We start from the raw sequence: 59043 nt of genomic DNA, 5'->3' as shown, positions 1-59043 counted from the left end.
AATTCTAAAACACCATTTCATTGAAACTATACGTTTAAAGATATGCTGATAAACTGACCGAGCAGTTAGGCGATCAATCTTATGTCAACGTATCTCAACTGTAAGGTTAACGAAATTAAATTTCGAGTCATATTTCTTTAAGTCAGCAAAAAATTGCACAAAGCTAAATTTGTGCAACGTACTTTTGTTGGAAATCACGTCATACTGTTGTAATAGTTCCTCTTTTTCTTGAGAGATCCTCGGACATGGTCACAAAGTTGCTTCGCTTTTGTCAAGCCTCATACATAATTCCAATTAATTTTAATTTTTTATAAACGAATTCATATACAGGGTATAAAATTAATGCACTTGCTAGAAGTACTCAAGTGCTTTGACTGCAATGTGTATTTAAAATGTATACATTAATAATACAATAGAAGTTCATAGTGCAATTACACTTGATAAACAAAGCTACTAATACTGTTAATCCAAGTGCTCGTGAGCACATACATATATATATATATATAATATATATATATAATCATTTACACAAATATACTTATGCTGATAAGAAGGCAACTAAGTGTCAACTTTCACATACTAGAATGAGCTATGTCAGTTCGCGCTCGACTGTTGGCTAATAATGAACAATTTTTCTCAATAAGAATTTATTTTAATCTACCAAAATATATAGCATTTTTATTTAGTTGTAACTCGTGTGATTTTATTTATATTTATAAACCGCGTGAGAATGGTCGATATCAACGTGCCTCTTATCAATTTGTTGCAAACGAGCGTGAAGTATGTGATAAGATAATAATTTCTTAAACGAAATTGCATTAGTTATGATTTAATAAAGTGCTAAAAGATGATTAGAAAAAGATGCTATACGTTTCTTTTGTTATACCAGAATCAGTCAATTAAAAGCTTTCTCAATCCACCGTTATAGATCGTTTAACAGAGATCTTCCTACAGCAATTTTTGATATTTACACATTTTGCATTTTTCTAAAATGTTTAACAAAAAAACAAATTTTGAAAAAAAGAATTAATTTATTTCAAAATGTTATTATTAAATTTAGTACGAAAGATATCAAATATTTTAATGAAAAAGCAACTTTTTAGTGAAATATACGAAGGAAATATAAAGTTTTTAAAAAAATAAAAAAACTGCTTTAATTGTCGTATGCAATTAACAAATTTATAAACTTGTTCGCAAAGCAGTTAGGTGCATAAGTCATTTATATTAATCTCGTGTAAAGCAGCGAGCTGCTCATGACAATTTATAATGAATCTGGCGCGTGCAATCAAAGTATAAATATTAACGTAATTTACTTCGTACATTGGATTTCACTTTCAATAGAAACAACATGTTGCTTTTACTTTCTCACTCAGTTATAATGGTTTTTGTTGTTTTTAGAAAAATATTCATGATACCGTAATCTAAGTTGCTAGTTCATAGTAAACTATGCAAATTATATTGCAAAGCAATTTCAGAAAATATTCAACAATTTAAGTATTAAATGAGTAAACTTAAGTTAAGTAAGTAAATGCATTTTGAGAAATTGTTGAAGTCACCGAAACAATTCGCTAATATAATATACTATAACTTAAGGTTCCAATTCCAATATCATTTGAGAGAATTATATATAGAGCGGGTGTAAGCAGCAAACCTGCTATTGAGCTAATTGAGCTAAGTAATTCCTAAAGCAAAATCTTAGTTACCTACCTGATTCTGCTTAATTTTCTATTGTTTAAAAACTAAACACAAAAAAAAAAACAAAAACAAGAAAACATGTTAACTTCAGTTGCAGCGAAGCTCACACATATAAAAGATTCCTTACAAGAATTTGATTTCGATCGTTCAGTTTGTATGCCAGTTATAAGCTATAGTGATTCGATCTTAACAATTTCTTCGAAGATTTCACCATTGCTCTAGATAATAAGTAATGCCGAATTTCGTGAAGATACTTTGTCAAATAAAAAAGTTTACCATATAAGAACTTAATTCAGCTATGAGTATGTCATAGTGGTCTGACAATGCGCAGCTTGTAGGGGAAAAAAGACGTGTGCAAATTTTCAGATTGATAACTAAAAACTGTGGACTAGTTCGCGTATATAGAGACTGACAGACGAGCATAACAAAATCGACTAAGCTCATCATGCTGATATAAACGAGTATATTTTATTCGGTCTCCGACGTTTCCCTCTGAGTGTTACAAACTTCGTGGCTTAATCTGCTTTTTGAGGGCATAAAAACATTTTTAGTTTTATTCATAAAAACCGAAAACTCTTTTGAAGTACTTTCGAACTTTGGACTTCCTTATTATAAAACTAATGTAACCTTAAAATTCAGAAATTATTTAAACCAAAAATATGTCATCTAAGGAGTAAACTTTTACCTTTTAATAACAATAAAAATGGTTGAATCTTAAAGGAGTGACGGCCTCAGCGCAGATTTAATGGACATTTTTTTCTTGGATACAAAAAGGAAAACAACAAGTTAGGTAGGGCTAAGTTGGGATGTCACCGAACATTTCATACTCTTGCAACTTGCAAGGAACAGAGATGGGGAAATACCTTAAGACGCTAGCAAAATTTTATATATTGCATATTATAGATATATGGGAAGAATTTTTTACAAACAGACAAACTATTGTCACAAAAATATTTTCTCCTAATTTCAATATCAAATATCTCACAGATTTACCTATATTTTCGGCAAAAAGTCAGGCATACGGAACGGGTTTTTGAAAAGCTATGCTCCGATTTCGACAATTTTTGAGCGTAAAATAATATGCCTTGAGAGCTTTATTATTGCAAAGTTTTAACCGGATATATTGATTGTACTGGAAAGTGAAAGAAGCAGAAGAAATTAAAACTCATTCGTATTTCAAATCGTTTTGTCATCCTGATCATTTATATACTCGTATATACATAACCCTATATCTATCTCGATTAGTGTTCAGTGATACAAACAACCGTTAGATGGGTAAAACTATTATAGTCTGTAGCAACATGTTACATGAGTATAAAAATAAACCTTACTACTACGTTTACTTAGCTTTAAGTACTTTCATAGTAAACAATACTAATAAAATTTACAGCTTTGTAGTCCATCGCATACAACAGTATCAGGCAACAACAAGTGAAACGACTGTTATACCTACAAAGTACGGTCAGGTTAAAGGTGTTAAACGAAAAACCATCTACAATCACCATTTTTATGCCTTCGAAGGCATACCGTATGCCAAACCCCCTCTCGGCGAATTGCGTTTTCGGGCGCCACAAACACCAGATCCTTGGACGGGAGTGCGTAATTGCACTAACTTGGGAAATGTGCCACTGCAAAAACACTTCGTACTCGGCATAACACAAGGCTCAGAGGACTGTTTATATTTAAATGTATACACTAAACAGGTAAGAAAGCTATCGGGTACTACAAAAAATATATCAACACACCCAGTGTGTTTAAAAAAAAGGTGAATTTTGAATGTTTTTTGAAAAGTACAGATTTATTTATCAATATCTATTTCTATCCTTCAAAGTAATTGCCCTCGAATATAATACACTTGTGCTAACGCTTTTTCTAATCCTCGAAGCACATCTGAAATGCGCTTTTCGGTATGCTCATTAGCTCTTCCTTCGGTTCTGCCTTGATCTCATCAGTTGAGGCTAAACACATTCCTCTCATTGGTTTCTTCAGTTTTGGGAATAGGCAAAATTCGCAGAGAGCGAAATCTGGTGAATACGATGGTTGAAAATCGTTGATGACGTCACTCAACAACTTCCGACCGTTACTAATGCGACATTTAGCAATTTCGGAACAAACTTCGCTACCACACGTTTCATGCCCAAAAAATTTAATGGCATGAGCCGATTGATATGCCAACATCCTCTGCAACTTCTCTAATAGCGATCAGACGATATTCCAGAACAATTTTTTTACTGCTTCGGTATTTTCTTCGCTCGTTGTCGCACCTCTAGAATGCTCATCGTCATTAACATCTTCTCGGCCTTCTGTGAGTTCTTGTACCACTTATAAACTCTTTTTTGAGACAAAGTGGATCCACCGAATGCCACAGTCAACATTTCAAGTGCCTTGGAGCCATTTCCTTCAAAAGTCAAATATCGATACCCAACTACTAATCGAAATTGGCTCCTAATGCAAGCACATGATAAACATATGTTTCCGATAGTAAAAAAAAACCAAAATATCGATAATCGAATGTACACAGCTCGCGAAAAATCAAAATTCACCATTCCCTTTGAACACACCTCGTATATGGTATCTACTTATGTTGGTTTGGTTAGTTGTAGAAAATTAGTATAATAACTTTAGTAATTTTTTACAGTTAAACTCTGCTAAGCCATTACCGGTAATGGTTTGGATTTATGGTGGTGGCTTTCGTTTTGGTGAAGCTTCACGTGATGTTTATGCTCCCGATTATTTCATGGAGAGAGATATCGTATTAGTAACGGTTAACTACAGGCTCGGTGCTTTAGGTTTGTATTTGTCTCTCCTTTTTCCTCTTATTAATTAACAACATATCTGTCAATCAAATTATTTTAGGCTTCCTCTCACTACCAGATCCCAATCTACAAGTTCCAGGTAATGCCGGGTTAAAGGATCAATTATTTGCATTACGCTGGATTCAAGAGAACATCGCCAACTTCAACGGTGATCCCAATAATGTGACAATATTTGGAGAAAGTGCTGGTGCCGCTTGTACACATCTACTTATGCTTGCGCCGAAAACGCAGGGCCTTTTCCATAAGGCGATATTACAATCAGGTACAGCGCTTTGCTCATGGGCCGAACAGGAACCCACAAATCGCGCTTATTGGCTGGCCATCCAATTAGGCTACAAGGGCGAAAATGTAGACAAAGCCGTATTATCCTTCCTGTCGAATATTAGTGGTTCAAAAATAATAAAACTTGAGGATGGGCTGAGACAGCCACATGAGAAGGATGAACGTATATTTTTTCCTTTCACACCAGTGGTGGAACCATACCAAAGTCAGAATGGTTTATTGACAAAGCCGTTTAAAGATCTACTCATAACGGCATGGAGCAATGAAATCCCAATACTGTTAGGTTTCACAGCCGATGAAGGCATGTTGCACTATAACGAAACTGTGAAAAATCCGCATTTAGTTAATGAGCTCGGAGATTGTGTGGCTGTTTTACCAAAAATTGTTAAGAAAGAGTGTGATGTGCAGAAATGCAAAGAGTTGGGTCTACATTTAAGAGAAGCACATTTTGGTAATGCGAAACCACATTATAGTAAAAATCTTTACCAATACTTGGAGGTAGTATACGAGGCAGCAAATATTATATATTTAACATCTCAAACTGATAGATTTCTTCAATTACAGCTCTTGGCTTATAGACACTTTTTCATTGATGTGCAACGTACTCTTTTAGCTCGTGCTGCTTACGCCTCTAATGTATCCACCTATCTTTATCGTTTTGCTTTCGATTCACCATATTTCAATCACTCTCGCATTTTGCATTGTGGACGGTCCGCTCGCGGCGTATGTCATGCCGATGAGCTCTCTTATCTATTTTACAATTTAAACTCCGACAAATTACCACCCACAAGCGGTGAATTCAAGACAATTCAACGCATGATTGGTATGTGGACGGCATTTGCAGCAACTGGTAATCCCAATTGTACTGAAATCGAACCGATTCAATGGCAACCAGTGGAAGCGAAAGATGTGGAAAATGCGCAGCCAAAATGCCTTAATATTGACGAAGAACTCGAAATCAAATCTTTACCGCATAAGCATCTAAAAACCTGGACAAATCTTTTTACGAACGATAATTTATTTTAATTGTAGACTTATTATATCATTAGGGATACTAAATATATTTACATAAATTATCTAAGTTTACGCTGGAAATAATATCGAAATAGAATCTTTAAATTTCAAAACTAAAAAAATGAAAACTGGCTCTCGAAATAAAAAACCGAAATTTACGGTACGTGGCAACATTGCTTAATACAGCTGAGGTCACTGACCAGTTATATATGGTATATATATACTATGAATTTACTATATCGTCACTTCAAGAACAAGTATGTAAGTAAACAATGAACATACCCTACAAACCGCTATTGAGTTTGCTGTTTTTAGTGAGTGCAACGAAAGAGTAAAATAGAAAGAAATGTTGAAAAAGGCAACAGGTTAATTGAACTCTTCAGAATACCTGCTTGCATGCACTCGCCTTACTAGCTAATCCTTTTATATTCTCTCTAAAACTCTTTCGCTCTTCCGGTCATCTTTCAGAAGTGCAGCGAAAGAAAAAAGAAATAAGAGAAAATATAGATAAGTGCAACAAGTTAAACGAAAACTTCAGAAAACATTCTAACACGTTTTCGCTCTCACCTACTGATCGTGCATTTGTTAATTAATATTAGTAAAGTGGTTTTTGACTTGATAATTATTTCTTTATATATTTAAGCATGTAGTATCAAATTTTGGAGTGAAATTAAAAAAAAAAGTAAAATAAAATATTGAAAAATCAAAATACTAAAAATATACTTATACATATACATAGGTATGTCTCATACGTGCAAGAGCGCGTCACCCACCTTGCATCAGCGCAACAGTTTCTGTAGCAGAAAGAGAGAGCAAAACAAACATAAAATTCTAATAAACATGCTCGTATAAAAAACGAATGCATAGAAGAGAAATAGCGTGTATATAAGTATGTATAAGCATATGTGGTTGCTTAACCGACTGCACTCAAGCGCTAGTAAAAATGGATATGCAATGGGTGTTTGAATGCTACAGACTGACAGTTGCACATTGTGTCCCATAGCGTGCGGTTTCACATTACTCAAGTCAATTGGTCGCCTGTCACAGCGCTGTCATTAGATAATAATAATTAAAGTGCTACATAAAACAAAAAGTTGTGAGGCGTATGACTAATATACTTATGTATATATACCATATTTGAGAATAGAAAAATAATAAAAATTTATCTCGATAAAGGGTATTCTTTGGTTTGTTTTTTACGTGCTGCTATGACGGGCAAGTACGTTGAGTAGCTAAGTAATTTATTTTGATTAGGAAAGTGTAATTATTATAATATTTTCTTATATACCTATATATATATATAATATATATCAAAATTAGCTCAGCAAATGCAGAAGTGCTGGCGCAAACAACGCTTGGCACCGTCAGAGGTAAATGCAATACGTCCATTTACGATGACAATTATTACAGTTTCGAGCGCATACCCTTTGCGCAGCCACCACTGGGTGCATTGCGCTTTAAGGCGCCTATAGCTGCGACAGCGTGGCAAGGTGTGCTGGATTGTACGCAAAAGGCCGAAAAACCGTTACAAAAAAATGCTCGTTCAAATGAAATCGAAGGCGCTGAGGATTGTTTATATCTGAATATCTATGCGAAGAAGGTAAGTAATTGCTAAATACGTTTGTTATACAGTTATTGAAAGAAAAAGTACGTGTGGCACTCGGAAGGGATTATAAAACAAATTTTTTTCTTACAATACATGTAGGTTATTCAGGAATTTTTAACATTGAAACAATAGATTTATGGTAACTGAAATAACAAACATACGTTTGAGACTTGATATTCTCTAAATATCTGGAAAATACCGCGTCAATGGTGGTCCCATATTCTGTTGTGGATTCTTGTGAATCATTATTCATTTTCAAATTCAATTTTTCCGAAATAAAAGTTGTCAACCGCTATGATATTTTATCAGGGAAGTTGATGTTGAAGTTGCCAGCCAAAATAAATGCCAATTTATTGCCATTAATAATCTGATTGGAATACCCAATTTCAATTGCATTATTCAATTCAAACGAAATACTGTTCCAAAGGTGGGGTAGCTATTTACCAAAATAATAATAATGTTACTTATATAATTATATTATGACTCCGAATATTGAATCATTTATTTTTTATTAATTAAATTGTTATTGAATTCTATATTTTTATAGGCCATTAAAAAAATGGATCTGAAATATTGTTATTTTTGAATCACCCTGCTCTTTAATTGATTTGTTCCGCCTTAGATATGCGAAGATACGCCTACAAGTATGCGCATACTGCATACTTTGTGGTCGTGTTAGGTTTATTTACGGAATTTCTTGATTCAGTCCCTACGCTCAAAGCCCGCGATAGAAGCTATGCAATAGCTTAACGACTTATATACTCAGTTTAAAAGTATTGGACTTGGGATTCCAAGCAATTACAAACATAAATATAATTTCTCAATATATAGCGGTACTAAAATTATTAATATTCGATGAAATTAAAAAAAAAAAAATATTCAGGGTTCAGGTTATTGACTGTGAAACGTTGCCCCTCGCCAAAATAAGTCAAGCAGCGTCAAATTGCATCACCAGGTGGTCGAGACACTTCAACAATACAGCAGTTAACACGAATACAGAACTTGTCTTGATAAAAATCGGTTGTAATGCTTTATATTTATATGTCTTATCTAATACAATAAAACCCTAACATTTTGCTTTCGTATGGGAACTCTTTTTAAACATTACAGCAATATTCCAACTTTACCATTCTGTTTTTATAGTACGTTTGCTTAGTGCTATAATAATTAACCTTTAATACTTTATTTACAGTCATTCATAACCTTAGAAAAGGTTAGCAATTACAATATATTGTCGCACTGCGTTCTGTATATTTTTTATGCTACCAAGTAGCCCCTAAACGATTTAACTTAACTTTTTGGGGAGCTTTTCGATAAATGATAAGTAATTGCAACTTTATACTTAAACAGCTCAAATCCGATAAACCGCTGCCTGTTATGATATTCCTTTATGGTGGTGGCTTTGAAAAAGGTGATCCGACACGTGACCTACACGGCCCCGATTATTTGATGATGAAAGATGTCATTCTAGTCACAATTGCCTACAGATTGGGTCCATTAGGTAAGTTTTAATTTAAAAAGCACATACATACATAAAAATATATAGAGACTGCAATTATTGAGCTTTTGATGGGAATATCAAGTTGCAGCGGAAAAAAGCAATTGTAAATTAAATAAAGAGCACGCAATTAATTATATTCTTGATTTTTTTTTTGATTGTTCGTATAGAGCTTACACATATACGTTTAGAAACTTAGGTTTTGTGCATAGAAAAAACTATTGATAGCTCACATACAAATCTTTTAACTGTCGACGGAACACAATTGTTGTGATGTACATTTCACAGGCTTTCTCAGCTTGCACGATCCCAACGTTGGCACTCCGGGCAATGCGGGTCTGAAAGACCAACTGCTTGGCTTACTATGGGTTAAGGAAAATGTCAAAAATTTTAATGGTGATTCAAATAATATAACACTTTTCGGTGAAAGCGCCGGTTCTGCGTCCACGCACTTTATGATGCTGTCCCCGCTGGCGAAAGGACTCTTTCACAAAGCTATACTAATGTCTGGCACCGTACTCTGCCCATGGGCATTATCGCCGCTAAAAGCTTTACCAAAACGGTTAGCACAAGCTAATGGCTACACCGGCGATGACAATGATCAAAATGTACTCGAGTATCTGCAACAATTACCCGCCGCCGATCTGTTACGCGACAACTTACTAACCAAGGAGGAAAATATGGATGATTGCTTATTCGCATTTGGCCCAGTAATTGAACCGTATATATCGGAAACATGTATTATACCGAAGCAACCGACGGCTATGTTTGCCGATGCTTGGGGTAACGATATACCCGTTATAATTAGTGGCACCTCTTTTGAAGGTCTTCTAATGTTTGCGCGCGTACATATGGCACCGTTTCTTTTGCACGAGTTGAACGAAAATCAACAACACATGTTGCCGTTGGAATTGAAACAAAAGCACAATATACAAAAACAAAAGGAATTGGCAGCGAAATTGCGCGAAACACATTTTGCCGAGAGGGAATTACAGATGGAGCATGTACTCAACTATTGCGAGGTGAGTCTACAAAATAACGGTGTATATGGTATATAGTATTTTATTTGTAAACATTTTTAATTTATTTATAGTACGCTTCGTATAAAGTATTCTGGCATCCCATATTGCGCACTGTAAAGGCGCGGTTGCGCCATGCACGCGCGCCCACCTATCTTTACCGCTTCGATTTTGACTCTCCCGACTTTAATCATCAGCGTATCGGTTATTGCGGCAAAGAAATACGTGGCGTTTCCCATGTGGATGATCACTCATACTTGTTCTTTGGAAATTTTGCCTGGAAGCTGGACAAAGACACGCCTGAGTTTCGTACAATTCAGCGAAAAATAGATATTTGGACATCGTTTGCGGCAAACTCCGATCCGAATTGTGATCATCTCGACGGTAACAAATGGACGCCGTTGAAAGCTGATGGCAAGTTGCATTGCCTAAATGTCAGTGATGATTTAGAAGTAATCGAGTTGCCGGAAATACATAAGCTACAGGTATGGGATAGTCTGTATGAGGTCGCAGAAGAGTAGTGAAGCTGTTGACACAGTAGTTTTTATTTACTTTGTACATATGGTATATCAAAAGTATTTAAGATTAAATAAAAATGATATATAAATACAAAATAAGCAAATTGTGGAGTGTCAATTTTTATTTTACTCACATACTGAGTGTACATTATTATACCTTACTGCTGTCTATATACAAAAAAGTTCTATTTCTACCAAACAGTGGATACAAAGTAATTCCGGACCAAAACGTGAAATTATCTGCTCACCGGCGCCGTCTTGTTGAAACCAAATGTCGCCGAGATCACGAGCTTGAATTTCAGGTATCAAATAGTCGGTTATCAATACGCTTTAACGGTTGCCATTGACGGTTACGTTCTCACCGACATCATAACAACCGATAATTCCACCGGTCCACAAGCCACACCAAACCGTTTTTTTTTTCTGGATGAAATGGCGACAATTTTGCTTGTTTACATACCCATTGAGCCAGAAATGGGCCTCATCACTGAACAAAATTTGGCTCGAAAGCTTCGTAAACACATTCATTACAGAACGTGAATTTTCGTAATAAAGTTGAACGATTTGTAAACGTTATTCAACTTGACTTGACTAACACGTGGTCTGTGAAAAAACGACTATTGAAAAAAGTACTTCTACTTGAATCACCCGTTATTTAATGTAAAAGTATATACTAATAAATAACTTCTTTTATATTGTGAAAGTAAGTACCACACCGCTTAATCAACACAACAGGTTGAGAATTGCGACATGGCTTATATAGTAAATAAATGTAGCCCAAAATCTTTACAATCAACATGGAGATTCAATTGTGCGCAAACAATACCACATTATCTAAATAATGTAAATATTTAAATTTAAATACCATTGTAAAGTTATAAAACCTAGTAATAAGATATAGAATGGCACCTCAGTTTCAGTTATTTCACCGTAGAAGGCAGTTGATAAAATTATGGGTTCGCAGTAAGTGGGATTACGGCAGAGAGTAAATTTTAAGAATAAGTATCAACAAACTATGTACAAAAATATGAATGTGCATTTAACTTTTATTTTATTTTTTTAGAATTCTGGAGCCAATAATAACAACCGCAAATGGTAAGGTGAGGGGTCGACTTCGCGAAGGTATCTACGGTGATACCTATTATAGTTTCGATGGCATACCTTTTGCAAAGCCACCACTTGGCAAATTACGCTTTAAATCACCGCAGCCGGTCGACACTTGGCTTGGCGTACGCGACTGTACCATATGCCCGCCTAAATGTATGCAAAGTAATCGTTATAATGGCGCAATTGAAGGTGTTGAGGATTGCTTGTATTTAAATGTATTTGCGAAGAAGGTGACTTTAACAACATTTTAAACATAAAAAAAAAAAATTGCAGAACAATATATTTTTTTAATGTTACATAAATCTAGTTATATTCTACAAAGTCCTTGCCGGCCTTGGTATATTTGATTGGTGGACGTTTTACAACTGGCGGCGCCTCGCGCAATATTTGGGGTCCAGATTACTTAATGATGAAAGATGTAATACTTATAAGTATTGGATTTCGATTGGGTGCTTTTGGTGAGTAACAAAGTATTTGGAAATTGCATACCAGGCTGGTATCAGCAAAATTTTCGAAGGACTATATATATTACTATATACATAATTTAAAAGAACAGCACTGCTCTATTGTTTAAGAGAACTTGTGGAAAAACTTTATTATCTTCAAATCACTTAGGATTCCTCAGTTTTCCGGAACCTGAACTTCAAGTTCCCGGTAATGCGGGTCTCAAAGACATACTCTTGGCATTGCAGTGGATTAAGAGAAATTGTCAGTACTTTAGTGGCGACCCCGATAATATAACGCTATTCGGACACAGCTCGGGCAGCGCAGAAGCACAGCTACTTATGTATTTGCCGCAATGTGAAAATCTCTTTCATAAAGTCATACTGATGTCTGGCATGCAAATGCATTTACACCGTATTCCCCGACTAGAGTATCGTTTCGCAAAGCACTTGGGCTATACGGGTAAAGAGGATAATCAGGCTATACTTGCCTATCTCAGCGCATTGCCAGCAGAGCGTCTCTGTAATCTACAAATTTGGACGCCAGAAGAGCTGGAACAAAGCAATTTCTTGGTATTCTCTCTTACAATTGAAAATAAGTATGCACCAGATGCTATACTGACCAAGGACCCACTTGATATGTATGCCAATAAGCAAGCTTGGTGTAACAGTATACCGTTGGTGTTAGGTGGCAACTCGTTTGAGTCCCTTATGCATTACAATTATTTCACTAAGCAACCTAAACTATATGAAACTCTCAGAAAACATCCTGAGTATTTGCTGTCACACGAAGTGAGAGCGAAATGTGATGTGCACGCACAGCAACAGCTAGCAAACAAGCTCATCCACTTGCATTTAGGTGCAAAGGAATTGAATATTGAACAATCCCTTGATGTCATGCGTGTAAGTGAATGTATTCTTAAATGTGTAACTTTTTATATCGGCGGTCTATATCAATTAAAAATGGTTTACAAAGCAAAGTAAAAGATATACCTGCTGCTAGTTGAGAATATCTTGAGTTCATTTGTAAATAACTTTTAAAGCCGATGTCAGGCGTAAAAATGCAGTTATTATTTAAATAATATATATGTATATATATAGTATACTACCGTTACAGTTGTCGTCATATGATTTTATGTACCATCCGATATATCGCTATCTTCAAGCACGCCTACCTAATGCCCAGGCACCTACCTATCTATATTGCTTCGATTTTGACTCACCTTACTTCAACTTGTATCGTATAAAGCATTGTGGACCTGAAGTACGTGGCGTATCCCATGTAGATGAGCTTTCCTATATCTTCTTAATGCCAGACTCATTTAAGCTACAGCGCAACTCAAAGGAGTTTAAGATTATTGAGTGCATGACAGCTTGGATTACAGCGTTTGCTCACAATTCGGATCCTAATTGTAAGGATTTAAGCAGTGTAGTTTGGAAACCACTGACTTTAAAAGGTGCCCACTATAGTCTTAATATTAGCAATCAAGTGAGCTTTGTGAATTGGCCAGAGGAGGAGAAGTGCGAATTATGGAATCAATATTATGAGGAGGCAGGCATAAGAACCTTTTAGTTGACATTTAGTTTTATAGTGTGCGTAGTAGTAGCTCCTGTTAGTAGTTTGTTTTATAATAAAATATAAGCAACTATTTTAAAAAACTCTATGTGATTATGGTTTATTGCGTTTTAAATAAGAATAAGATTATATTAAAAACTGTTATAAGCAATATATACATTAATTTAAAAGACAAAAAAATTTAACTTATACTGCACCGAAGCTATAATACTCTTCACAGCTGCAATTTTTATAGCATAAAAAATTAAAAGATCTTTATCTTGATTTTGATCGGTCAGTTTGAATGGCAAATATATGCTATAGTAGTACGATCTAAACAATTTGTTTAAAGATAAAACCGTCGTTTTAGGTTACAAATCATTTCAAATTTCATGAATATATTTCGTCAATTTCCATACAAGAACTGGATTTTGATACTTAGTTTGTATTTCAGCTATATACTATAGCAGTCGGATTTAAAAAATTCCTTTAGACATCATTTCGTTGTCTTAAGCTATAATCCGTGCCAAAATTGTGAAGATATTTTCTCAAATTAAAAAGTTTTCAATACATGGACATGTTTTTGTTTGTTCAGTTTGTATAGCAGCTATATCCTATAATAATGCGATATCGGCATTCCCCACAAATAAGCAGCTTCTTGGAAAAAAAGAAAGTACGCAAATTTTCAAACCGATATCTCAAAAACTGATGGTTTAATTCGCATATATATAGGCAGACAGATAAACGGACAGACAGACGGACATTGATAAACTGACTCAGCTCATTATGCCGATTATTTATATATACAAGTATCGTATTTGGGTATCCGGGTTTTCCTTCTGGCTGTTACAAACTTAGTTGCAAACTGAACCCTGTTCAGGGTATAAAAATAAGTAAAACATATTCATTTAGTAAAACATACCTATAAACAATAAGTGGAAAATTATATTATTCAATATCTGGTGAATGCGGTGGTTGAGAATCGTTGTTGACGTCATTCAATGACTCCTTAGCAATACTAATGTGACGTTGCTTTTGCTCAAACTTTCATGCCCAAAACATTCGAGAAAGTTGAATGGCAATGGCCGATTGATAAACCAACAACCTTTGCAACTTCCCTAATAGTGATTCGGTGATATTCCAGAATGTTTCGATTTTTTCTGCGCTTGTTGACGTGGTCGCACCTCAAGGATGCTCATCGTCATCAACATCTTCTCGGCCTTCTGTAAAGCGCTTGTACCACTTATAAACACTTTTTTGAGACAAAGTGGACTTACCGAACACCATAGTCAATATTTCAGGTTCCTTGGAGCAATTTATTGCATTTTTAACGCAAAATTTAATATATATTCTTTGATCCATTTCTTTCAAAAGTCAAATATCGATACCCAACTACTAATCGAAATTGGCTCCTAATGCAAGCACATGATAAACATATGTTTCCGATAGTAAAGAAAACCAAAATATCGATAATCGAATGTACACAGCTCGCGAAAAATCAACATTCACCTTTTCCTTTGAACACACCTCGTATATCAAATTTACGTCAGAAATGTTTTAACTGGACTTAAGCATACAACAAATAAAGATTTGTTTTGTACTTAGTTACTTAAAAATAATCGCTATAATATGGTAAACTGACTATAATATGGTAAACTGAGTATAGTGTTAAAGCAAAAGCAGCAAGCGCATTGGCTTTAGTTGAGGTTTAGGCTATACGCTAATTTCACTACAACTAAGTATATGAGAGAATCTTAAATGGTTTTTAAATACTTAATTTTTAAAAATACTTTTCCTTTGACTATATAATTTAATTTTTGGCAATCAAAATTTGTTCTAGACTCAATAATTTTAGCAACCCGACGCGGAATGCCCGAATAAAGACTTTGCGCTGATAACGGATTTTGTTGTGAAATAATCGACTGTACTACCCCAATCTTAAACGCAACGCCTAGCTAATATATGTATGTAGTTTATTTTAGATCAAAGTAACAAAGCTCTGATAAGTACCTTATCATGGCCTCATTAGCCTTGAGAGCTGATAGCCAACGTAAGACATTTCAATTATCTTAAAAATATTTGCCAACTTGCATAAATTAGTCGTAATTTGCCATCTGTAGTGATCAGTTTAAAATTCACGGTATGGATCTACAGTAAGTGTTTGCCACCTTGACCGCTTCAAAGCTAATGTAGTATTATTTAATCAATCGATAGGATTGAGGAAAATACCAAACAACCGATCATTTCCACCACACATGGTCAGGTACGCGGACAACTGCGTAATACCATTTATGGCGATCAGTATTATTGCTTCGATGGTATACCCTACGCCAAGCCTCCGTTGGGAGAACTACGTTTCAAGTCACCACAGCCGGCTGAACATTGGGAGGGTGTACGTGATTGTACTGAAGTTGCACCGAAATGTATACAATATAATCGTTATACCGAGCGTATCGAGGGTTCCGAAGATTGTCTATATCTGAATATTTATGCAAAAAAGGTATGCAAAAGTATATGTTTATAATTTGCAATCGTATTTACACAGGTTTTGCAAAATTTTAGCTTAAATCGGAAAAACCACTGGCCGTTATGGTTTATATACATGGTGGTGGTTTCACCACTGGCAGTGCGTCTCGTCATAACTGGGGACCAGATTATTTCATGATGAGAGATGTGATTTTCGTAACAATTGGATTTCGTGTGGGAGCGCTAGGTATGTTGAGTAATGTTTTGGAATACAAACGAATTAGTTTTCAAATGTCTACCTGCAAAAAATGCGCAATCAACCTATTGACAATGCGTGCCACCAATTCATACACCAGTTTATGTATAAACACTATCTCGTTTTTTTTTTTTTTTACTCTCTACAGGTTTCCTCAGTTTGCCCGAACCAGAGTTGCAAGTTGCCGGAAATGCCGGACTCAAAGATATTGTAGCAGCATTAAAATGGCTTAAAATAAATTACCACAATTTTAATGGTGATCCAGATAATATAACGCTTTTCGGAAATAGCTCGGGTAGTGGCGCCACGCATATTCTTATGATGGCACCGCAATGTGAGGGGCTATTTCACAAAGCCATACTCATGTCCGGTCTAATGATACACATTCGTAAAATACCAAATATACAACTCCGTTTCGCTAAACACATTGGTTATGAAGGTTCTGAAGATAACGAAAGTATATTAAAGTATTTGCGTGCACTTGAAGCTGAGAAATTAGCCAACCTAGATTTTCTAACTAAAGAAGAATGCGATCGAAATATAGCCTATATATTCTGTCCTACAATAGAAAATGCCAACACGCCAGATGCAATAATTACTAAAGATCCATTCGACGCGTTTGCTGAAATAACGGCTTGGTCCCATAAAACGCCGCTAATTTTAGGTGGCACCACTTTGGAGTCGCTCTTGAGTTATAAGTTCTACACAACGATTCCAGAGCTCTACAATACACTTAATTTGCATCCAGAATATGTACTCTCCAGCGAAATAACTTTAAAATGCGATTTTCCAACGCAAAAATCACTGGCAAAGAAATTAATCAAATTGCACATAGGTAATGAAGTTTTGGAGAAAGAGAATGCACTACGCATTATAAAAGTAAGTACATTTATTTAGTAAGTGCATTTATATTCCACAACTTTTTACAGTTAGCATCGTATGGCTCTTTTTACCATCCCATGCATCGCTATATGTGTGCCCGTCTTCAGCGTGCAACAGCACCAACGTATCTCTATCGCTTCGATTTTGATTCGCCCGATTTTAATTTGTATCGCATTAAAAAGTGCGGTCGAAATGTACGAGGCGTAGCACATGTCGATGATCTTTCCTATATATTTTACATGCCGGAGTCGTTTAAGTTAGCACGTGATTCTGCAGAGTTCCGTACCATCGAATATATGTTGGATTTATTCACTACATTCGCAACCACTTCCGACCCTAACGTAGATAGCATAAAGCCAACAGTTTGGGAACCGCTGTCTGCACTCGGCGAACACAAATGTTTGAATATCTCTAATGAAATAAGTTTTGTGGATTGGCCCGAGTCGGAAATATGTAAACTGCATGATGAATACTACAAAGAGGCAGGTGTAAAATTGTTTTGAATGTATATGTTGGTTTAAAGACAGGTTCTACTTTGAGTGAGTTAAATGCAAAGGTATTGACTCTTCTAATAAGAAATGTGATCAAATAATTTAAACTAAAATATAGTAGCTTTTAATACAAAAATAAACCTTTGAAGAATTACACCAAAATTCGAAATAATGTTGTTTGCTTATATAATGAAAGCTTCGAACATTTTTTTTCTTATTCAAGGGAATGCATATCTTTATTTGGTAGTGTGCACATACAGTTACTCCAAAGATATTCTGATGCAATTATATAAGCTGAGCCGGAATATGGGTAAGCCGTTAATCCTGCATGTATCTGCAGTCCTAAAATCCAGCGCGTATTCTTTTCTAAGTACTAAAATCATCAGTTTACCAATTAATTTATCTACTAATGAACTATTTGCTTTATATGACAGTTGTTTAATTCGCTCATAATCATATAATACCAAAATATTCGAGAAATCTCGGTATTGACGGAAATTAGTATTATTTTCTTATAGTGATACCATTTTATAACTAGGAGAGCAGAGAGCCATTTTACACTTGCTTCATACGCCCACCTTGGATTGCTGAGTATATTGCATAAAGAGCGAGTGTTTCCACTCTTCGCGAGCACATAACGCTTTGTGGAGTGTCGGCAAATATCTATGCTCTCAGTGACATGTATAGTAGTGCACAAATAGCTGAGGGTCAATGTGCTCGCGATCAATGGAAAGCTTAGATAGCGATTTTCTACACACTCGCTGAGCAATATTTATGTCTATTAAGGTGTATGGATGTGCGCATGCATGAATGATGATTTGATTCTTCACTGTGTTCTTTTCTCATTTCTTGCAAAGCAGCTAGTATTTTTTAAGTCATTCAGTTCTTTGGACGACAGTTTTCATTACAACAGAGAAATTTTTTTGGTTTTGTTTGGATACATTTTTTTTTTGACAGAGACTATTTAGTACAATTTGCGAAAATGCAAATACAAACTTATTATTTTTGCTTTCCTATAACAAAATGTATAATGATTAAAAAATTTTGAGTTATATGAAAGAATTTACTGAGAAATAAAATTTAGTTGTGCTCCGACGGAACTCCCATGCCAGAGAGTAAAACGAGACAAATTTGGTGATAAGCAAAAAAACATAGAACGAATATAAGCGAAAAACAAAATGAGTCAAATGTAAGTGAACAAAAGCAATTGGAAGAAATGTCAACTATGGAAAATATTTTAACACAGCTGGAACTTATTTGCAGTTCACATAAGGATGGAGAATGCTCTATCACCTTACCATTGGGCGCTATTAAGGGGCGGGAAGACAAAACTGTCTACGATCAGAAATTTTTGAGTTTCGAAGGTATACCATTTGCTCAACCACCATTACGTGAGTTACGTTTCCGTGCGCCAGTACAGGTGGAACCATGGAAGGGCGTTAAGGATTGTACTAAATGCGCCAGTAAGCCTTTACAGTTAAACCCAGTCAATGAGAGCATAGAAGGATCTGAAGATTGTCTTTACCTAAATGTCTATACAAAACGAGTAAGCTAATTAATGCTTCAGCTTAAATCAAATAATTTTTAATTTTTCTTATAGCTTAATTCGGAAAAACCACTACCTGTTCTTGTATTTATAGCCGGTGGGTCTTTTCGTTCAGGTGGCGCCAGAAGAGAAACATTGGGTCCCGATTACTTTATGAATGAAGATGTAGTGCTTGTTACCTTTAATTATCGACTATGCTCTTTAGGTGTGTACTTATACTATTTGTGCAATCATTTATTTCCTTGTCTACTCATTCTTTGACTCTCCCTGTTTTAAAAGGCTTTCTCAGTTTCGCCGATCCTACACTGAGTATACCCGGTAATGCTGGTCTCAAGGACCAAGTACTCGCACTTAAGTGGATTAAGCAGTACATATCGCACTTCAATGGTGATCCTAAGAACGTTACAGTTTTTGGTTCAAGCGCCGGGGCTGCCTCAACCCATTTACTGATGCTGTCTGAGCAAGGACGTGATCTCTTCAAACGTGCCATTGCCATGTCTGGTTGTGCGCTAAATTATTGGGTTAATATGCCGCAAACAAATATGGCTTACCGTTTGGCAAAATTTCATGGCTATAACGGTGACAATCTCGATGCAAGCGTTTTACAATTTCTAAATAAGCTAGACCCTACAAAATTGGTTGTGCACTCTTTATTAAACAAGGACGAACAGCGTAAATCGTATTTGTTTCCATTCGGTCCAATTGTTGAACCTTATATAGAAGAGGGTTGCGTTATACCGGAGCGTCCATTTAATATGCTTAAGAATGCATGGAGCAATAAAATATCAATGATGATCGGTGGCACCTCATTTGAAGGTCTGTTTATGTACAATACACTCAAGAAAAATCCTGATATTATGAAACTTTTATACAACGAACCAGCATTAATACTACCAGAAGATGTTCTCAATTCAAATACTACAAAAGAAAATAAACGCATGGGAGAACAACTATTAAAATTGCATTTCGGCGAGAAGGAACCGAATGATCACTCGCTTTTTCACTATTTAGATGTAAGTGCAGACTGATTTTATACCACTCGGCAATACATTTACTATTTTTTAAATTTCAGTTATATAGCTATAAAATCATTTGGCACGACTTGCATCGTACTATTTTAGCACGCTTAAGTTTTGCACTGGCCCCCACTTTTCTGTATCGTTTTGGCTTCGACTCACCAGATTTCAATGTTAATCGCAGGCGATATTCAGATGAAAAGGCTCGTGGTGCATGCCATGGTGATGACTTGTGCTATTTATTCCATTCACGTGACTCAAAAAAGTTGTATCCAAACTCGGCCGAATATAAAACCATAAAGCGTATGATAAGTATGTGGACGACATATGCTACTAATGGTGATCCCGATTCGCCAACAACGGATCCGATTATTTGGGACGCCGTAACGAAATATTATAATCTACGAGGGGTTAATATTGGTCAACATTTGGAATTTACGACAATTCCAGAAGTAGACAAATTGGAAGCATGGGCGAAGTTATATAAGAGTCCGGAGCAATTGTGTGGCGCCCACAAGGTAGAGGATTATAATTGGGGCGATCCATTACCAACACTCTTATAAAAATGCGATGAAGTCAACAGTGGATACATATATACATAATCTGCAGGACAGGTTGCCAGCTCGTAAAAGCTAGTAAAGAGTCTTAATTTTTAAGGATCTTACGGACGTTCTTAGAATATTAAAATATATTTTATTCTCAGTGAAATATTATTTAAAAAATATTAACTTAAATTAGCCTATAATAAATTACATATATATCGATACGAATACTTTATATTTCGTTTCATGGAAGCAATGGTCAATTTTTGCTTAGACAATTTAGGTTAAACCTGAAGTCTCTCTCATAATGACTTTTTTAGTATTTGGGTTATTCATAACACATTCCTTCTCCCCTTGATCTTTAATATACAGAATCCTAGTTCAAATCTACTGAATCAGTTTTCCTAGCCAAATAATTATCTGCTGCATCAGAATTACAGAAGCTAAACTTTCGTTTCCATTACGTCAATATTCTACTGAAGGTTCCAAATATAAGCGCCTCAGGCATTTATGTAACCATATTTATCGAAGCCATTGGGTTCAGCAAAAAGAAGAGAGTTGACACTCCAATGTCACAACATAAGTATGTGGGCTAAGTTTGGTAATCGTGTGATCAGTTGTCTTCTCAGTGGCAATATATCACTTTACAGCTGAGATTTGAACCTTAAGTAATTTATACAGCCGTAGTTGTCAGTTCTTCAAGAAACAGAACACTTTTAAACGTTAACAATTGTTTTTACAGTTAAATTACGAGCATCAGTTAAAACTTCGAAAAAAATATTGAAATAATTTGTAATATTTCACTGATTTTATTTAAATACAACAACAGTTATGCGCCGCAGTTAAAAACTATGGTAGCATTAGTTCTTGGAGAATCACCAACGGAGAAATTCTCATATAGGAGTATTTCTTTAACTATTTTTTAATACATAATCAATCATGTGACCGCATTTATTTGCCACTGCAGAATTAGCTCTTCGAAATTGTTGCCTTGAAACAAATATCAAAATAAACGCTCTTCAAATAAGTACATCAAAAAGAATCAGGAGAGAGAATCTCAAGATCTTGACTATATGTATTTATAGCTGGGTTAGGCGCCAATTTTTAGTTCGATTTTGTTTACCTAAGTCACTTCAGAAGTCGATGGAGTTTTTATTACAAAAACTGAATAGTTTGTACCGTAAAATGACACGCACTGTCTAATTAATAATAATATGCAACATGCGTAGACATCGATTTCTATGGATACTTCCGATTGCGACACTTTTTCGGGGTATTGTTACGGCATTCAATTGATGTAAATCATAATACGGAGCGACTAGTTTTTAAACAAACGTCTTTATCAATTCTGCTGTCTTTCGATAACTGCTATTTATAGCATCCATATACATATGTAATGGAGGTAAGAAATATCTCTTAATATACCCGAATTACTCGTCTAGTATACTGCTGTTTATTCTTGTTTCATTATCGGACTAATGCGCGTAGTTTTTTATCACACATCGTTATTATAACAATTAAATATAAAAGTGATTTGCAAAATTCCGCTCAAGGCCGCAAAGCTATACATTCGTATTCACTGTTGGTATTTACCAAACATTTGTAAATACTTTTTCATTTCAATAGTGTGAAAAGGTTTTTATATATTTGTAAATATATGTGTGACGTTAATTTATGTATTTAAATTTCTGAGTATGATATGAAAGTGCTGTGTAGCCACGGAAGGCAAATACTGTATTTTGAAACACTGATCGATAAGATAATAATTTCATTAAGTAAATTAAACGCGAACCTGCATAAAATAATTGTATGTCAATTTCTTAATCGAAAAGTAATGAAAAGGGAACAATTCCAATTCGAAATTCAAATTAGTTTTTAAAATACAACTTAAAATATATATGCCATGCTATTTTAAAACACTACTTATAAAATGTAGATATATATATGCTTCTGTACCCTTTATGCAAATATATATTAACCTGAGGGTTATTATTTGTATACAAATGAAATTCGCCAAATCTGTCTAACAGTCTTGACAGTCTTAAGAATAAAGCATAAAATTCACCAATTCGACTATAAGTGGAATTTTGTGCAAACAGCTTATAATAAATTTAAAAGCCAAGTGCTTTTTAATCAAATAATACTTTTCTACTTAAAATAAATTCCCGAGACTGATCTACTTAAGAACCGAATCTCAGTATTGAGCTCTTGAACGTTTTATAGATTATTTTATGCATTATGTATGCTTCAATTAAATTGGTCGTAATTTTATTCTCGAAATCCATCAAATAACATAACAGTATTATGACATAATTGATCTTGAGCTGTAAACATTTACCCAGCATAGCGAATGACAAATCGAACAAGCAAGCGGTATAAATACAATAGCCTAGTAAAATCAACGATAGAAATATATAAATGACATTTTGTTGTAACTTTCTTTTTAATAATTTTTGTAAAAAAGTAAACAGCAGCATAACTCCAAGGACCAACCCTGAGCTTAGTTGATTTTTATTGTGAAAGCTGGTAGGTAAGGAATAAATATGAGTCATTAGGACATGATTATTGTAGGTATACAGAGAAAAAAACAAATAGCAAATAATATTGAGTAGATTTCATAAGAAATGCAAAGGCATAATATTAAAACTTGGTATACTTATTATGAAAACAAGTCTGACATTGCTGCTGCTATTTTGAATCGAAGCTTCCGTGCCTCTTTTATACAAATACCTCTTCAGCTTAAACTTAGCTTTTTGTAAAAAAATGTTGATAAATGCTATCATGCAAAAGTATGGAATATTTCCTTACAAAACATGCTTTATTTGTGACATTGAAGAGAATATAGAAGACCATTGTGTCCCTAACAAGGCTACACAGTAACTTTTTTTGGAGTAGGAAGACATTATTGATTAATACTTTTGCTCAAACTACATAAATCTGTGGTCAACGTCTCCATAAATTACGATATTATTTGGTTCCACACATTTTATACTAAGATCTAAGTACCAAATGGTTACAATAGAAGAATGCAAAACTGAAAGAACGTCTAATGTCTAAGAACGAATCATACAAATTATCACGACTGCTAATTGACCAACCGTTGAATATTAATTGACTCCGTTGGATTTTTATTGCGAGAATAAATCGAATAAATTAACAACTATGGCTACCTTTTTTAAAACCAATATTTGGAGAAATTTTGGTGAGGCAAAGCTTGCTTTGTTAAAAAAATGCGATGCAAAATTCGATAAGTACTTCTGTCATCCAATACAGTCGCTCTTCTGATATCAGAAATTAACAATTTCTCCTACCAAGAGATATCCCTTCGTCTAGCATCCACATTTCGCTTTGGGACTACTTCCGATTCTTTGTGTTGAATAAGGTGAGAAAAGCGCTTGTGAATACATAGAATCAGAAGATTACTCTATATGTTTTTAATTTTTAATAATTATTTTAGGTTTAAATCCGATTGAGGAATCAATTGAATCATAAAATGACGATATTCGTCACCTACCAGTAACAAAAAGCTATTTCCTATTTATATAAAATTATACGACAACCTACGCAATCTAATCGCACAACAGACTTAATATCGAAATATATTTTCAGTTGTTCTTGAGCAAGCGGCGAAAGCAGTCGGTTTTGCTGTGTTGGGACGACGAATAAATATAATTGTTTACATAGCCGCAGAATAAAAGCAAAAGCGCTGATGAGTTTGACGTAAGTATACAAACGCATGCGGCTGCTTAATAGTAATATTCGTTTGCACATATCTAAGTAATTGTCATTAAATAAAATTTAAAAAGATAATTTCATTTAAAAAAAATTTTATTAGCGAAATGCTGGAAATCGCACTGCCATTGGGTGTGATCAAAGGCCAACACTGCCAGACTGTATATGCGCACGATTATTACAGCTTTGAGGGCATACCATATGCGAAACCGCCTTTAGGGGAATTACGTTTCAAGGCGCCTCAACCGATCGAGCCTTGGAGCGGTGTCAAGGATTGTATGCAATGCGCTAGCAAACCGTTACAAAAGAATTCGCGCACTGGCGGTGTGGAGGGCTCGGAGGATTGCCTATATTTAAATGTTTATACAAAAAAGGTGGGTTCGCCAATTAGTGCATATGCAAAAGTTTAAATAGTGCAATAAAAATGCGCATAATTTAATTTCTAATGCATACTGCAATTTGTAGCTGCAATCAGAGCAACCTTTGCCGGTAATGGTATTTATTTACGGTGGCGCATTCTATACAGGGGAAGCCACAAGGAACGTTTACAGCCCCGACTATTTTATGAGCGAGCAAGTAATACTCGTTACATTCAATTATCGCCTCTGTTCATTGGGTGAGTTGGCGCACACACATACCTTCAAATAAATAAGCAAACTAAGGATAATGTAACACTTGAACAAAGGTTTCCTCAGTCTCACTGATCCAGCGTTACAAGTACCGGGTAATGCGGCGCTGAAAGATCAAATACTCGCGCTTAAATGGGTGAAACAGTATATTAGTCACTTCAATGGTGATCCCGATAATATAACGCTTTTCGGTGAAAGCGCCGGCGCTGCTAGCGCTCATGCTATTACGCTTAGCGCACAGTCGGAAAATCTCTTTCAACGCGTCATACTTATGTCGGGTAGTGCGCTATGCTATTGGGTAAATATGCCACAAACTGATATGGCGTATAGATTAGCGAAATTTCACGGCTACAATGGTGACAATATAGATGCAGAAGTTCTAAGTTTTCTGCAACAATTAGAACCCGCCAAATTGGTGCAACATTCTTTGCTCAACGAAGAGGAACGTAGAAAATTATATATGTTTGCTTTTGGACCAATTGTTGAACCGTATGTTAGTGAGAATTGTGTTCTGTCGCAAAGGCCATTTGAGCTGCTGAAAAATACTTGGAGTAATCGTATACCGATGATTATTGGTGCAAATTCTTTTGAGGGTCTCTATATGTATCAGCGTTTTAAAATGTTTCCGCAAATAATGCGCACGCTTATTAATGATCCAGAGCGTATTTTGCCAGAGGATGCTAAGGCTGTGCACACACCGGTAGAGCGTCAAGCAGTGGGTGAAAAGTTATTAAAATTGTTTTTTGGCGCCAAAACGCCTAGTGATCGTTCAGTATTCAAATTTTTGGATGTAAGTGTAAAACAACTTTGTTATTTCTTAAATTCTCAGCATTTCTGATATTTTTTTATTTGTCAACAATATTTCAGATTTATGGCTACAAATTATTTTTACACGATATCCATCGCACTGTTTTGGCACGTTTAGCATATGCCAGACAACGCACCTATCTTTATCGTTTCGATTTTGACTCGCCCGATTTTAATTTATATCGCGCTAAATATTGTGGCAATGCTCTGGTACGTGGTGTGTCTCATGCTGATGATTTATCGTATACGTTTTTTTCAAATGACTCTTGGAAAGTCAGCTTGGATTCGGCAGAATATCAGACTATTCGAAGACTAATTGCTATACTAACTACTTTTGCCACTAACTCGGATCCCAATTGTGATGAAATTAAACCGGTTATCTGGACACCATTAGAAGACGCTGAACCGAATATGGCTTTAAATATTGGCTACGATTTGAAAATGATGGAGCTACCGGAGACCGTTAAACTACAGGCGCTAGATGAGCTTTTTACAGATAGGGAGCAATTATATTAAATACACAGTTCGTATATAAATGTATATGTATGTATGACCCTCTTTGCTATCACTATAACTATTAACTAAAAATTTAATACATCTTAAAGTATGTGAGAAAATATTTTGAGCTGCTCTCTTTTGTGCTACACATTGAAAATTAAACTTTAAACTACTTACACGGACACGAATACTCAATGTATTCAGTATGTGTATTCGGCCCAAGCTAACAATGCGAATACACAATGCGCTCGGTTGAAACTTGTCGCATCTATATACAGTGAAAAAAATCGGGGATATAATATTTTAAATCAGGGATATAATATTTTAAAAGTCCAGATTTTGTTTTATATGGTAAATAGTATTTTAAAATTGTGTATACAATTTTAGCTATGAAATAAAATCTTACATATGTTATAAACAGAGAAGAATGTTATATATTAGAAAAGACGCTTTAAAGTTAGCCTGTAGTGCTACATACTTGTACATAATTATTACTGTAATTAATTCAATATTCTCTAAGGCTTTTCCATATCAGAGCAAAGAGCCGACAAATCCTTTTTTTCAACAAAAAAGGGCTTCAGAGCCAAAATTTTCTGCGTTGTTAGGTTAGATTAATAGCGAATATTCCATGTGGAAGACATCGACACATTTTAAAATATGCAGTCATTATGTTGCCACTTGAAAACGATATATCTTGATGAATATGTTATGGTAAGAGTATGTAGGTTAGTTTGTTGAGTTAAAAATCAGCTTTATATGTTTTTCAAAACTACTACAGTAAATGTATAGTATATAAACTAGTACGTTAAGAATATTTTATAAAACTTGAAAATTATATAGAAAAAAATATTAAGGCTAACTTCGATTGCAGCCAAGCTACAAATACCAAAGCTTCCTTACAAGAACTATGAACGGTCAATTTTTATAGCAGCTATATGCTACAGTGATTCGATCAAGACAATTTCTTCGGAGAATACACCATTGCGTTATGCAATAATCCATGCCAAATTTCGTGAAGATATTTAGTCAAACGAAAAAGCTTTCCATACAAGCACTTTATTCCGATCTTTCAGTTTGTATGGCAGCTACATATATGTAAAAGTGGTCAGATATCGGCGGTTCCGGCATATTAGCAGATTCTTGTGGATGAAATGACGTGTGCAAAATTTCAGATCGATACCTAAAAAACCTAATTTGCGTATATACAGATATATGGACATGGCTAAATCAACTCAGCTCATCATGCAGATCGTTTATACACAACTTAAATTTTATAAGTTCTCCGATGTTTTCTACTCATTTCTTGTTCATTTTAAGAAATTATTGAAGCTTTGGCCTGTAAAAATTTTTTTTTTTTTGTTGGGGTATACTAATTTAATTGCCACCACTGTAACGTACATATAGAGCTGATATATTACATTAGGGAAAATAAGCATACGCTGTTTGCCACCTTCTAAGTAAGTTATTGATTTATTTGTGATTTCCACAAATAACAGGCAGAGCTTTTGGGAGCACATTTTATCAGTGAACACTCAATACGAGCTTTCAACCAACTTTTGAGTATATACTCGTATGCGTGCATATGTATATAGAAATTACTTGTTGTTGCTCGTGCACTTTGGAAGTGTGTTTTGCGATAACCTTCAATCTTAGTCATTTCTAGTTACTTTTACAGTTTTAGTTGGTCTTCTTGTGCTATGCAGACGCTTGAGCGTCTAGTATTAAAATACACTGCAGTTGCTATAAGGACACTATATTCCCGTTCGACATACACTTGACATGTAATTGCATACTAAGATTTTTAATTTTTTTTATTCTGAAAAATAATTCAAAATAATTTACACGAAACAATAGAAAAAAATTAAAAAAGAATGCTAATAAATTGTAATATGTTATCTAGATTTCTGACGAGAACCCAAAAAATTCCGGTTAAAATTCTTGGAACATACCTACGAAAAATGGCAACTGAGTAAGATTTAACAAAAAATATTGTATATACAAAATTGTGTACAAACAAAAAAGCAAATTTTTTTGATTGCCTTTACCGCTCCGCATAGCTCAGGCATTTTGGAAACAGTGGAACTGCAATTACCGCAAGGTCGCATACGCGGCGCAAAGCGCCAGACAGTCTATGGCGACACCTACTACAGCTTCGAGGGCATACCGTATGCCAAACCGCCAGTTGGCGAATTACGTTTTCGCGCACCACAACCATTTGGAAATTGGCCGGATATATTGGATGCCACCCAAAGTCCGCCCAAACCAATACAAATTAGTCGGAAAACCGGCAAGGTAGAAGGCAGCGAAGATTGTCTTTATCTGAATGTCTACACCAAGCATGTGAGTATTGACGATAATGGCGGAAACGAAGTTGATACATTTATTTATTTATTTTTAAAACTTTAGATAGATGCTACTAAGCAAATGCCGGTCATGGTTTGGTTACATGGTGGCGGCTTTCAGACCGGTCGTGCAGCACGCGAGCATCACGGACCCGATTATCTCATGCGTGAAGACGTTGTATTTGTCTCTTTAAATTATCGCCTCTGTTCGCTTGGTAAGTTCAATTTATTAAACATATATATGATTAACCTGACAAGTTATCATTTTTGTTGTTATTAATCTCTTAGAAGCTTTATGAAAAAGTTTAGTTGTAATAACGGTCAGTTATTAGTTTAGTTTCTCCCAGACTCAGTTTTTTGGACTATGTAATAAAACCACATCTAAAAAGTTTCGGAATGATCAAAGAGTAATTTATGGACCTAATTTAAAGATCTAAAACCTCTTCTGGAAATTATCTACATTAAACTACGAGAAAGATTCAAATAGATATCGTTCAGCAAATAGCTTAGGCTATCTGTTTTCAAGAAGGCTTTATGCAAACAGAACATGAACCTTTTTAAAGTATTTTGCTTTAACGGGTGAACTTCAGGCACCCGTAGAGATAATGATCTAAAGTGAAAAACCTCATGTTTCGATGTCCTGTAAGAACTCTATATTTTGTATTTCAGATAAGACTGAACTAATGTCGCCAATATATTTTATCTTTTAATATCTGCTTACTTTGGATCTATCTGCTGCCTTTCAAATCGCCAGTATTGTCAGTTAACTATTTCCCAGTCTGATCGGTATCCAGGAATAGTTTAATTTCTGCAAATTCCACAATCCACACGTTATAATAACAGTGCTTGGATAAGTTTCGAGCTGGATTTTTCACATGTTGATAAAAATATTATTTTTAACACATCGGCAAGTACCGACTTGTTTTGAGGTGTTAGTGTGCCGCTTTAACTTTGATGCTGTCAACATGCTAAGACAATATACGTTAAATAGCCTTTATGGCACTTTTAAATGCTTCGGGAGCTAGAACATTGCGCAATATTAATGAAATGTCTCAATGGACTAGAGTAAAATTATTTTCCAACATTTCTTTTTTATTACTTCAAGGTTTCCTTAGTTTAAATGATCATAGTCTCGATGTACCTGGCAACGCTGCCCTCAAGGATCAACTGCTCGCACTCAAGTGGATTAAGAAAACCATTTACTATTTTAATGGCAATTGTAATAATATTACCGTGTTTGGTGAGAGCGCCGGCGCCACATGTGCGCACATTTTGTCATTGAGTGATCAAGCGCGCGGTCTCTTTCAACAAGCGGTGATGATGTCCGGTTCAGCGCTGAGCTACTGGGCTAACATGCCGCAAAATATGGGCTATCGTCTAGCTGTATATCATGGTTATAAAGGCGAGCCCAAAGATAAGCCAGTACTGGAGTTTTTGCAAAATTTGGATGCAGAAAAATTGGTTCAGCATTCGCTGCTTAATGAAGAGGAAACTCGTTCATTTCACTGGCTAACATTTACACCGATAGTTGAACCCTATGAGTCGGAGCATTGCATATTGCCAACCGATCCAATTAATATGTTGAAATCGGCTTGGGGAAATGGCATACCAATTCTCATGGGCGGCACATCGTTTGAGGGTTTAATAATGTATCAGCATGTGAAAAAGTTTCCACAAATTTTAGAACTCTTAAAAAAACGGCCAGAATTATTGGTATTAGCAGAGTTCAAAGATATCTACAAGAGCAGTCGTATACAGGAATTGAGCACACGCATACTGAATCTTTACTTTGGTAAGGAGAAAGACGAAGTAGTTACTAAACAGGATAAGCCTGATCCCACCTTTGATTTTTTACATGTGAGTAATTAGCTAGAAAATTAAAATTATAAAAAATTTAACTTTCACATTTTGCTTTCATATATAGCTCTGTTCACATAAAATGTTCTGGCATGGTTTGCACCGCACAGCGCTTGCACGCACAAAATATGCCACTGCCAATACTTATCTCTATCGATTCGATTTCGATTCACCAACATTTAATCATAATCGCATACGTTTCTGTGGCGATGCATGTGTAAAGGGCGCTGCACATGGCGATGATCTCTCGTACCTATTCTATTTGAACGAATCCAAAAAATTAGAGAAGGATACACCTGAATATGCTACCATACAACGCATGGTCAGCATATGGACCAGTTTTGCTAAATTGGGAAATCCGAATTGCCCCGAGATCGCACCAAATATTTGGCTACCAATAGAAAAAACAAATCCAGATTTTGGTCTAAATATTGGCCAGACAATGCAGGTTATGCAATTACCCGAAACGCCGAAAATGAAAGCTTGGGATTCTTTGTATGAAAAGCGATTGCTTTATGGGTCTGCATCTGATACCGAATAGGAGTATGGAAACGGGACTGGCATAATTACTTAGACGAAGTAGTAGCGGTTGTGAATATTGACATATTTAAGTATTTAACTAACGTTTTTTCACCGTGACGAAAAATGTATTTAGAAAATAATTTTGTTAAAAGTGGTAACAAATGTTGCTTTCAAGGTGAGGAGTACTGAAAACCTACATTTGAGTCATTTTATATGTGTCAAAGAGCTCCATTTGTGCTCAATCATTTATAAGTGATATTATTGAAACTGTTTATTGTTGCGGATAATAAGCTTAATCTTAGCCTGACAACGAAGGTAAGATTTTTCGCATTATTCTTGTAATACCTTCATAGATTTTAATGCAGTTAAACGACTCACCTCTATATGCCAAATAAGTATAGGGTGTTTTTTTAGGCAAGTGGTTTTCAAAAAGAAATAAAACGCATATACACTAATTTTGAGGCCAAGAATTTATTATTTTTATTAATATAAGATGTTGGCATTATGTTTTAAAAATTATTTTGGACAAATAACTGCAACCGCATGTCTAAAATAAATTCCAGTCGAGAGGCTCAATTTTCGACCACATTTTACTGTAATTGTCGCTAATTTGCTTGGAAGTGCTTCGTGCACGAACAACTTTTGTATAGTTTAACACATGTTAAAGACACTGTCAGATTTTCATATACGTGTTTCGAAATGCCGTTATAGTATTTTTTTTTTTTTTTTTTTGACATTTCTCGACCAATCTACACGATCAGTTTTTGAGAAATTGGTAAATTGTGTGGGATCCAACGTGAACAAATTTATTATATAGTCAAATGTTCATGCAATGTTGAATGTATGCTGGTCCCACTATTGCCTTTGGTTGTCTCAATCTCACGATAAGTCACATAAAGATCTTGCAATATCAGTTTGCGCACAGCATCAATAGTTTTTGGAACAACAAGTGATTTTCGATGACCTTCACGAAATTCGTCTTAGTGTGATCTACGACCTCTATTAAATTCAACATACTATCGATAAGAGCTGGTCCTTGATGAAACTTCATTGCAAAAAATTTAATTAAGTACAACGATGCACAGTTGCTAAGGTAATCCACGTCGAAAGTTGTAAACTTTTTTTGCCGAGATTAATATTTTAAGTTACTGTTTACAACACAAATAGCGCTCGTACGTCAAAACATTCTGAGTATGTGTAACATTAAAAATGTCAAACTTTACGATAAAGTTGTGAGTTGTCAGATTGCAACGTACTTACGTATTATAGCTTTGGTGCACCCGAAGATAACGTTTTCTGTAGTTTAACTCTTTTCTCTTTTTATAAAGATTATTTTATTTAACAAAATGAGTAGTTTTTTTACAATTTTCTAAGTCACTCATTTGAATCACTATTATATGCCTTTAGACGTTACTAGGATATTCCAAAGTTGGTATGTTAAATACGAAACCAAAACTTTAATTCAACAACTTTCTTATAATTTAATAAATAAAATAAATTTGTGCATTTGTAAAACTAATTGCCACAATTTATTTAAAATAAACGGCGAACTTACATTTTTTTTATATTTCTACTTACCATATGCTAATTTGTGACTCTTAAATGCTTAGCTATTATAATATAAAATATGCTAGATCTCTCGATATTAGAATAATTTACGCATGACTAAGAGGATGTCATCTGCCCCCTAAATAATGAGAAAGTATAAATTTTTATATATATATACGCATACTATAACTCTAAAAAATTAAATGACAGAGTTCATAAGAGGCTGATTCACCAATTCTTGAATCATAAAATAAGAAAAAGTACAATTTCAAAAAAAAAATTTTGCTTTACGCAAATTACAAGATTCCGAATTGAAATGAAATGCAAAATTGTATATATATGAAATGCACTTGCAAGCATATAATTAGGTAGAAAACTGTTAATGGGCTTCAACGATCGTTTTGTTGTTTCATCTATTCCTTTTATTGAATAGCAAATGTTGTCGTTTTTATCGGCATATTTCATTTCAGTCAATGCCAATGTCAATGCCTACATTACTTACTGACTCTGTGTTCATTGTATGCTCTGAAATATGAAGCTTGAACATTAGGGTGGTGCTTAAATTTATGAAGTAAATTTAAAAATTACTTTTCTAAGAGTTTAAGACATCGTATATAGAGATGGAGGAATCGCGCAAATGACTCAAAATTTTATACTTGTAAGAATATTGAAGACTCGAAAGTACATAATTTTATTATGCAAAATATATACTATTTACATTAGCCTATCAGTAAACTTAATAGAAAAAAAATTTCAATACACGAGATTTTGCTTTGAAACATTTAATAACCACCATAATATAAGTGTATTTGCAGGCACAAGCTACTAGCGTCTTTGAAACCAAGTAAGCAAAGGAAATTAGTAAATAAATTAAGTTCTAAACTAACGCAAAGCCAAGTTTTGGAAACTTTCACATAATTTGGAGGAAATTGCGAAATAAGTTAGTTTACTGAGTCGGTTAAAATATTGCGCTCAAAAAGTAAAGTAGGGTGATTATCTTGGTTTGATGCACTATGAATCGTTCGTCGTTTTGACCCGATTGAGGAGATAAAAACTGAATAGACGAAAGTCTTGAAGGTTAAGTTGGAAAAAAAATATTCCGATTGTCTCCAGGTCTAAAGACGTTGCGTTGGCAAAAATGCGAATTTACATTTTATAAACAAACTCATCTTACTTTTTAAGCACAGTAGTATATAGATAAGATCCAAAATTTTGTTATTTAAATATTTTAGGTTACCATAGCTGGTGGCAGTAAGCACGTAGTCAGCACTCGGTAGACCGTCATGACCGACTAAAAAATTTTGGGGATAATTCATATAGTGATCGCTTTCGTCGTAAACATTACTGAAACCTTCCGAAAAAGCTTATTATTTCGTTGGTGCATAATGTTTGAAAATAGAGGTTAAATATTTACGAGTAGGCTTAAATGCGTATATAACTTACTTTGACTTACTGCTCACTGGGCGATGTGCAAATTTATATTTGATACATTTATTGTATATTACAATATATATGTATACTACATATGTATGCATGCGCAAAACGTCAAAACATCTGTTTGTTGTGCTGCTTTTTCCTTCATACCCGTATCAATTGATATTGCAGGCGGCAGGCAGGCGTGCATCACCAGCAACTAAGTAGCCTGTTTATGCCGGACGTGTATGTTGAATGAAATTTTGAAAACAAAGCATCTACAACAACACAAACGTCGACAGTGACAACTTAAAGAGCAATATCGGGTAGCGTTTTTTGATGACGCTCTCGCTCACCGCTCACCAACTTCGTTCAATGATCGTAGTTTGCTTCAAGTGCGCGCCAAGTTTCGTTGATTTTTCGACTTTATTTTGTTTTTTTATTATAAAGTTGCTGTGTTATTATTTTCTTTTTCTTTACGTACTTGCTATCAGCCACTTTACTGATATGAGTAATATATATTTTTGTCTGCTTTTTCCTGTGCACTATATCTTCATGTCTTTATCTAAATGCATACATTTTACACACGCCGGCGGCTGGTGCTCAGCTGAAGCTGCAAATGTTTACGCTTTTGATTTTTACGCTCCAAACTTTTTTCAGTATTGTTGTTTGCGTTGTGCCATCCGGTTGTCGGTTGTCGGTTGTGCGTCGAAGTTTCGCTGCTAAAGCTTAAATATCGAAAAACTAAATAATTGGTTTACGATAATTACGTGATATTGTTTTAGTGATCTACTGAAAAAATATAGATATATTTATATTGTAAGCAGTGCTGGGTGGTATAAAAATTTAAAAAAAGCTGGAGTAGAAGACACTTGTGTTTTACTACTATGTCGTCAAATATTGGATTTATAGAAAAATGCCGTTGGCGACTGAAGTAAGTGTGATGCATGATGAAATTAAAAATTTCAGAATTAAAAATTTTATAAATATAAAAAATAAGATACAAGTGATTATTTTTAGTATATTAAAAAACAACTTTTGTTTAATTTAAAAATTTTTTTTGTGAATTAAATAAGCATAAGTTTTCAATAATTTAGGCATTATTTCATAAAAATATTAAAAATTTATTAGTTTCCATTAAAAAATTATTATTATTATTACCTTTAACTGCTTAGTGTAATTAGACTTAAATTGAGTTATGCTCTTTTACTAAAAAAGTTCACAACTCATTGAATAATAGATATTAATTGTTTGACATTTAGCAATTTCGCAACTCGACCGCGTGTCTTGACATTTTGTTTACCGAAAACCAGTCTTACATTTATGACTGTATGTATACGCACTCACATAAGTTTTTGTATAGGTATGTATTGGTATGTAATGCATTCCAAAGAAACGGTCGAATCAGCTGAGATGACTAATAAATGACTGGTTTTGTTAAAGCACATATACTTAGGTGTATGTTTGACGTACGTTGGCCACTCAATCAAGAAAAAAAGAGCATAGTAAACAAAGTTTATTGACAATTTAGTGCATATTTGAAAAAAATCGCAAAGCTTTTATTAAAAATATGTAAAAAGCATTTCAACTGAGTTATTTATATATGGTTACTATTATATAGCAAATAATATGTGTAGTGTCTCAAATATTATCTATAGTATTTATATATATGTAGGTGTGTATGTATTTCTTATGGTTTTCTAAGAAATTTTCAACTTTTTCACATTGCCATGTTTGGCATATCAATGAAATTTCACTTTCGTTCACTCATAAATATTGGAGTAGCACATTCAGGTAACAAAGTTTCAAATACTTATTATATACATACATACAATAATAATATATACCTAGGCGCATCAATGTTTACTATTAGAGCATTACCTGTACACAGTTAGTTTCACTCATTGCCATACCTGTGCTCGGTTTACTAAGAAAAATAACGGTTAATTTAAAAAATGTCTTAGATACCTGATGCTAATTTACCTGATTTAAAAAAAAAATCAATTCTTTGCTTTGGTGACTAAACTATATAGTGGAAAAAAGTTTTATGTTTCCATTGTAAACCGCTGAACATTCTTGATATTTCCACATCGGTAAAATGTTCAGAGATTGATGTATGTAATCTGACCCGAAGTGGTTCATTTAAACCGCGCGCTCAAACTGAATCTATAATTTTTTTTAACTTGGTTTGTACATCCTTTTTTTGAAGTTCGCGTAAAGTTTTATCTCAACATGTCAATTAATGAGTGTTTGGCAGATGATTGTTTACGTCGCGAAAAGTGTGTCTGACGGTTTTTACCAAGGAAAAAAATTTACAACGAGTTCGCTTGAAATTTTGTGTTTTCAAAGGAATCACGGCTACGAAAACAATGAAAATGTTGCAGTAGTGTTTTGGGGAATCAAAGCTTACAGTGAAAGTCGTGAAGTCATCGAGAATATACCTCATGCGATTTATACATGCATCTCTCATATTGACGTTAACATCGGAAAACTCAATGAAACAGAGCTTAAAAATCATCGTGTTAGCATCAAAGATATAGCAGATGATCTCAATATCTCTTTTGGATAGGCTCAACGCATTTTGGTTAATGTTTTGGGTATGAAGCGTATCAATTGTTGACTCATACCAAAGGTTAGGTTAAATTAGTATGGTAGGCTCATGAGCCACGCATAGATCAGTTTTGATCCTTAGTGATGCCAGATGGAATGCCGTCATGTAGTTCATAAGCAGTTGTTATCCTTCAGGATGATAGCTCCTTCAACATTACGTGTGGCTCTCGAATGCTTGTCGCGTGGCCTTGTTATTGCGGGACAAGTGTACAAGAGATGCTTCATTATTTTTCTCGTGCCTTGCCCTTGAAATTTCCTGCAGTTATCTCGTTCTGTCAACCCCATTCTGCAGGCGCGAATCAGTGAATATTCTATTTATGTTCCTAAAGTCACTTGTATCAAAAGTGAATAAGAACTTTTTGTATTTCTTATCTAACGCTCGTCTCCTATCTCATTGCCATCGATGCCGTTGTGATCTGACACCCAGTAGAAGTGAAGTCTGCTTCCCAAGACATCTATGGCCGATATACGAAACAAGGTTATTGCCTGCCTAGATGTTGACTTTAAAGTTGTTAGTTGATGCGTTAGAGGCTAGTCCTTTGGCTTTCCCAATAGCAAAGACCTCTGGTTGAAATATATTGCAGGGGTATGGCAGCTTAAAAGGCTGACTTATGGACTTTTTTGCAGAGCTGAGGACCCTACATTCATCAAACGCATCATTATGAGAAGTGGGTTTATGAATATTACGTCGAAGCTTTCCAACAATATAACGAATAACACTACAAAAATAAGCCGGAATCGAAGAAAACTGAAAACACTGAAGGATCATTCTAGCTTAAGTTTGTAACACGTGTATGGAAAATTGGATTAAGCCTTCGCATACATAACGAAACTGTATAAATCGTTACCTTACTACAAATATGTGAGACCAGCCAATCTATTACCAGCAGCCATTAAAGTAGTAGAGATTACATAGTTCTGTCGTGTTTCTAAAAAAAAGTATACTCGTATATTCTAAGTGAAGAAAATCAAACCACTTACAGTCATAAAGCCACAAATAATTTATTCTTATCAGATATAAAGCGGATTTTAGTCCCACCTCTCATCTTACTGACATAAGCATGACTTTATTGCTAATGATAAAAGCAATTACTCTGATGTATTGTCTAAAGTTACAGACTACTATTGTACTTCGTAGAACATATACATAGATCAAAACTCAGTTTAAGTTAATTTTAAGGTACAAAGTAGTTATATAAAAAATTAATGAAATGGACTCATTATATAATTAATTCTTATTCTCTTTCAAACCACAGTTATGTGAGTAAGAAGTCTCCACTTGTATTTTATTTTTATCCCAATCGCATCAAAACTTAATGAGCTCTCATTTAACACCTTTCGCTTTTTACACCCAATTTTTAGAGTCTATGAACACAAGTACCAACAAAATCGACATACCACCGGCGAAACGTCGATTGTGGAGACTGAGTATGGAAAAGTAGAAGGCAATAAGCGATTAACTATTTACGACGTGCCATACTACAGTTTCGAGGGCATACCCTATGCGCAACCACCTGTAGGCGAGTTGCGCTTTAGAGCGCCACAGCGGCCCATACCATGGGAGGGTGTAAGAGATTGCAAAAGTACCAAAGAAATCGCTGTGCAGACACATGTCATAACCGGCACAATGGAAGGCTCCGAAGACTGTCTCTACCTTAATGTGTATACAAATAATGTACGTGCAAAAATCTTGTGGAACGAAACTATCTTTTTAAAAACAAATTATATACTCATAGACACAGCCCGATAAGCCGCGACCAGTCATGATTTGGATACACGGCGGTGGACTCTGCACCGGTGAGGCTACACGTGAATGGTATGGACCTGATTATTTTATGCAAAAAGATATTGTGCTCGTGACAATACAGTATCGACTGGGTGTGTTGGGTGAGTGTGTAGATTTAATACTATGAAATATCATATAAATTTGTCATATAATTTTTTTCCACTCCAGGCTTTTTATCGCTCAACACGCCCGAATGTAATGTACCTGGCAATGCTGGTCTTAAAGACCAAGTACTGGCTATAAAATGGATTAAAAATAACTGCGCGAGTTTCGGTGGTAATCCTGACTGCATAACGGTTTTTGGTGAAAGCGCTGGCGCTACCGCCGCACACTGCATGATGCTGACCGCACAGACACAAGGACTTTTTCACCGCGTCATTTTAATGTCGGGCACTGCTCTACCTCTATGGGAGACGGAAGATCAAAAATATCGTGCTTTCAATCTTGCAAAGTTGGCTGGCTATAAGGGTGTTGATAATGATAAAAATATACTCGAATTCTTAAGAAAGTGTAAAGCGAAAGATCTGATAGGGCTTGAAGGTCGCACGCTGACGACGGATGATCGTGCACGTAATATATCAACGCCTTTCGTCTACTGTGTGGAGCCATATGTGACGCCTGAATGTATTATATCGAAGCCAGTAAGGGAAATGATGAAGACTGCGTGGGGCAATGCGATACCGCTGCTGGTAGGTCATACGTCAGACGAAGGCCTTATCTTCATGCAGGGTGAGTAATATACAAATGGTAAACCATATGGCAGGAAAATTGTTTCAGTGGAGGATGATTTTTTTCGGTGGAGCTCGGCAAAGTTCATAGTAGAGAATCGTGTTGTGATTAAGTTGATGGACCCAAGCTATATCTAACAAATAACTTAAACTCTTAAATGATTGGACCGATAAATATTTTAGCTTCTATTATTTTTTTGGGATGTAACACATATACTTTTCAGGTGCCAAGATCTTAGCTAGTGCAGCTCAAAAGCAGAAAGGTTATTCTCTGAAGCCCTTTGTGCCTTTCGAAATAGCCGATAATGAAGAGAGTGGAAAATTCGAGCAAAAATTGAGAGCGACGCATGTGAGTGGTAAGACACCTACTATAGAAGAATATAAAAATGTAAGTTTACTCATTACACACCCACACACATAATCAGCAGAAATACAATATTTCTTTTTTGTTCATAATATTTCAGATCATCGCCTACTCATACTTACATTTTCCGCTTTATCGTCTTATACTATCACGTTTATCGCATGCCGCCGGTGCGCCACTTTACCTATATCGCTTCGACTTTGACTCGGAGTTGTTGCCACATCCTTATCGTATATTGCGTATGGGGCGTGGTTTAAGAGGTGTGGCGCATGGTGATGAACTTTCGTATATATTTTCAAATCTTTTCTCTCAACGCTTGCCAACAGAGAGTCGTGAATATAAGACTATTAATCGCATGATAAGCTTTTGGACACAATTTGCGCGCAGTGGCAATCCAAATGATGAGGATATACCTGGTATGGTAACATTGACTTGGGAGCCATTGAAAAAAAGTGAACCCAAATTAAATTGTTTGAATATTAGTGATGATTTGAAGTTTATTGAATGGCCAGAATTACCAAAGGCAAAATTATGGGCGAGCGCTTACGACAAGCACGCCGAGTTGCTATATTGAAGTGAAAAGTAGTAGCCAGGAAATACGTATATTTGGATAAAATTAGGCACTTGTTTGTATAGAAATATTTATAAAAGAACTTTATGTATATTTTTATAAACTTATATAGTTCAATTATATATTTTGTTAATCGTGTAGTTATTGTTTGCGTATGCGTTTAATTTAATTAAACGAAAATTAATTATGTTGACTAAATGTATATATGTATGTATATAATATTGGTTTAAAAAGTAGCTTATTAGTAATGGAAATGAATATACTAAAGCTTTAAATATTTGTAAAATTTGTACAAAATATGTAACTTTAAAAAATACACATACAATGAAATGAACAGTAAGAAATGAAGCAAACTTTGTCTATGTCTTTGTGTGAAAGCTTTGTTTTGTGTTATACTGATAATTTTTGCCAATTATGATTACAACAAAATGTCAGCCAAATAGCTACTAGGGCTGCGATTGCATATCTTCACCCGTTTTCGCTAATTTTCGTTGACCCTGTGCGGTATTTTGGGTGGAATTTCGGCTACAGCGCGCCAAATGTTGTCTTCGAGCTCCTCGTGGGTTGCTGGTTGATTACTGTAAACCTTTGATTTAACATACCCCCAGAGAAAATAATCTTCACAAAAGCCACGAGTCGCCAAACTTTTCACGCAATATGTCCATGTTTAGCCTGGAAACATGAGGCAGCGCATTGTCTTGTCGGAAAAAGAGATCATTCGCGGCGATATCATCAAAGTCGGTCAACATCGTGTTATAACGATCGCTATTGATGGTAACGGCATTTACTGCCTTATTTCGATAGACATATGGTCATGCCGCTAAGACCATAATTCGCACCAAACGCTCAGTTTTGGGAATGGGCCATTAAGCCAGAAATGTGCTTAATCGGAGAAGATGATCTTTCAGATTTTCAAATTTTCCGAAGAAAGTGAATTTTCGTATTAATCTTGGACCTTTTCCAAGCGTTGTACCAAAGTGAAACGCGACTTGATGAACTGGCAAACCATATTAAATATACTGACGAAGTTTAACACATCATAATCCGTACACAAACATGGCCAGCACGCTGTATAAAATTGGCGATGTGCAAAATTATATTCGAAATGGCTAGCTTTTGCTTCCACACGTACTCTCAACCGAATCGGCCATTGATTTATAGCAGCATGCACAGTTTCTATATGAATTGATAACGCTGCTCGATCCAAAAATATATTTAGGCTCTTTAAATTTCTGTTTTCGACAGGCGATATTTTCTAACTCTGTCCACAAACTGTAGTACAATGGGCTCAAATCTGGACTTCCAGGCGACCAATCAACTGCAGCTATGAATCCAGAAATATTTTAAAATATATAATATTTTAAATTTAAGTTTGTGTGGCCATTTTGTCGTTTTGATTATTAAAAACTTTCTCAACAACGGTATGTAAATCTGAACGATTAAAAATAAGTTAAAAATCCTCTTATTAGACAACATATTTTTACGAAATTTGGCATGAGTTATTGCCCAAAGCAACGCTACAATATCCGAATAAAAATTAAGATCGCACCATTATAGCATAAACCTGCCATACAAACTGAACGATCGGAATCAAGTTGTAGTATGGAAAACTTTTTAATTTTATGAGATATCCTTAACATAATTTATGTGGATTATTGTCCAAGACAAATATCAAGCAAATGGAATTTTCGAAAAAATCGTTTAGATCGAATCACTATAGCACATAGCTGCCTTACAATTTGAACGAGAGAGAGATTTTGTACCGACAACTTTTTCATTTCACGAGATAACTTCAAGAAATTTGGCATAGATTATTGCATAACACAATGGTGTAAATGTTAAGTTCGGCCTACTATAGCTGAAATACACGCTGAACGATGGGAATCAAGGGCTTGTATAGACAACTTTTTCATTTAACGAGATATCTTTACTAAATGTGCCATAAGTCCGGGGAAATGATGCCAACTCCAAAGAAATTGTTCAGATGAAGTCACTATAGCATATAGCTGTCATACAAACCGAACGATCAAAATCCAATTCTTGTATGAAAACTTCTTTATTTGTAAAAAGTATTTTAGCTTCCTTATAACCAAAATTAACGTTTTTTCCCGTTTTGTTTTTAATTTGACAGAGAAATTCAATTTATTACATTATTTAAAAAAAAATTTTTTTTAACAGAAAAATATAACGGACTTTTACTTAGAGGTTACAATTCTGAATACACTACATTCAACTATATTAATGCGCCAATGTTCACTTAGAAAAGCACTGATAGTTTCATGGAAATATCTCGCATGCCTTTTTAGTAAATACTGCACATTTAGTAATATGACCGGTTATTTAATTAGACATATTTCAACTAATTACATTCAGCATGCAAGCCGTGAATAAGTTATTTTTGTTAAAACAAAACTATAATTTGATTCCGTATTTATTATTGTAGATATATTCATATAAAGTGAGTGTTTTAAATTTAATAAATACTTGTAATACGGGCAGTTTATGTGAAATGCACCTTTATTAGAATAAATGTTAAATATACGTATTGACGTCTAAAACTAGCAATAACTGATGGGAATGACAGCAAATATTAACTTTGGTGCAATATCAATATGCGTGACATAATAAGTGCAGTCTATTGATATGTCTTTCTTAATTAAATCTAATTAGTGGGTTATCAACATGGGTGTGTGTATTAAATAATTATATACGAAAAATAAATATGTATTTTTTAATAAAATATGTGAAATTTTTTTTTTTTTAATATAAAGGCGGTAGAATTGATGCTTAGGGGAATGAGTTAAATATCTTTGATACATTTCCGCTGACAATGTGAATATTTTTTCTAAGGAGAGCTTTTGTAAACTTCCTAGTAAAATATTTCTTTAACACATTTTAAAACTTCAGTTACGATTGGCATTGTAGACGTTTCTAGAAGCTTAGAACTGTTCTTTTCTTGTTTGCTCAATTAAAGTTTGCTCTATATCATTTCATATATTTTCTTTACATTTTGTGCATTTATTCAGCCTTATGCGGAATACTCATAATTACATCTGATTGCAGTAATTTTTGCCTTTAAATTTTTTGCATAATTTTACTTATATATATATGACTAATCATGACTGATCATACGATATGCAATTAATTAGCTGAATATTAGTAACATAGAACAAAATGAGCAATAACATCGCAATTTATACAAATAAATGTGCTGCGCCGTGCCACTTTGATGGAGGGTGAGGTCATGTGGTGTGGTTTCGGGCTAAGAACCCTAATGCTTATCAAATATTATAGTTTTTATGTGTTACTATTGTAGAAAATAAATATTTTATGCGTTGTACGTATGACATAACGACAAGGGTTATGAGTTCAAATTCTCTTGAAATTAATTAAAATTTTGGTTCCTTAAAGATTGTATTAGTGTGTATTTTTACGTAATCAAATTTTTCACAGAAATCTTAATGAATCAGAGCACTTCCAAAAACTTTGCCGAACCCTACTTATCAACAATTCGTTTACCAACAATATCAAACCAATATTAATATCACCATTTCCTTACTAAAAAAATTGTTTTTATTTAATGTGCAAAAAATATTTATTGATTTTCCCGCCAATCTTTCTTGCCATACATTAGGGTGGGGCGAAAAACATGTTTTATTTGCTTAGCCTGAGGGTCACATTTTTATATAATAAAAATTACAATTTTTTAAAAAAAAAAATTTTAACATCTAGAGGGCCGCTTCTTTGAAAGTAAAGTTGCGAGTAAAAATTTTTTTTGGAAAAAATAAAATTTGTTTTTGGTTTAAACTCCTCACATATATATAAAAACTATCGAATTTGACGGTTTTTGACTCAAAATTTATTTAACACTTGAGGAAAGCATGTTGTCGTTTAAGACTTTTTTTAAAACTCCAATAATGAACACAAAAATTTTTTTTAAGTTGATAACTTTTGATTGGCCAGAAAGAGGACTCTCTACAGTTTCAAAACACTTATAAAATTTTTTTTATGAAATAAAAATTTTAGCTTGAAACTTTACTTTAAAAGAGGCGGCCTTCTAGATTATAAACTTTTTTTTTCCCCAAATGGTCTTTATTTATAATCAACAAATTTAAACCTCAGATTAGGCCAAAAAAAAAATTTTTTTTTTCGTTCCACTTTACATATATTTACAATATACATATACAATATTTTAGAGGGTTTGAGAAACATATAAATTATTTAAAAACTTAGTTATATATGCATATATGAATCATAAATTTGGTTATTCCATCTAACCGAAGAAAAACATCTGCGCTGAAAATTAGACCACAATTTGTTTGATGTTTATTTGCCGCGTACGTATTGATTGTTTCCTTTTTTATTGGGCAAAAAGGGCACCAAAAAACCAACCGTAATACTCTAGCAGCCGGCAGCTGTTTTAGCAAGCGGTAGCATGCATATTAACAAATTACAAGTAAGTACATAACATCTACGTATATAATTAAATATGTGAGAGGCGCTATGAGCGGCAGCGACAAAGTCAACGAGATAACGTGAATGAGCGATAGTGTATCAATCACGCTCATACAACAGTGACACAATCAGAATCGGTGTTGGCATATTAGCGATGTTCCGTCAGGGAAGCGATAGCTTTTACACTCCCTTGCTACATATACTACACATATATTTACATAAACGTATGTATGTACTTGTAGTTTGTAAGAGCGTACGAGTATAAGCATGTATTTATGTAAAGATGTGTTTGCCTGTAAGTATTTTTTATAGAACAAGTTTGTTACTAGTTTAGTAAGGGTCCTAATTGGACCAGTTCTAATTTAGTCAAGACGAAGAAGTTTTGTTTCATATAACAATCCATAGAACTTTCCCTATTCCTCAAATGGATAACAGTTCGACTTTGGCGCCATCTACAGAAAGAGAAGTTTGTAATGGGATGTGCAAAAATCAGCTACAACAAGAAGAAACGTTAACTTGATTTTGATCTTTCAGTTCGTATGGCAGCTAAATGTTATAGTGACTCGATATTTTTGGAGATTACAACATTGCTTCACACAATTAGCCATGCCAAATTTTGTGAAGATATCTGCCCAAATTAAAAAAAAATTCCACACAAGCACTTGACTCCGATTGTTCAGTTTGTATTGCAGGTATAGAAAAGGACGTGTGCAAAATTTCCGATCGATATCTCAAAAACTGAGGGACTAGTCCGCATATACGAGTATACGGCTAAATCGATTCAGCTCGCCAAGCTAATCATTTATATTATATTATATTATATAACTATGTATATATTTTATAGGGTCACCGACTTTTTCTTCTGAGTCTTACAAACTTTGTGGTAAACTTATATGTTACGTATAAAAATGTATACTAACGGGCGTAGTGTATATGCTAATATGGAACCTTTTGGTTTTATCTTTGTTTTTTTGGAGAATTTCTCTCAAGAAATGGGTAAAGTGACCTTATAATATTACTTTTTCAAAAAATATTTCCAGCAAGTACTTATTTCACCAACCGCTTCGGCGTCTGTCTGAATTTTTTTTTTTTTTTGTATACCTTCTCCCAAATACAAACAAAAAGTTGATGAATAGTAATTGATAACGTATGAAATATTGTCTTAAAAAAATGAAACAATTTTTATGTATCAGAAATAATTTCAAATTTTTGAATACTAAATTTTGTAACCAGTTCCCCTTTTAAAGCACCTTCCAGTTTATACGATTGTACTACTCTATAACAACTCTAGTTCTCAACTAAGCTTTCTTTATATAATTCAACATCCGGTCGGTAAATTATTGTTCTGACTGTTTGGTTGTGGTTTACCAGCCACTTATTCACAGACACATGTATACGTAAGTACACAAATCAAAAGTTTTGTGCCCATTCACTTAGTCAGTGAGGCGCGTGTATGTGTGCATAATCAACGCGTTGGCCTGCGCCGCCTTGCTCGCGCTTTACAATTCTCAGTTGGCGAACAACCCTTGTGCAAAACGGACAGACAATGCGGTTGCCGAAACCGAGCAATATAAACGTATAAATAATAAATGAAAAAAAGTGCTTTAAAGAGAAAAAAATTAATAAATATATAAAGGTTAATAAATGCACGGAGAAAAAGTCAATAGCAAATAGGCCTGCAGGACATTTACCGTAAACGCGAATAGTGAAGTAAGTAAGAGCAAAGTAAGCGACATCAACAAGTGCGCTGAAATTGCGCGCCAACACGCTAGCTACACACATGCGCATACATAGTAATGTACGCTTGCATACACACCGTTATCCTGCGGTCGATTTTTAAATCAATTTATACATAGACACGTACATATATTTAATAAACGTCGCTAATGCGCGGTAAATTGGAATTCATTGAAGTGAAGTAAATTAACTAAAATTCAAGTGAGCTTGAAATAGATTGCTCGGACGTTATTTTGTGAGATTAAAATAAATTTAAAAAAAAATAATAATTTGAAAATAAAATATTTAAAGTTTATAGTAACGACTGCGTTACATAAGAAATAAATTTGTAAACAAAACTTATTTATTAAATTAATTACAAAATAAAATTTTGACAGTCGTCAACTTTTGTCGCACATCCGTTTCAAATCTTCGATTTATGCACGTTAAAAATTTTTATTTACTCGTACAACAACTAAAACAGCGCCAGCATGTCCTTCGATATACCTTTTGGTGACCAGATGCGCATTGCATTGAGGTAAGTGCCAGTGTAAATTATTAGGAAATTTTTTTTAAATTATTTGTAATAGAATAAATTATTAAAGCACTTTCATTGCTAACTGTTGGTAATCTTTAGAAAATTGTCCCATAATACTTGTGTACAGCAATAGTATATCGTCATATGAAATGTAAAATAGCATAACATAACTTTTCGCAGGTTTCTAAAGAAGGAAAAAACCATATAAAATAGAAACTACTTATATTGAAGTGACATTTAATTCTGGTTATAACTTGGTTATATCTGATAGCAGAAACTTAAAATTCTGTACAAATATGTAATTTGATATACAAGTAGTGAATCATAATCAATAAAAACACAATTTCGTATTTTTTGATATACGTTGTTTTGCATTTTAGTTGACTTAATGCTTAAAATCAATAAATTATCTTGTGTCGGTAAGCCAGCGCTAAGTCCTTCAGTAGCAATAACAAGAAGAAAATCAAATCGTTGATGGATAATAATCGTGCGCAAAAAGATATGATTAAACATGTCAGCGCCCATATAAATATGTATATATATTTTTTTTCATATTTCGAACTATACACAAATCTACTTTGCATACAATGGAAATTAATGTGAAGCTTTCTGACTGGGCACTTATTTATTAAGGCCAATTTAGTGAATTGTAAGAAGTTTTTTTATGGCTTTCTTTTTTGTGTCAATTCGGAGTGTGTGTGCGCTGATAGTCAGCCAAAAAAAAAAAAAAAAGCCCTAGCAAGAATCATTTTAAACATAAGGTGGGTTACATAATATTGGAACCGAATTTAATTTCTAACAACATTTAAGAAAAATTGTAGTTACAAATTTAATACAAATTTAAAAAACATTTTTATACAAATTTTCAAATATTCACTATTTTTATAACAATTTTTAAATGCGCGTAATGATATAATCCAACATAGATGAGGTTACGCTTAAATATAGTCCCGTGAGGTGCAATAAACTGCTGAAATTGTTTTAAATTCTCGTGTATTGCCGATCTCAGCTAGCTGATTTAGAAGCTAAAAAGTATGAGTACCGAACCTTTGCAACAAGGGAACTCGATACTATTGTAGGACCTTTCGATGTGCTAGTTCATGAGTTCAATGTTTTACCAAGTTCACGTGAGGCCCAAACATGTAGTAATAAATGACTAAATATATATAAATAAATAATCAGCGCGACGAGTTGAGTGGATTCAGCAATGTCCATCTGTAAGAGTATATGCACGAACTAGTCCTTCAGTTTTTGAGATATTGATCTGAAATTTTGTGCACGAGCTTTTCTCACCAAGAAGCTGCTCATTTGTCGGATCGGCCGATATCGGACTACTATAGCATATAGTTGCCATACAAACTGTCCGATCATAATCAAGATAGGAACATTTGTATACCCTTTAATGCTACAAAAATGCACTTGTGTAGGGTATTATAGCTGCGATGCAGCTAAAGTTAACGTTTTTTTCTTATTTTTAGTTTTAATTTAGCGTTGGTTTAATACTTTTGAAATTTTTTCTTTATTGAAAATTGCCAACATAAATAACAATTTTTCTTCCGAAGTTGTTTATATCCATTTTCAATGTGCACATTGCATAAGTATTTCAATTAGCACACGCAGCCAGCATACAAAAGAAAGGCTTAAAATTGCGTCTCATTCTGCGCGCAGTCGACACACGCTACACAGACCCCAGATATTCTTAAGTACAGTGTCTTCAAAGAGAACGGCATACAATATAATTATTTTTTTGTAGTTTCATGTCTAACAAATTATATCTGCCACACTATATAGTGGTGATAATACAATACTTATAAGCATCAGCATGCGTTAGTGGTTGAATATGCGTTTACACGCGTTTACTTATTTAGATTTGTATATATGTAGCTCACACGCACATATGTATTTCAGCGCATTTATTATTTAACAGGTGTAGACGCTGTGGCAGACAGTTGTGCCAATGAGATAACAGGGAACTCTGTAATTTATTTATATGTATGTATGTATGTACATAGTTCTATAAGTAAAGTTATGCGCTTCTCTAATTGTAGGAACGTTGTGTATGTACTACCATTCCAATTGTTTTAAGTGCATACATTGGCAAGAGCAAATCACTAATGTGTCCTGCGGTTAAAAGCAATTTGAACTTTGACCTCGGTGCTACTAATGTTATATGTATTACAAAGCCGTGATGTTATATATATATATATATTTGTAAACCATATGTCGTGTATGTGGGCGCAGCAATGCGGCTAAGCTAAGGGAATATACACCTAATCAATTATAATTATGTGCATGAGGGGTGAGGCTATTGTACTTGCCTAGTAATTGGCTGATAAGCCCTGACACGGTTGACTGAAAGCCGAAAAGCCGTATGATCATTTTGGTGATTGAGTTGAAATTGTCATCCCTTCAAAAATTATTCATTACACTGAATTGTATGAAATTAACACAATAAATTACAAAGCGTTACAAATTGTGAAAATAGTCACTATTGATGCTGGGACTCTTAAAATTTTAATCTAATTTTATGTATGAGCTGTCAAATCATCTTTTACACTCTGACTGATTGATGTGGCGATTACCGAAGACAATTGCTTGAACATTTTTTTCATTACTACTACATATGTATGTAGTTGTTGAAGACTATACTTTGATTCCGATAACATATTATACAATTATAATAATATATAATCAAGCTGAATCATATAACTCATTTATGAAATTGAATATAAGCAAAGAGATAACGGTGTTAGCTCTTAATATTCGTGTGTTTACATATTTTGACATTAGCACTGTACTTGTATGTCAAAAGAATGCTCAATTAAGTACTAAAAAATATAGCGTTCAGTTGTATTCAATGTAGCTAATTAAACTTTAAACAGGTCTTTTCGTTTATTTGTCTGTATATACGCAAGCTAGTCACTTACTTTTTAAGATCTCGATCTGAAATTTTGCACACATCTTTTTCGCCGCAAGAAACTGCTCATTTGTCGGAAACGCCGATAACGGGCCACTTAGCATATAGCTAACATACAGACTGATCGACCAAAACCAAATTCTTTTTTTTTATTTTATGAGATATCTTCACGAAATTGGCATTGATGGTGAAGCGACACACGCATTTCAGATTTTTTGCATTCCTCAAGCTTGCCGCATAACGCAAATCACATTTACTGGTGAAAATCAGTATGCTTTTAACCTTCGTTATAAATTAAAGCTCATCGCATCTAGTTTGCTATACATAAGCTAACTGCCTTAATACTATTAAATAGCAATATTAATAGAATGATATAACAATAACATACATATTTTTAAAGTTTTTGCGAAATCTGCAAGCTCGACAGCGGTGAGTCTTCATATAATGTTTACTGCTTTTTTGAGGCCATTCTTATATAATCATAAACAAATTTTGCATACCTAATTATATTAGTATGGTTAAACAGAACGCAATAACTGAAAAAAATTAACAAAAAAATTATACAATAATATTTTGAATAAGTAGAAATTGAAATATTATATTTTTTGGCATATGAAATTTTAATGCGGTTGCGTAAGAAATGTGGAAATAATGCACTTATATCTAGTCCTGCCATAAGTTTTGTTACAAGTTTAGACCTTATAAATTTGAAACTATAAATTATTATTCATAAAGTTAATTTTATTACATAATGCATACAAATAATGAAACTTTTTTTTATACCAACCGTCTTACGGTACTAAGAAACATGTGTACCAAGTTTCATAAAGATATATCAATTTTTACGCAAGTTACAGCTTGCACAGACGGACGGACGGACAGACAGTCACTCGGATTTAAACTCGACTCTTCATCCTGATAATTTATATATGCAAAACCCTATATCTAACTCGATTAGTTTTAGGTGATACAAACAACCGTTAGGTGAACAAAACTATTATACTCTGTAACAACATGTTGCGAGAGTATAATAAAAAGTAACGGCACTTTTTTTTACGAATTGGTTCTTTCTATATGCATTGTAAGTTTTGTAACAGAACTTATGGCAAAACCCAGTAGGTATGTAATATAATATATTATATATATATTATTATATATACATATATATGTAATGGAGTGTAATGCAAAAAAAATTTAAGAACCTACCTTACCCAAAGATGTATGGTCGAGGTCAAAAGAAATGTAAACTGGACCTTGACTTTAAGATTGTAAATTTCCATCAATAAAAATAAATTATTTTAAATTTTATTGAACAAGAATATACATCTATATTCACACATACATACCTAGGTATGTACAAGCGCATAACCAGTATATCAACAAGCAAGCCTCTAGCCTTAGCAGTCACTTAAAGGTACATATATACATATACCTATACTTACATATTTATTAGAATCCAATTCGACAAGCGTTGACAAGCACACAACAAATTTGCATCAGACAATCATTCTACAATGCATTAATTGTACTGTTATAGTCGGCTGAAAACAACAACACTACACAGATATTTTACCAGCTTTTGCATATACAAAACAAGCTTATACTTGTATGTATATATGTATGTGAACTGTATAATTTATGCCGGCATTTGGAGACAAATTTGGCAAATCAGAGACTACCTATATGTACTGACGACGATATGCGGCATTCGATTACTCGTTCCTGTTCTCCTTCTATGCAACATTGACTGTAACCGCACTCACTCACTTAAACAATACAAAAAGAGAACTAACGCCTGGCTGTAGTAAATCCCAAACAAGTTGAATAAGATATATTTTGAATTAAGCGTAATAATTAAAAAATAATTAATAATTATAATTGTAGTAAATTGAAAATTACTAGCAAAAATTTGGCGTTTTAAGCCCTCGTAACAGGTGCAATCTGATATATACTTGTATAACTACTATAACATAGTTTCACTGCACTATATATGTACTCCCCAATGATTCAAAAAGCGAAATAAGCTGAGTAGCAGGTTCCTTCCGCAACAATCCGTATCAGATAGTTTTTCAATGAAGATCTCTGCACATTAATGCACGTAGTACTATACAAAGAGCTCAGGTTTTGGAACACAACCATAATAGGAAATACTACAAGACTACTGTGAGATGCTGTGAAAAAGGCATGTATCAAAAAACGATTACTTTAAGACAAGAGAAAACACTGAAACCTCAGCTGTTAGGTTATGACAATATTGTATTTTATATTTTCTATGGGTTTCATATGCGCTTACACCTTTTCAGTTAGACGGTTCTTTAAGTGTTATGCCATTTCCGAACTGTTGCTGACACCGAACATAGAGCAAAGTGGTTATGAACGGGCGTAGTCTCATATGACTTGGATTTGATGCAAAATTCTTATTAACTAAAACCACAAAAGTAATCTTAATATTGCCAGTACTCTAAAATCAGTAGTAACTTTTCTTTCTCATTAAAGAGATTTATTTTGATAGATTTGCTATTCCATCGGTAAGATTGCTAAAAATTAAAATATAATTCTATAGTGCCAGCGATTGTAGACAGCACACATATAAGTGTTTCACTAGCGAATTTACAATTGCAATCAAATAATACTTCAAATAAGTGTAAATCTAATCTTAATAATTTCGTATTTTTCGAAACGAATTCGCTGACTGCATGATTTACACGATTTAAACCGTATTCACGCATATTCGTACATTTATAAAAAAAAAAGAAACAACATAAAGCCATTTTATGGTAATTCTAGGGAACTATCTGTTTGCAAGCAATAAAGCAATAAATTTGTACGTGATAGCAATAAATTAGGCGTTAAAGTTACTTGTAAAAAATTATTTAAATTCATTGTACTTTCGACTCAAAGCAATTGCTGAAGGATTGATTAATGACTCGTCAACCAATTTGATAATCGATTTGTTTGCTGTTTGTGTTCGGCTAAGTGTCTACGCTTTATATGATTAATAGATAAATTATACCTTGATAAATTAGTACTTAGTGTGCTGAGTTAAATTTAACTTCTCTTTAATCTATGAGCAAAGTAACAGAACAGCGACAAAAAAATTTAAAGCAGCTTTTATTGATAAAATATATCATTGTTTATGGAACATTTTTTATGAATCATAAATATTGTATCCATATACACAAACGAAGATTAGCTTTTATATATTATATGGTAAAAATTTTCAAACACAAAATGTCATCTCTGTTTGAAACAGACATCCAGTGAACGTTATTTTTTTTTGCGAACCGAAAAAATTTATTCGCAATATAACATAACGCTCAAACTTGTTCGAACCAGTAACGTTCTAAACATTACGTTTCTGGTGGAGTTGCGAACAAACATAATGTAGCAACAGCCATTTATGCAGATTTTCTCTCTCTCAAATTGTTAGAATAAATTAGTCCAGGATTTATTTTGACTCAAAATCGTTCCAATTAGTCACTCATTAATCATATATTGGTGAAAGATCTAACTACTCCACAATTGGTGGCTAGTTTTCAAATGGCGCGCCAGACACCTTCACTATATTTTGGTGTATCATAAAATGTTGAATGCATTTAGGCACATAATTAATTTTTAAATATAATACTGTTAATTATGAAAGTTATGAAATTTTAATTTGCATTGTATTGATTTGTCCTATGTCAACTACTGAGGTATCTGATTTTAAAAATGGTTTGTGTGGACACACTGTCTCTTACTCAATGTTATGTACAATAAATCAGTGATTACATAATGGCCGTCAAGTATGAGTTGTAGATTGTAGATAGAATTTTCCACACTAGTTGTCATCTCTATGACCTTAAGGAATGCCAATTAATGTAATTTAAATAGATGTTATTACAATTAATATGCAGTTAGACAGTTTAAGACGCTTCAGCTCACAAATAAGTTTATAAAGATATATACAAGTATAGTACCTACCAGCTAAATTTACAACAGCATCTCTCAAGTGCAATTATTCCATTAATATAGTCGTATACACAGATAGTGTCTGTATACTAGAAAATCTAATTTTGATTCGCGCAATCTACAAGCCCCCATGTGTGACGTTCTTATAAAGAATTCATAACTGCACTTAAGTGCGCAATATATGTATATGTACGTACGGCGATAAGGTAATTACCAATCAAACCGGATCCGTTGATTTGATCATTTCTACTAGGGCTATATAAATCAAATCAGATACAAATTTGTTGATTGACGTAAATAAATGTTATTATATTAATCAAAGAATAAACCACAAAAATAAATATGGCAAATACAAATCTGCATATGTCTGCATGTAAGGCTAAGCCTGTTTTTTTTTTTAAAGAAATTTAATAGGAACGAACCCCTAATTATGGTATTTAAATATGTTTTATGTTCAACGACTCAAAGTATTTCATGTATACGACACTTACAGCGATAAGCTCGCAGACCGCTGATTTGTTATCAGCTGCCAGCACAAGTTCACTCCGGGTTCGTGCAAAATTTATGAAGAGACTTTGACACATATTTCTAGTTTATTTAAAGCAATTTATACTAACGAAAAACAATTTCAACTTTGAAAAAAAAAAAAATGAAAAAAGAAAATTTCACTGTAAATATTTTTCATTTTCTAACCTGTTTTTTTCTCTTCTTTACATTTTAAGCTATGTGAAATTCAAAACCAATCAGAGGCGCTTGCGTACAAATGAAAAAATTGTGACGGACACAATTTATGGCAAAGTGAAGGGCGTCAAATGGCATTCGGTTTATGGTGGTTCTTATTATAGCTTTGAGGGTATACCATTTGCCAAGCCACCAATTGGACGTTTGCGCTTTAGAGCGCCTGAAGAACCAGAACCATGGGCGAATGTACGGCGCTGTACACGTGAGCAGCTTAAACCAACTCAATACAATATTATACTGAAGCAAGTGCAAGGGCGTGAAGATTGCCTATATTTGAATGTGTTCACAAAAACGGTGAGCCCTCAAACAGCATTTTACTTAACATAGATTGTACCCATAGTCTTATGGAATCTTTTTAATAGTATTTTTTTTTAATAAAATTTGTTTTCACAGCTGCATCCCCTGAAACCGATGCCGGTTTTGGTTTGGATTTATGGTGGCGGTTTTCAAATGGGCGAAGCCTCTCGCGATATGTACAGTCCTGATTATTTCATGATGGAGAATGTTGTGGTTGTTACTGTCGCATATCGTTTGGGTCCACTGGGTAAGTAGGTTTCTTAATGATACGGAGCTTATTCCTCTGCTATCTCATCTGTCTTAATAGACCGGCACCCAAAGTTAGGCTTAACGAAGTAATTTTAGTTTGATAAAAATTATTCAACTAGCTTGGAGATAATTTAAGCGGTTCGTAAGAACAAACGAATTTATTAAGCAAGTTCAATTAATAACGAGCTTCATAGAATGTAATCGTGTGGAGTAGAAGCAATGGACTGCCCTATGCCATTAAGTGAACGCTAGTCTCTTCGATGATATCATTGACTATTCTTTTTGAGTTTGTATACGAATTTCTCTCTCTCCTTCTCAATGACATAAGACAAAATTTTTGTATTTTTTTAAAAAAATTTTCTTAACCTTACCGCATTCAATTCGTAACCCAAGCCCACGCTGGAAATATATAATTTTGCCTCATGCAGAATATTTGAGTTCTTATAAAACTACAAAATAATCTGATAAAGTATCGCATCTACTCAATGATAAAAATTATTGGGATTATTCTCTTAACTATATCAAAAATTGAACTTAAATCTAAATTTTTTCCGTTATCTCCTATAATTTTCACTAATACCTAGAAATAAAAGCCAATTCCTCTACCAAACCTATATGTTCTTAACTATTAAACATGACTTATTACTCTTATCGCCTTATTTACTCTACTCATTAGGCTTCCTTACGCTGGAGGATCCCGAATTGGATGTGCCCGGCAACGCCGGTCTCAAAGATCAAGTGATGGCACTACGTTGGGTTAAACGCAATTGTCAATTTTTTGGAGGTGATCCCGACAATATTACTGTATTTGGCGAAAGCGCTGGTGCTGCCTCAACACACTACATGATGCTCACCGAACAAACTCGTCATATATTTCACAAGTGTGTCTTAATGTCTGGTACCGCACTGGCACCATGGGCCAATATACCACAACACAATTGGGCTTATCGATTGGCGAAAGCCAGTGGCTACCGCGGTGAAAATGTTGATCGACAAGTTTTCGAACACTTGCAACAGTGCAAAGCTAGCACTATGTTGAAGGTGGGCGAAGATCTGCTCACCAGCGATGAGCGTCATCAAAGAATGATGTTCAGTTTTGGACCAACAGTGGAGCCATATGAGAGTAAACATTGTGTTATACCACGTCCGCCTTTAGAAATGATGCGTAGCGCTTGGGGCAATGATATACCGTTGCTAATTGGTGGAAATAGTTCAGAAGGTCTTCTTATATTTACCGAAGCGCGTAAATATCCTGAACTAATGCAAAAATTAAGTGAAGATGCCACATATTTGGTGCCGGATGATGCGAATATGAATGTGGACCAACGAAAGGCTTACGGTGAAAAGTTGCTGCGTCTACATTTCGGTGACAATACACCTTCTTGGAAAACAATACTCCAGTATGCAGATGTGAGTATATAAATTATGAATGCAACTTATTCTAACATATTTGGATCGATTTTTTTTGCGTTAATATTGCTTTTGGAGAGCTAAATTCTTTTGAAGACAAATCTTAAAATATATTCACTGCAGCCCTTATTGCATCTAATTCATCTGGAAAATACTATTTTTCTGTTAGTTTTTCAAGCTCTCAAACAGGTTGACGATGAAACATATCCATATAATCATGCTTTTATTAGAGTGTTCTTTATTTCTAGTACTTTTAAGGTCACACTATTTATGCATTTCGAATTATGTTTTTCTATCATTCCAGCTCTTTTCTTACAAATACTTTTGGCATGGTATCCATCGTACGTTACTATCACGGCTTCATCACGCAAATTCGCCTACTTACCTCTATCGTTTCGATTTCGATTCGAAACACTTCAATTTCATGCGCATCATCACCTGTGGTCGCAACGTGCGCGGCACCTGTCATGCTGACGATCTCTCCTACTTATTCTACAATGCGGGTGCCAAGAAGCTAAATCAACATAGCGCCGAATTTCGCACCATACGCCGATTGACCACAATGCTTGTGCGGTTTGCCGAATGCGGTAATCCAAATATACCAATGAATGAAGGGCACGACCATAGCTACCATTACCATCATCACCATCGGCAAGTGGAACAAAATGTGCAGCGAGTTCAGGTCAATATTCAAAATAGCAGCAGTAACGCGCTTTTAAATTTGCAACACGAAGCATGTGGTGAAGAGCACAAACATCATAGCCAAAAGCATAGTAGGGAGAGTAGTTATGATGATAGCGTCAGAGACGGCATCGAATTGGCGCTGGAGGTGAATGCGGCTTTGACGAAAAATGAAACGCCATCACAAGAGACATGGCTACCAATTTCACATGACTTCGACGTATTCAAATGTTTGAATATCTCCGACGAATTGGAGGTGATAGATCTGCCCGAAGCAGAAAAGTTGCGCTTGTGGGATGAAATGTACATAGATAAAACTCTACTCTATTGAGTTTGTGCATATTTCGCGAACGTAATTGTCCTCTACGGTCTGTTGTGTGGTTTGGTTTGTTGCTTAGCCTCTTCGTTTGGCAGTTGAGTGATTGGTTGTAATGAGTTGGCCGCACGTGGTGCAGCGCTAGGCGTTGCGTAATTAAATGTGGGTGTTTCATAGAAACCCGTGAAAGGTGTTTAAGAACACATCTTTCGTATGTGATATTGTGTGGGAAATATTTTTAAAATCTAAGAGATCATAGTTTGTTATTTACTGCTAAGCAGTTGGAACTTTATTTATTTACATAACATGTTCATATAGTTGAATATCTGTATATAAACACTATTTAAATATATATAAATTTTTATTTTGTGTAAAAATTGCAAAGTTGTGTTTGATTTAAGTTTATCATATTTAAATGGACCAATTAGCAGCGACAAGATTATTAGAATAACTAAGTAGACTCTTTGTATTAGCTGTTCGCGCTTAATTAATTTAGCTTAAGCATGCATATATGACAGACGTCTAATAGTTCAAACAATCACCGACGCTCCTCCCTTCTGTACTTACTCTTTCACCAATGCAATGTTGCTATTGTTCTACTTGTAGAAACGATTTCCAATTTTCGCGGATATCCTACCATACGGTCTGTAGAAGCGGTGGCGAGTGCTTACTTACATTGCGGTCTCATAAGATAGGTCGTCTGCTGATTCGGTCCACGGTTAGGTTAGGTTAGAGGTCGATCCTAAGAAGAATCCCAAAACTCCTATGAGCCGGATCAATAGACCCTTACATATCGACAAAGCGCTTCGTGCCTATGACAAACTTGTTGAGATAGCCAATATCCGTTTGTCAATGAGAACTCCTACCATGGCGGCGAGGTGAACTATTTTCAAGGCGAGAAGATCCCCCGACTTCCTGCGAAGGATCGCGCAGGAGTTGGTCGTCGACCAGCGTCTGCTGAGCGCATGCGAGGTTCATTGGTTCAGAGCCGGAATGCAAGACGTTAGCGGAGAACGAACGCGATCCCATTCCGATGTGAGCGGGGCAAGGGTGCCCCCCTGGCCAGCTCATCGGCTTTGCAATTCCCGGCGATTCCGCTGTGACCAGGCACCCAAACGAGCCTGATATTGAAGTTGCCTGATGCTAATTCTAGTGAGGACAGACACTCCTTGACTAGCTTCGAATGCACGGTTCACGCACTCAGGGCTTGTATTGCCGCTTTGCTGTCGGAGTGAATGCTCATCTCTCTAAACGAAGCTGCACTACGTAACAGTACCTCTACCGCCACCTTGATCGCGGCCACTTCCGCCTGAAAACCGATACAGTGGTCCGGTAGCCTGAAGCAAAGATTGACGGAGAGCTCTTTTCAGAAAACCCCCCTCCAACTTTCCCTCCGAGCTTCGACCCATCCGTGAAAAAGCTCACCGCGCCTCTTCTCCAGCGGCTTCCGCCTCGAGTGGCCGCTGTGACGCAGTGATCCAAATTTTCAGGAATGCAACTGAAGGAGGAGAGAACTGTGGCGTGTCCTTTTTCAGACCTCTTCAAAAGCCCAGCTTCCCTGAGCCTAATAACACACCTCGCAGCAATTCACCTACCGGCAATGTCCACAGGTG

At 34.7% G+C, this 59043-nt stretch overlaps 5 protein-coding genes across 6 annotated transcripts; all 5 read left to right on the top strand.

Moving 5' to 3' along the window:
- Positions 1–577: 577 nt before the first annotated feature.
- LOC106619001 (uncharacterized) lies at positions 578–10552 on the top strand. Its single transcript, XM_014236960.3, has 9 exons — positions 578–780; positions 3086–3398; positions 4334–4484; positions 4552–5291; positions 5358–5815; positions 7128–7407; positions 8764–8914; positions 9200–9933; positions 10005–10552. The coding sequence occupies exons 1-9, from the start codon at positions 731–733 to the stop codon at positions 10449–10451; spliced, it is 3324 nt and encodes a 1107-aa protein (XP_014092435.2). The 5' UTR covers positions 578–730; the 3' UTR covers positions 10452–10552.
- Positions 10553–11305: 753 nt separating this feature from the next.
- On the top strand, positions 11306–13662 carry LOC106619003 (esterase B1). Of its 2 annotated transcripts, none has more exons than XM_014236964.3 (5): positions 11306–11411; positions 11512–11785; positions 11863–12013; positions 12171–12901; positions 13116–13662. In XM_014236964.3, the coding sequence occupies exons 1-5, from the start codon at positions 11401–11403 to the stop codon at positions 13569–13571; spliced, it is 1623 nt and encodes a 540-aa protein (XP_014092439.3). In that variant the 5' UTR covers positions 11306–11400; the 3' UTR covers positions 13572–13662. The 2 variants fall into 2 exon arrangements, with proteins under 2 accessions (XP_014092439.3, XP_069965455.1); XM_070109354.1 differs by having other exon boundaries at positions 13100–13267.
- A 1775-nt stretch (positions 13663–15437) lies between these two features.
- On the top strand, positions 15438–20773 carry LOC118683781 (uncharacterized). The gene is made up of 9 exons (XM_070105831.1): positions 15438–15706; positions 15768–16053; positions 16116–16266; positions 16424–17154; positions 17205–17657; positions 18895–19194; positions 19249–19399; positions 19474–20207; positions 20267–20773. The coding sequence occupies exons 1-9, from the start codon at positions 15696–15698 to the stop codon at positions 20771–20773; spliced, it is 3324 nt and encodes a 1107-aa protein (XP_069961932.1). The 5' UTR covers positions 15438–15695.
- A 3588-nt stretch (positions 20774–24361) lies between these two features.
- Positions 24362–31738, top strand: LOC106618994 (uncharacterized). The gene is made up of 11 exons (XM_070105829.1): positions 24362–24472; positions 24588–24858; positions 24950–25100; positions 25170–25903; positions 25981–26432; positions 26526–26528; positions 28319–28387; positions 28476–28758; positions 28825–28975; positions 29866–30617; positions 30685–31738. Exons 1-11 carry the CDS (start codon positions 24462–24464, stop codon positions 31156–31158), a joined length of 3351 nt encoding a protein of 1116 aa, XP_069961930.1. The 5' UTR covers positions 24362–24461; the 3' UTR covers positions 31159–31738.
- Positions 31739–35766: 4028 nt separating this feature from the next.
- Positions 35767–57814, top strand: LOC106618999 (uncharacterized). Its single transcript, XM_070105827.1, has 12 exons — positions 35767–35894; positions 38073–38385; positions 38447–38597; positions 38665–39225; positions 39449–39612; positions 39689–40159; positions 40831–40970; positions 46815–46868; positions 54459–54771; positions 54871–55021; positions 55700–56433; positions 56738–57814. Exons 1-12 carry the CDS (start codon positions 35782–35784, stop codon positions 57443–57445), a joined length of 3873 nt encoding a protein of 1290 aa, XP_069961928.1. The 5' UTR covers positions 35767–35781; the 3' UTR covers positions 57446–57814.
- The last annotated feature ends 1229 nt before the right edge of the window (positions 57815–59043 follow it).

Source organism: Bactrocera oleae, chromosome 2 (genome assembly GCF_042242935.1).
Source record: "Bactrocera oleae isolate idBacOlea1 chromosome 2, idBacOlea1, whole genome shotgun sequence".
Taxonomy (NCBI): Eukaryota; Metazoa; Arthropoda; class Insecta; order Diptera; family Tephritidae; genus Bactrocera; species Bactrocera oleae.
The sequence above is the reverse complement of the archived record's forward strand: the minus strand, read 5'-3'. Positions and strand labels throughout refer to the sequence as shown.

What these genes read in the sequence shown, in the direction of transcription:
- LOC106619003 (XM_014236964.3), top strand. An exon ending in ATTTCGATTGGGTGCTTTTG is followed by an intron (nt 12,014 to 12,170) that starts GTGAGTAACAAA and finishes CAAATCACTTAG; the next exon opens with GATTCCTCAGTTTTCCGGAA. An exon ending in AATCCCTTGATGTCATGCGT is followed by an intron (nt 12,902 to 13,115) that starts GTAAGTGAATGT and finishes CTACCGTTACAG; the next exon opens with TTGTCGTCATATGATTTTAT.
- LOC106619001 (XM_014236960.3), top strand. Translation starts at nt 731, where the DNA reads ATGGTCGATATCAACGTGCCTCTTATCAATTTGTTGCAAACGAGCGTG. An exon ending in ATCTTTACCAATACTTGGAG is followed by an intron (nt 5,292 to 5,357) that starts GTAGTATACGAG and finishes CTTCAATTACAG; the next exon opens with CTCTTGGCTTATAGACACTT. An exon ending in TTTACGAACGATAATTTATT is followed by an intron (nt 5,816 to 7,127) that starts TTAATTGTAGAC and finishes TATCAAAATTAG; the next exon opens with CTCAGCAAATGCAGAAGTGC.
- LOC106618994 (XM_070105829.1), top strand. An exon ending in CAGTATTCAAATTTTTGGAT is followed by an intron (nt 25,904 to 25,980) that starts GTAAGTGTAAAA and finishes ACAATATTTCAG; the next exon opens with ATTTATGGCTACAAATTATT. An exon ending in CTACGAAAAATGGCAACTGA is followed by an intron (nt 28,388 to 28,475) that starts GTAAGATTTAAC and finishes CGCTCCGCATAG; the next exon opens with CTCAGGCATTTTGGAAACAG.
- LOC118683781 (XM_070105831.1), top strand. An exon ending in TTATCGACTATGCTCTTTAG is followed by an intron (nt 19,400 to 19,473) that starts GTGTGTACTTAT and finishes CTGTTTTAAAAG; the next exon opens with GCTTTCTCAGTTTCGCCGAT. An exon ending in CGCTTTTTCACTATTTAGAT is followed by an intron (nt 20,208 to 20,266) that starts GTAAGTGCAGAC and finishes TTTAAATTTCAG; the next exon opens with TTATATAGCTATAAAATCAT.
- LOC106618999 (XM_070105827.1), top strand. Translation starts at nt 35,782, where the DNA reads ATGTATTTCTTATGGTTTTCTAAGAAATTTTCAACTTTTTCACATTGC. An exon ending in GTATCGACTGGGTGTGTTGG is followed by an intron (nt 38,598 to 38,664) that starts GTGAGTGTGTAG and finishes TTTCCACTCCAG; the next exon opens with GCTTTTTATCGCTCAACACG. An exon ending in CTTATTTCGATAGACATATG is followed by an intron (nt 40,971 to 46,814) that starts GTCATGCCGCTA and finishes CAACTAAAACAG; the next exon opens with CGCCAGCATGTCCTTCGATA.